The 72,089-nt window shown below is 42.7% G+C and overlaps 2 protein-coding genes across 2 annotated transcripts in view; one reads left to right on the top strand and one right to left on the bottom strand.

The window, feature by feature from the left end:
* Positions 1–2,952: 2,952 nt before the first annotated feature.
* Positions 2,953–51,982, top strand: LOC127682392 (pyroglutamylated RF-amide peptide receptor). The gene is made up of 6 exons (XM_052178776.1): positions 2,953–3,292; positions 35,947–36,105; positions 37,511–37,572; positions 49,146–49,381; positions 50,815–50,912; positions 51,576–51,982. The coding sequence occupies exons 1-6, from the start codon at positions 2,953–2,955 to the stop codon at positions 51,980–51,982; spliced, it is 1,302 nt and encodes a 433-aa protein (XP_052034736.1).
* Positions 51,983–65,914: 13,932 nt separating this feature from the next.
* LOC127683410 (zinc finger protein 345-like) overlaps positions 65,915–72,089 on the bottom strand; it is an 11,140-nt gene continuing 4,965 nt past the window's right edge. Inside the window, exons 2-4 of the mRNA XM_052180626.1 lie at positions 70,473–70,599; positions 69,556–69,651; positions 65,915–68,242 (exon numbers count right to left, since the gene is read on the bottom strand). Of these exons, the coding sequence (XP_052036586.1) occupies positions 66,078–68,242; positions 69,556–69,651; positions 70,473–70,599 (2,388 nt within the window). The 3' untranslated portion in view covers positions 65,915–66,077. The remainder of the gene's footprint in view (positions 68,243–69,555; positions 69,652–70,472; positions 70,600–72,089) is intronic.

Here is a 72,089-nt window from a genome sequence, read left to right on the forward strand (position 1 = left end):
ATAGCTACAAAACTCTTAGTCTGATACACAGTTTCAACAAAGCAGGATGCAAAACTGACCTACAAAACTCTTGAGCCTTTCCATATGCTAACCTGTGAACTCATGGAGAAAGACGGTAACAGATGGAGGAAACCTCCAGAAAATAGAAGCAATCTAGATGATCATTGATCAATGAATGGATAAGGAAAAATGTGTCCTTGGCTGGAAGCAATAGACGAGTGGAGTTTTCCTAGCTCTAAAGATAGAAGGGAAAGAACGTCAGGGAAACAAGCATAACTGAAGATCTTCGAAACAAAACAAACCAGACTTGGAAATTCTGCATGTTTTCCTCCTCCATTCACAGGAGTGTGTGAATGTGTGTGTGTGTGGTGTGTGTGTGTGTGTGTAGTTTGTGTGGTGTGTCATGTGTGGTGTGTGTGGTGTGTGTGTGTGGTGTGTGTGTGGTGTGTGTGTGGTGTGTGTGTGGTGTGTGTATGTGGTGTGTGTGTGGTGTGTATGGTGTGTGGTATGCACGTATGTGTAGTGTGTGTGTGGTGTGTGTATGTGGGTGTGTGTGGTGTGTGTGTGGTGTATGGTGTGTGTGGTATGTGTGTTTGTGTGGTGTGTGTGTGGGTGTGTGGGTGTGGTGTGTATGATGTGTGGTATGCATGCGTGTGTAGTGTGTGTGGTATATGTGTGGTATGTATGTGGTGTATGGTATGTGTGTGTTGTGTGTGTGTGTTGTGTGTGTATGTGGTATGTGTGTGTGGTGTGTGTATGTGGTGTCTGTGTATAGTTTGTGTGGTATGTGATGTGTGGTGTGGTGTGTGTATATGTGGTGTGTAGTGTGTGTGGTATATGTGTGGTATGTATGTGGTGTATGGTATGTGTGTGTTGTGTGTGTGTGTTGTGTGTGTATGTGGTATGTGTGTGTGGTGTGTGTATGTGGTGTCTGTGTATAGTTTGTGTGGTATGTGATGTGTGGTGTGGTGTGTGTATATGTGGTGTGTGTATTGTGTGTGTGTGGTGTATGGTGTGGTGTGTGTGTGGTGTGTGTGGTGTGTGTGTGTGTGTGTGGTGTGTGTGTATGTAGTGTATGTGTGGTGTGTATGGTGTGTGGTATGCATATCTGTGTAGTATGTGTGGTAAATGTATGGTGTGTGTGTGGTGTATGGTGTGTATGTGGTGTGTGTGGTGTGAGGTGTGTGTGTGTGTGTCTGTATTAGTATGAGGGGGTACTGAGAATCCTGAAAGTAGGGGGGAAACAGAGGTCTTCAGGATGGGAAAGAAGAGATAAAATATATGTGACAGAAGCCAAGGTGATCTGTCTGTGGCCAGGAAGAGGTGATATATGAAGGATTAAGGAGCGTAGGAGGGCAACGATGGAGGGAGTGAATAAGAAAACCACAAAGACAAGCTATGAAAGTGAAACCCATTGCCTGGTCTGCCAAGACTAAAAGTAAATCAGCAAGAAAGCAAAGAACAAAATCAATAGCTAGTTATGAACTACAGAACTTAAAGCAAAGTCAAGGCAATCAACAGTTAAAATATATTCTGGTGCTAGTAAGAAAACAACTGAGCTGCAAACTGTAAGACAGTTGTTTGCAAATCACCTCCTTGAAAAAGGACTCGAGTCTACAACCTAAATGAGCCTCTAAACACACATAAAGTGAATAGTTCAATTAGAAAATGGGCAAATCATGTGGAAACGTTTCAGCGGAGGAGAAACTAGGTCATCGGAGTAAGCACAAGAGAATTCGGTGTCATTGGGCCTTTGGAAAGCACAGGTGACCCCACTGAGATCACCACACCTCTATTAGCACAGCTAGGCTTTTAACTACAGGTACTGATGGGCGCTGTGGGTAAGAGAGCTTTCTCGGCAATCATGAGGGTCATAGTGTAACCAAAGCATCTACGTAAGAAGCTGGGGTGCCTGTGTCCAACACCCCTCCCCTACACTGTGCTTAAAGACAAACAACCGGTCCTTGGGGTCTCAAGGGATAGATGGACTGCCAGCCTAGCTAACAGGGCAGCCTTAGGGGACAGTGAGAGAGCCTATCTCAGCCCAGTAAGTGGAAGAGTGATCGAGAAAGATGATACTTTTGTTTTGGCCTCTTTATACATACACGCTCGTGTGCAAGCACTGAGCATGCACACGCGCGTGTGCGCGCGCGCACACACACACACACTTAAGTAATAATAAACACTAACAAAATCAAATGCTGGCAAGGCTGAGAGGAAAATTCAGGCTCAGGCACTGTCACTAGAAATATGAAATGAAATCTTGGAAAATAACTGGGGGATTCTCCTTAAAAATTAAATATATGCATCATTTATAGCAACTTCTTAAGTAATCTAACAAAGCCGTAAGTGGCCAAAATATCCAGCAATTGGCAAGTGATTACATAAACAGGTAAGGCTCATCAGAGTGTTACTTTGAAAGATCAATGGTCGCTAGGGCTAATACACAGAGAGAGAGGGGAGAGAGAGAGAAAGAGAGAGAGAGAGAGAGAGAGAGAGAGAGAGTGAGAGTGTCGAGTTAAGTTCCTCGTGTGATTTTGTCTTAAATTGCGTTGGGTAGCCGTGGCTCACATTATTTCTCAAGAGACGCAATGAGAAACGGAAAACTTAATTCACAGTTTCAACCTAACTTGACCAAGGGCTAAGTGGAGCTGACAGCAGGTGGATGGCGGCTCCGCCCCTATACTCAGCTGCCCCAGGTGGCTCTCCAGACTTGAGGATGCAGCCTCACGCCCAGAGAGGGCAGAGTCAGAAGCTCTGGGCTCACACGTTCCCACCCATAGCAGAACTTTGGCGAACTTCAATCATTGGTTGAGAGAGATCGTCTGGCCCCTCCTCCTGCAGGCAAGTTAAATCTGGGCGCCGCCTTGCTTCTCCTGGGCTCTGCACTGTCAGCTGAGACTTAGACTTGGAACAGCCAGAGGAGGCGGCTGGCAGGACTCTGAGCACAGCATGCAGGCGCTCAACATCACCGCGGAGCAGTTCTCCCGGCTGCTGAGTGCGCACAACCTGACTCGGGAGCAGTTCATTCATCGCTACGGGCTGCGACCGCTGGTCTACACTCCGGAGCTCCCCGCGCGCGCTAAACTGGCCTTTGCGCTGGCAGGAGCTCTAATTTTTGCCTTGGCGCTCTTTGGCAACTCTCTGGTCATCTATGTGGTGAGCCGCAGCAAGGCCATGCGCACCGTCACCAACATCTTCATCTGCTCTCTGGCACTCAGTGATCTGCTTATTGCTTTCTTCTGCATCCCCGTCACGATGCTCCAGAACATCTCCGACAAGTGGCTGGGTGGTAAGACAGTGATTACGCGCGTCCCCCCACACACACACACTTGTTTACACTTCTGATCTTATATTTCTCGCTCTGTTGAATTGAATCCTATGCCCTTCTTGGAAATGCCCCACCTTGTAACCTTGTAGACAAAAAGTGTGGTGGGGGGATGGGGGTCTTGTTCTTATGATTCCGTCCAGACATGGGTTGAGGTGAGAGGAATAGTTTGGAGAACGTGCACCTCCAACTGATTTCAACCCTTTTCTATAATTATAAGATATGAGTTCTTTCTACTTTTAAGGAAATAATTTAAAAAAAAAAACCATCAAGGCTAAAAATCTTTTCATTCTCCAACTTTCAGATTTGCTTACCAGTTCCTTGTGTTGCTTCCAGATTAGTGCTTGTAATATAAGTGTCTATAGTAACTGTTGGCCAATATATGATCTTTACGTTTAATTTTTACAACAAATAATATATTTACAGCAAAAAAAAAAAAATTATCCTGGACAAGTCCTTGGTAGAAATTGTGCTAATAGAGTTATGTAGAGAGGGCAGCAGAAAGCGCTTCACCTTTCCCAGGAGGGAGAGGAGACCTGTTCCCACCTCCTTAGAAGAGGGGCAGAATCACAGAGAACCCACTGTGGGGCGTCACTAAGCTTGGAGCATGTGTGGACTCTGGAGGTTAGACTTTCTCATCTTCTCCCAGACACACAGCCAGCGTCCGTGGGCTTGTGCTCCGTGTTCTTCCCCCTGCTTCCTGGGCCCTCGCGAGGGTGCATGGCCTCTACCTGTTTTCATAAATAGGTGTGTTCTTGTGACCACATTTTAAAGAAGTGATTTTGAGTGAGAGAGGTGACTCTTGCTGCTGTGGTGCTGTGCCATCCCCCCTCACCCCTCCCACACACACTGGAGTCTTTCCAATGCATGAGTGTTTTGTTTTTTTCTCGCCCCGCCATTGCCCACTGGCATTGTTTAGTTTATTTCTCCATCACTGCCGTTTTCCATGGATTTGTACTGAGTTGATTTCAGCAAGGGAGCTTGCTAAGTTGTTGACTCTCACCCATCTATCTTTATCTATCTTTTCTTTCTCTCTTTCTTTCCTTCCTTCTTTCTTTCTCTCTTTCTTTTTATTGGATATTTTCTTTCTTTATAGTGCACATGTTATCCCCTTTCCCCGGTGTCTCCTGAGAGGCCCTGTCGTGCATTTCTAAGGCACGGAGTAGCTACTGAGCGTTCACTGACCTGACAGTGGTGAGGTCACTCACGGTCCACAGATGACACTTTCTCACACTGCCCAGTGAGATCACTGTGGTTGGGTTTCAAGAGTCACCCTCTGCAGTGAGTGCCAATGAATTCCCAGTGGAATTCCAGACCCTGGCACAGGACTTTTTGGGGGAGGAAAGGTCTTAAGGGCTACAGCGTCCTAATGTTTGCACGGTGCTGATTTAGAAAGCAGTTGTATTCCACTTTAAAAGGGACAGAAGCAACGTGGGATCATTTAGAGTAGTCCGAGGACTAGATCGCCCCTTAGCTCTAACACATGTTAATTGGGTGTGCTCAGGTTTCAGCTCCAGTAAAGCACTGAGGGGTAGAGAAGAGCAGAGCAGAGCATTTGGCCCCAGCCAGAGCGAGGCGTGGGTCCCGGGAGGGCCAGGCACCTCTTCCACTCAGAGAGCTTAGGTAGGAACAGCCAAGGTTTACCTCACGCTTCTGTTCCTTTTGCTTCCTGCTTTAAGAGAGAGACATTTCATGATAGCTTCTAAATGCTATAAAGAAAGGGCAATACGCTGCTGCACATTTATGTTGTAGGGTTAGTGTGAGAAAACATAAAAGTGTTTTAAAACCGATCTCATCAAGCGTAGTTACATACCTGTTCTCTAGCCCGTTAGTAGCAGGAGGATTGCAAGTTTTTGACAGACCTGGGGTACTTTGTGAGTTTTCTTAAGGAGAGCCTGCATCAGAGAAACAAAATGGGGGCAGGGAAGTCATGCTGTGAACTTATATGATTAATTCTAGTCAGAACTGTTTAGTTGGAAGTGGCTTATATTTATACAGCACTAGCTAGATAATGCTCTATAAGTTGAGACTACAACAGCAAAATTACAGTTCAGATGAGAAGAAAAAGCTCAAAGAAGCCCAGTAGATAGGTATATGGAGAATTAACTTGCAGGCTGTAAGTAAGAAAACACTCATGATTTGTTATCAAAGGGGAGCTCACAAGAATGTAAAAGATGAGAAGGAATTCATTAGTTACTTGACAAACCCATTGAAAAAAATCTCCTCTGTGAGAAGGGAGACCCTGTAGGAAGACCAGCAGTCTCAATTAATCTGGACCCCCCCCCCCCCCCCGAGATCTCTCAAACACTGGACCAGCAACCAGGCAGCATACACCAGCTGATATGAGGCCCCCAGCGCACATACAGCAGAAGACTACAGCATCTGTGTTCATTCAGAGATGATGCACCTAACCCTCAAGAGACTGGAGGCCCCAGGGAGTTTAGGTGGGGTGGGGGTGGGGATATCCACATGGAGACAGGGTGGAGAGGAGGTATGGGATGTGGAACAGTCAGAGGGTAGACGGGGCGCAGGGAGATAAAATATGGAGTGTAAAAAAAAAATATATATATATATATATGTAATCCCAGCATTTGGGAGGCAGAGACAGGTGGATTTCTGAGTTCGAGGCCAGCCTGGTCTACAGAGTGAATTCCAGGGCAGTCAGGAATACACAGAGAAACCCTGTTTTGAAAAACAAACAAACAAACAAACAAACAAATAAATAAACTAAAACAACAAAAAACGAAAATCTCCTATGTGACAAAGTATCACCATGGGAAGACAGAAGTAAATAAAGACCAAGGTCTTTGTGGGGTCTCAGAGAATGCACGAGGCCCCAAAGTAAGCAAAATTACAGTGTGGTAGATGAGAGCCTGCTGTCGCTGGAATACTCCGAGGAAGGGGTATTTGAACAGAGAGTGGTATCCAGGAAACGCTTGCCACTCTTAAGTTTGGGGAGAGAAAAAAATGCTGTATTTTCAGAAGACTGTACAGGGCACTTCAATTGATTTTATCAAACAGAGGGTAATGGGAAGAGACAGAAGAGCAGGTCACTGCAGCTAAGGAAGGAAATGTGTTGTGTAAAAGGCAAAATTAAGAAGACCTGTCCTGGTGGGTGAGGAGGAAAACAAAGCTTCCACTGGAGTTTAGCAGAGAGAATGGTCCGAAGTAGCTGCTTCCCGGAAGGGCGGGAAGGCAGCCTGGGATTGCAACATCCTCTCCTGTTGTAGTTGCTACTGCTGTGCCCCAAGAGAAACCAAGAATATGGGTTTTATGACTTTGACATGCAACTAAAATTAAAAAGCAAAACAAATTTGGGTTAAAAACAAAAAACAAAAAACAAAAAAACCCACATCTCCATGGCTCAGGTCATAAATAACTCACACTTCTAGTTAGTGAGTTTTCTAACAAGCCATTGTCCCTAACATTCCAGGTAATAGGAGGTGAGCAACTGCTTTTTTTTTTTTTTTTTTTTTTGAATCTACTGCTTCCCTTGAGAAGGACCAGCATCACCTACTAAATCAGCACATGCATTTTAACAAGATCCACAGATGATGAATATTACAGGGGCCTGGAGAGATGGCTCAGCAGTTAAGCACACCGACTGCTCTTCCAAAGGTCCTGAGTTCAAATCCCAGCAACCACATGGTGGCTCAAAGCAACCACATGGTGGCTCAAACCATCCGTAACAAGATCTGACGCCACTCTTTTGGAGTGTCTGAAGACAGCTACAGTATGCTTACACACAATAAAATAAATAAATCTTTAAAAAAAATCTGGTGATCAGTGGTTCTCAGAACCCCCAACACACACACACACACACACACACACACACACACACACACCACATAAACCTCTGAAAGGGCTCTGAGAAGGAGTCTAGTGACAGGACTTGCTGGGACTAGGAGCCCTCTGGAACTGCCAGATGGAGTCCACGGTCCTCAATTACATCCAGGGCTTGATTCAGAGATCTCATGCTACTGGTTTGTATTCCCTTCAGGATGGCACTACAGAAATCAATAGCTACAATTGATGGCTGGAAAGCAAACAGGTCATTTTGTCTTTCCAGAGCACCACAGAGCAGACCTCCTCCTCCTCTTCCTCTCCTCCTTCTCCTCCTCCTTCTCCTGTTCCTCCTGTTCCTCCTTCTTCTCCTCTTCCTCCTCCCCTCCTCCCCTCCTCCTCCCCTCCTTCTTCTCCTTTTCCCCCTCCTCCTCCTTTTATTTCTTCTTTTCTAATATCATACTTTTCTATTATTGTGATTAAAACACAGCGACCAAGGCAACTTATAAAAGAAAGCATTTACTTTGGCTTATGGCTTAGGAGGGCTAGAACTGGTCATTCTAGTGAAGGATCCCATGTTGAGGTGCAGCCACAAGACAGAGAACACACTGGTAATCAATCGCACAGTCCTTACAAAGCCTTAAAGCCCACCCTCAGTGTCACAGTTCCTCCAACAAGACCATACCTCCTAATCCTTCCCAAACTGTTCCACCACCTGGGGACTAAGTATTCAAATATGCGAGCCTCTGGAGCCACTCCCATTCCGACCACCACATCCCGTAAAAGACAGGGAGGAAGATATATCCACAAACACGGAATTTATTTACTTGACTATACTCTAGTCAGGAAAGCCATCAATCTGTAACATCTACGAGTTTCCCAGCAGAAGGCAAGCTAATATGGAAGCTCTTTATTCCTCTTCCTTCCTGCCTTAGCTACATTTCTGTTGCTGTGAAGACACACTCTGACCAAGGCAACTTATAAAACACATAGCATTTAATTGAGGGTTTGATTACAGTGTCAGAGGTGGGTTCATAACCATTATGGTGAGGACCTTGGCAGCAGGCGAACAGGCATGGTGCTGGAGTAGTAGCCGAGACTGCAACTGATCCACAAGCCCAAGACATGCGTGCATGTGTGTGTGTGTGTGTGTGCGCGCGCGCGTGCGCACGAGTGTATGAGTACAGGGTGCATGGGCTTCAGACCACCACACCAGCTTTCCTTTCTTTTAAAATTTTACTTTTTTTCCATTTTCAGTTATTGTCCAAAGTAACATTCCTTTCTTTTAAATTTTTTACTTTTTTTCCATTTTCAGTTATTGTCCAAAGTAACAGGTTTAATTTTGACATCTTCACGCATCTATAACATTGTAATTTGATCACATTCATTCTTAATATCCTTTTTCTTTATTCCCTCTGCTTCATGTTGGACCCCTTTCTTCTCTCAAATATCCCATGGTCTGTTTTCATGTCTTATTATATATATATAATCCATATAGGAGGGAAAATTTATAAGAGATAATTTTATCTCTTTCCTTCTGTTAACCCTTTCTCCTCACTCCCTTTCCCCTCTCTCTGCATTCCTTCTCTCTCCTTCAACATCCATTTCAGGGAAAATATGAAATGTTTGTCTTTCTTATTTGTCTTCTTGAGTCTGGATTATTTTGTTTTCTATTACCGCCTCCAGTCCCCATCTGCTTGCCTGCAAATAACAATCGTATCCTTCGTTATAACTGGATAAAAGTGCGTGTGTGTGTGTGTGTGTGTGTGTGTGTGTGTGTGTCTGTATGTGTCTTTGTGTGTGTTGTGCATGTTTCTGTATGTGTGTCTGTGTGTGTCTGCGTGTGTCTATTGTGTATGTGCATCTGTGTGTGTGTGCACTCGAATGTGTGTGGGGGAGACACATGCTTTCTTTATGAACTTATCTATTGATGAACCTAGGCTGGTTCCATATTTTAAGCTGTTATGATTAGTAAGGCATCAAACACAGATATGTAAATACCTCTGTGGTTTGTTGACTTAGAATCCTTCAGTTATAGACCCAAGTGTAGCTCAGCCGGATCATGTAGTGCACTATTTTAGTTTCTTGAGGTCTCTCTATACTGACGTCTGTGATGGCTATATACCAGTTTGCATCTCTTTGGGACTGTGTAATGAGGTCTCTTTCCCCACATCCCTTACCTGGTCTGGAGTGGAATCCCAAAGCACTTTCAATTTACATTCCCTGAAGGCTAAAACTACTGAACCCCTCCCCACCCCCCTCCCTGCCCCCTTCCCGACCCCATCTCCACCCCCTTCCCCACCCCATCCCCACATCCATCCCCACACCCATCCCCACCCCATCCCCACACCCATCCCCACACCCACCCCATCCCCACCTCCACCCCCAGGTATTTGTTGGCCATTGGTATTTTCAGCTTTTCTTTGGCTCACCTCTATTCTCTGTTCACAGTCTATGAATTCGAGGTGGCAAGAGTGGGGATTCTCACGGTGAGCAGCAAGTACTGAGGGCTTTTCTTTCCACTGGTGCAGGGGTGACAGAGCTTTCAGAAATGGGGCCTGTGAGCTCTGCCTCTGTCCTCCCCTCGGATTTGTTCTGATTTGTTTGGTGAGACCGACTTGCCTTTTGCTCTCCTGCAGCCGTGGAATTTACCTCTCCGTCGATCGTTTTCTCATTTTGCCTGTTTCTTCCTCTTTTTAACTTTTCATGTCTAAAAGCCTCCTCTGAATTCCCCGACTTTGTCATTTCTAGATAATTCAGAACAGCTGATTTTTCTCCGACCACCAATCAAGAGCAGTGGTCTCTTCTCCAGTCTCTCTTTTTCTTCACGTTCCTCTTCAAATCTTCTGCCCTTTGGTGGTTATTGCGCTTCCTCTCGCCTTGCAAAGTCTTTTCTTTCATTGTTCATTTCTGCATCAAGAGACTGTGGTCAGAACTTTCATGTTTGATGAATGGGCGATCCCAAACTTTAATTACAGTCTGAAGACATGGTCTTTTGCTTGACCCAAGGACCATGTATCATAACAGTGTGATGCTTTTTTATTTTTCTATTACTCCTCAGAAATCCCCATATATGAAAACCGATATGGATCTTAACAATGTCCACTGATCTCTCAGCATGGCCTCCTGCCCAAGGTCTAAATTGTGGTCAATGGTGCCATCATGGTGCCATCATGGTTGTAGTTAGCATTTCCTGGACAACTTCTGTAGGTATTAAGATACCATAGGAGTTGAGAAAGTTGTATCCTTGGAGAATAGCTAGTTTTTAGTTAGATCAAGAAGGGAAGGAAGTATTCAGCAAAAAGATGGAGCATGCAGGGGAGACTTGTAACTGTAGGGGGTTCCAGAATTTACTGTGTAAGTATGAAGTACTTGATTATGGAGGGGCTGGAGTGAAGATTGGGGTATCTAAGAGAGAGCGGGACTTAGATGACTGAATGGAAACTTAGGGCATGGAGTCTGAAGCTCCAGAAGGAAGGTAACAAGTTCTAACCCTGCCCTCCTTTATGATTCTAATCATTGGTAAAGTAAGATGGACGTCTTCAGAGCAATGGTTCTCAACCTTCCTAATGCTTTCATCCTTTAATATGGTTCCTTATGTTTTGGTGACTCCCAGACATAAAATTATTCTTGTTTCAACCTCTTAAATGTAAATGTGCTACTGTTATGAATCATAATGTAAACATTTGTGTTTTCTGACACTCATAGGAGACCCCCATGAAAAAAATTGTTTGACCCACAGGGGTCGCGACCCACAGTTTGAGAACCAGGGCTTTAAAGGCAGTGGTCACAAGTAACAGCCCTGCTAGGAGACCTCCAAGCTCTGCGTGCCTATTCTATTCCACTATGAATACAGGCTCTGCTGTGGAAAGATACTCTCCTCTAGTGTATACAGATCTATGGCTTCTCCACAATCCTGCGCTGGGCAATGAAAAGAATTTTTTAATGGTAGCTGAAAAACTGACTAAGATCAATTCCAAGAAAAAGCTCTCAAAGTAGCTCAAGTAATGGCGGTACTTTCAAGAAAAATGCACATCTGCATACACTTGCTATTCTTGAAAAGCACTTGCCCAGTAAGGAAATGTAGAAAACTAATTTTTCAGTGGTCAATATAAAAAATTTATTTCTGTATCTCTAGGTGAGCCTGCTTCCATCAGGCCTGAGCTTGGCGCACCTGCCTTCCGCATAGAGGCACATCTAGCTTCAGACTTTGCCTTCTTATTCTCACCAGGAGTGATGGGTCAGGAGGGCTCGAGCTGGTGGGCTGGGTGGACTCTCAGACATGACTAAGCTTTCAAAGACCCTCCTAGTGGGCCAACCAAGGCTTAGAGATCTTGGGGATGCCCCTATGTCCCCTGCTGTATGAGGTCCATGGTTGAGCGGCAGACTATAGATTTCCGGTTGGAGTGGATCTAATGCCACGAGTTGGACCAGATGTTTATAGCCTAAGATCCAGGCAGGAAGAGGAGAAAAGAACAACTTGGAAGGGGCCTCCCCTGGGCCCAGAGTTGAGACGGTAGAAAAGGGGGGGGGGGTGGGGACCAAGTCCCGAGAAGAACTCAAGCAGTTTGCCAAGCTGCTCAGACAGTAGAGAATCCCCGGCCAATGTGAGGCTCACCCTGGGCGTTCTCTTCAGAAAGGTTCAGGTGGCGGACTGTTTGCCACTTGGAGGACCTGTAGCTTGGTTTCAAGAATGTGTGTAAGCTGTGGTTTCTGCTGCAGAAGTGTGTGGAGGATGTGGACAACAACGTTCAGGAATATTCAGAGAGACCCTGCTGCAGGTCTGGAAAAGAAACCAAAGAGCTGAACTTGAGAGGGAGCACGGAGAACATATTTCTGCAGTGCTCAAAGCCCACTCTGAGGCAGAGCAGCTTGAGCTGGAGACGGATGTGAGCCCAGTGTGGTTATGTAACCATCGCCAGAGGGCAAACAATTAAGTACTGATTATTTCCAATGGAGAGGAATGTAGGGTTGCAGCGGCTCCCTTCCCAGGGGCTGCCGGCCTCTATCTTTTCCTCTGCCCCCAGGCTCCATTTTGTTGCCCAGGGCTATGAAACCCCTCCCCCCCCCCTTCATCCTTTTCCCGAGTTCCTTTTCACTCTGTTCCTGTCACTGCTCTGGGCTCCCTGACCAAGGATAGGGCGAGCATAGGGAAGGGGGTAGACCAGAAGAACCTGAGCCTGTGCCAGCAGGGCAAGGATTAAGTTCTTCGCATACTGAGGAGGGGCTGCAAGTGTAAAGGGTGGGGCCAGGGGAGTGATGAAGGGAAGATGATGGTGTTCATTGATGCTGTTGACTGTGAGCCCATCACATCATTTTGTTCTTAAAGAAGCCTTGGGGGATGGAGAGAGAGAGAGAGGGAGAGAGAGAGAGAGAAATTGAGAAAGGGAGGGAGAGAGAGAAAGGAAGAAGAGAGAGAGGGGAAGAGGGAGGGAAGGAGGGAGGGAGGGAAGGAGGGAGGACAGAATCTCTGGGCAATGGTTCTCAGTCTTTAAACACATGGGGATTACACCACTTGGGGAGTTCTAACAAATGCTTGGTCCCACACTGGTTTTGTTGGTCTACATGTCATGACTTGTTTCACATTTTCAAAAGTCCCGCACATTAGGAAGGACTATAATTTCTTGCCAAAGCGAAAACCGTGTGGTATAAAATGCTGACCAACGCTAACTGGGGGAGGGGGGGGGCAGGGAGCGGGGTAGCTTGTAATGAAGGCCAAAATTTAAAAAAACGATTGAGACAGAGTTTTTAAAAAAACACAGTGCCTTCCACATATACAATCTCAGTGGAGTTATTATGTTTTTTAAAATGTGAAAAAGAATCAGAAATGCTTAGGAAATGCAATGGAATTTTGTGTAAAATGCAGCCACAGCCTGACAAGAACTCACTAGGGGCAGCTGTCCCTGTATGAGTCTTTGCTGAAACTTTACTGAGGGAGGCCCTTGACCTCTCTGGGGTCTTTTTTTTAAATTGAATATCGTCTTCATTTACATTGCCAATGGTAAAACCTTTCCCAATATCCCCCCTCCCCTGAGACCCCCAACCCCTCCCCCTCCTCCTTCCCCCTGCCTCCATGTATATGCCCCAACACACTCCCTCCTTCCCCACCTCGGTTTCCCTTTGTTGGGGCCTCTATAGAGCCTTTACCTGACCAAGGACCGTTCCTCCCACTGATGCCCAACAAGGCCTTCCTCTGCCACATTTTTGGCTGGAACTATGTGTATCCCTTGGTTGATGGTTCAGTCCCTGGGAGTCTTGGGGCATCTAAGTGGCTGAAATCATCATTCTTCCCATGGGGCTGTAAACCCCTTCAGCTCCTCTGGACCGTCCTCCAGCTCCTCCATTGAGGACCCCATGCCCAGTCCAATAGTTGGTTAATAGCATCCGCCTCTGTATTTGTAAGGCTCTGGCAGGGCCCCTCTGGAGACAACCATGGCATGCTCCTTTTGGTATACACTTCTTGTCATCCATAAAAGTGTTGGGGTTTGCTGACTGTTTATAGGATGAATCCTCAGGTAGGGTAGCCTCTGAGTGGCCTTAATTCAGTCTCTGCTCCACACATTGTCTCCCTTATTGTTCCTGTATTTTGTTCCCTTTCTCAGAGGAACCAAAGCACCCTCACTTAAGTCCTCCTTCTTCTTGAGCTTCCTGTGCTGGGTGAATTGTAACTTGTTCATTTTGGGCTTTGGTGCTAACATCTGCTTATTAGTGAGTGCATACCACGTGTGTTCTTTTGTGATTGGGTTGCCTCACTCAGGATGACACTTTCTAGCTCCATCCATTTGCCTAAGAATTTCATGAATTCATTGTTTTTAATAGCTGAATAGTACTCCATTGTGTATATATACCACCGTTTCTGTATCCATTCCTCTGTTGAGGGACATCTGGGTTCTTTCCATCTTCTGCCTATTATAAATAAGGCAGCTATGAAGACTCTCTGGAGTCTTTCAAAATAAATTTGTAAAGGAGTAAAAAATGATTATTTTTAAAAAATAGGTTGGAGTAAAAAACATACAAATAAAAAATTACAAGGATTCTTTTGAAGACTGAAGCTCTAGGTATGAATTAGTGCATCTCACAGAGGTTTTGGGTTCTGTTTGCCTGAGCTTCAAGGACTGGCTGCGTGAAGGGACCAGAAAGTGCGACTCAGGCATTATCAGAACAGCACCTGTCACTCTTTTTAGCAAATACAACTTTGGCTATGGTTTTATATAAAAAAAAAATAAGAATATATTTCACTGGATGGATGGGGGAGGGGAGGAAGACCAAAATAAAGTACTTTGCATGCTGCTTGGAACAGTTGGAAAATTCTTAGAGATGACAAACTGGTAAGTGAAGAAAGGGGTAGGCTAAAGGAGTTGTTGAACTTTCTTTTACCATGGGGCTTTATTTTATTATAGAAATTTCCATATGGGCAAATTGATTGTGAAATCAAGAGTCCCATAGGATGCTTTCCAAACTCCATTACTGTTAACCAGGACAGCCAGTAATAGTCTTGTGGGGGAGGAAGGAGAAGTACAGGTTTTTAAAGAAAAAATATTCAAGAGACACACAGCATAGGAGCTGGAGATAGCTCAGTAGTTAGGAGCATTAGCTGCTCTTCCAGAGGTCTTGAGTTCAGTTCCCAGGAGCCACATGGTGGCTCACAGCTCTCTGTAATGGGATCTGATGCCCTTTTCCATTGCATCTGAAGAGAGCTACAATGTGCTTGCATACATAAAATAAATAAAACATTAAAAAAGAGTGATACAAGAGTGAAAAAAAGTCAGAAATTGTACCACAGGACTAATCATCTGAATGTTCTTTTTTGAATTAGCTTTGTACATATTTTGAGAGAGAGAGAGAGAGAGAGAGAAAGCAAGAGAGAGAGAGAGAGAGAGAGAGAGAGAGAGAGAGGAAAAGCCTAGTGTTTTTTCTGTTACTACAAGTCTAGAAAAATCACTAAATTTTCATAGAAAGCAGAAGAGGGAATTAGCAGTCACAGGAGTTTCTGAAGATGAAGTTTCTGAAGATCTCTGTAGGATGATGAGAATAAGGACAGAAAAGGATATCTGTATTAAAAATTTGTGTCTGTCTCAGAAGATTAAAAAGGATGCTTCGTGGCTTATCTGAAAATTTCTGGAAGGGTTCTAGGCAGGTGGGCCTCACTCTTACGAGAATCAGTTATTGTGAACAAAGCTGTGGGAGCCTGTGCTCAGGCCTTTGTCGTGCCCTGTGATGGGGTGAGTTAGGGTCACTCCCACTGGAATGGCTTACAAAGAGTAGATTCACTCCGGGGAAATCCAGGATGAGGTTCACATGGTCCCCTGGTAGCCTTGCGTGTTTCCCATGAGGCCATGCAGGCAGGACTGTTACCACCACCTGAGCTGATTCTTGGAGAGATGCTTGTGGATGCCTCACAGAACAACACACACTGCAAAATACTCATCCATCTCCCGAGTTTGGTTCCAGCTGAGCTCAGAGTTTCCCACCTAGCCACAGGCTGCACCATCTGAGAGCTCCTTTAGAGTTTGTCTCTACCCTAGCAGAGTGAGCCACTGCATCTGCTGGTAGTCATAACTGGTATTCAGATTGGATGTCTTTCTTTCTGTGGGCCTGGAGGCATGAGGAACTGATCTGTTCCGTGTTGTCTGTGTAATAAACTCCCTGAATGTGTGTGGACTCTCAGGGGCTCGTAAGCATGTGCTCTTTGATTCCTTGCTGGTTACAGGTATGAAAGTATGGCCAGCTAAGCTCATAGCTGCAGCAGTGACAGCTGAGATCCTGTTAGCCACCAGCCTCCTCCAGAATGTTTGGCCCCCCAAGCAAGGGGCTCTGAAGGTGGCCATACATCATAGAGTTGGCTATATGTGGCTGTAGGACTGAGTCCATCCAATATCCAGTAAACCCAGTGACATACATCTTCTGCCTTTGAATTTTTTGACATCCTCCTCTGTGATCCGGTCAGTCCCTGCATGAGGCTTTGAGGTTGAACTTAACTGGAGTTATGAAGCTGTTCTGTGTCTATCTTTCCTGGGCTGGCTGATCTGAAAAGACACAGGAGCTTTGCAAGAAACTGTAAACCCCACATCAGCCTCAATAGTGTCTGTACCACTACTATAGCCTCCATGGGGTGTGCCAGCTGTTTCTGCAGATCATGAAAACAGAACCATTCTTCTGCCTCTCCCTTCAAGTTCACACACTTTACGGTAGACCCAGTTCCTATATTGCCAGTTCCCCAATTGCTTTCTTCTGCAGCTGAGGAATCCCAGATGGGTCCCAAGAGCAACATTGGAGAAACTCCCCTGGTTTCTTTCTCCTAGCCTGTGGCATTGGGGAAGGTTCAGCAGATGTTGTATTTGTTTCCCTTTATATCCAAGAGCAATGGGCTCCTGATGATTAATTCTGCGACAGCTACGGAAATGCTTTCTGTTTTTATCTAGTTTTGTGAAACGAAAACTGAAAGCATTCTTGAGGCAGTGGGCCAGTACCGATCCCAGAAATCTTAAAAGACAGCCTGTTCTCACCTCCTGGCAGAACACAGACAGGAAGTAGTTCAGTAGGGAGAGAACATAGACAGTAGTTCAGTAGGGATGAGCCTACGTGGTGCGCCACTGTGTACAAGATGCTGTAATGTTGTTAACTGTGTTTCATATTGCTTGGCATCAACAGACCAGAGCAGCTTACAACTAACATCCGATGCTGCCATCTGGTGGCAGTTGACGCCGCAGCAGAAACTGTTACAAGAATGTATGCTTTACCGCTTTTTTTTTTTTTTTTTTTTTTTTTTAATCAGTGGTGGCGCACACCTGTAATCCCAGCACTCTGGGAGGTAGAGGCAGGCGGATTTCTGAGTTCGAGGCCAGCCTGGTCTATGGAGTGAGTTCCAGGACAGCCAGGGCTATACAGAGAAACCCTGTCTCGAAAAACAAACCAAATCCAAAACACAAACAACAACAAAATAACTAAAAAATCAGTGTCTTTTTATGTTTATACCCATAGACAGATGCTATTCCCTGCCTTGCCCATATAAAGCTTCCCCTTGTGATAAACGGTCGGTCGGTAGTGACTGCAGAGGCTCATAGCTGCTCAGGGTGCTGAGAGAAAGTGACAGTTAGTGTCAACTCGCAACACTACCTGTACCTCCCCTTCTAAGGCTCAGGAACATCACCAGGGACAGACAGGATGGAAGAGCTGGAAGACAGATGGGGAAAGGGACTGTGGTATGCTCCACTCTGGGCATGGCACAGCTATAAACAGTAACCTCACTGCAGCTGCCGCTGCTTCCCTTGGCTGGGCCCGCCATCAGTCAGGACTGGAAAATGACTAATGGGACGTTATACCATCTTGATGAAATGCTGGCTTCTGGTGGATTCTCAGGGAACGCCATCCTTGTCCTTAATTGTGTATTCACAGGTGAGCCTACCAGGCTCCAAGGACTAGTTCAAAACCCAGGTTCTGCTTTTGAGCACCCCAGCTCTGGCTAAACCCAGTGGGTCACCAAACAAAATGCAAAGACATGAATGTGAGAAAGGGACTTGTGAGGGGTAAAAAGGTGGGTGGAAGGAGGGTATGGACAGAGTTAGAAGGGAGATAGGAGGGTGGGTGAAAGTAGCTATGGTACTACACAGAGAAACCCTGTCTTGCCGTCCCTCGCCCTGAATCTCCCTTCAAATAGCTGTGTTGTCTAATTCATACTGCTAGGGGCACTTCCTGTTCCACCCACCCCCACCCCCACCCCCGCATCAGGCACTGTGCATCTCTTCCCCATGGCGCAGACCCTGCTCTGCTTGCATTTGGCAAGCTTGGCACCAGGCCTTGCTGTGCTCTGCAGGGAGGTTGGAAGAGCCTCTCTGGATTGAATACTCCTTTGTTTGTTTGGTTAGTTGGTTGGTTTTTGGGTTTTTTCAAGACAGGATTTCTCTGTATAGCCCTGGCTGTCCTGGAACTCACTCTGTAGTCCAGGCTGACCTCGAACTCAGAAATCCGCCTGCCTCTGCCTCCCAAGTGCTGGGATTACAAGGCATGTGCCACCACTGCCCAGCTGAATACCCCTTCTTAACACCGGACTCTCCGCAGTACCAAGAATTCTCTTCCTCATTTTACAGGCGAGAAAGGGAGGCCCCAGAGTGTTAGTGCATCAGTTGTCTATTCTGTATGATAAACCACTCAGGCATGGCGTAACCGAGGAAATCATTCTTCACAATCCCACAATCCCGAGGCATCGCTCTTGCTTTGATTCCGTTGAGGGGTTCTTAGGCTAGGTTCACCGGAGTCACCCAGGAGTCTAGGTTAAGCCTGTGAACTGCCAGGGGACTCACTGTGTTAGGTCTCGGGAAGAGGCAGGCCATCGCTGTCCTAGGATTTTCCCTGTATCAGGGTAGCCCAGGCTTCTTCACACAGAGTTTCTGTGTGGCAAGCAAACTCAGAGGCCTGGAAGCTCCTGCAGACCTGGTGCAGGATGCAGCTTGGCCACGGGACGCAGCTTTATCCCGGGATAAAGGAAGCCGGCTCCAGCTTTAAAGAAGACAAACATTTCTCCATTTGAGGAGGAAGGAGTCAAAGGCTTGAGCTCTATGATGGAGGAGATTTGTAGCCTTTGTCCTCCTGTCTCACAGTTTCTTACAGCAAGCAAATTAGGAAGTGTTGATCCACAGGCTTGAACCTGAGGAATCTGCTTCTGTCTGGTTTTTTTTTTTCTCTATTTTTGTTTTGGTTTTGTTTTGTTTTGTTTTGTTTTTTTACTGTAGTGGCTACAGTGGAAAAGGAAGGTTTCCTCTTCAGTTACTCCTGCCTCCCGCCTGCTTCCATCCCACTTATTCGCCATAGTGCCCTGTGACCACAGCAGTTTGACCCTTATGCTCAGTTGGCTAGTTTGGAACTAAAAGGAAAGTTTTTGTAATGGAAATTTGATATGACCTTTGCCTTAGAAACCCTCATGAAACTTCATCCCTGTTAACTGATTCTCCTCTGCCCTGATCTGGGAGCCAGCTATTTACCCTCATGCGGCCCAAATTCTCCACTGACTCAGCCTCGGAGTAACTACAGCCCATTCAATGACACTGCGTGAGTTTCCTTATTGTGGTGTCTAGAAACAATGGAGGGTTTGCTTTTTATAATGAGGAATTTGATTTCATCAAAAGCTAATCTAAGTGTCACAATGAGCCTGATTCTTGTATTGGTTTTCTTAACAAGTTCTGAGAAACGCATAGAAAGACAGAGGAGGGGATCCGTGGGGGAAGACTGGCTTGAGGCTGTCTTTAAAGACAGGGGAGCCTAGGCCTTGAAAGTTAGTGCTGGCCAGCTTCTTACAACAAATTAAGCCAGGATCTAATGAAATAAAAAGAATTGAGCAAGATGTGCATTTTGTTGAAAGTTTAAGTTACCCACAATAGAATTGTAACATGTTTGCAAGATGCCAAACCTGCCGGTTAATACTGTGAACGTGTTATTCAAAGTCCAAGTTAGATTTTCAGTATTGAAAAACAAGTTATCTGAATTTTGCAACTAAAGACATATTTTATTGTAAACCCAACACTCTGTTTTCAGCATAGCAAGTTGTCAGTAGCAGATAGGAAATTCTATGAAAATGTTTCGAATGAATCAATGAGTATCAGTCATCTTGATACCATAATAATATTTGGCACTATTTAGAAATTAGCTATATTTAGCTTAATGGTGTACATAAGAATGGAATTTCATCTTGTCTTTCTTACTTTTCTATTGCTATGAAAAGACACTGTGACAAAGACGACTTATAGAAGAAAGCTATGAAGGGTTTATAGTTTCAAGGACTGAGTCCAGGATCTTCGAAGAAGGAATCAGGACAGCCGAAAGGCAGGCATGTCACTGGAACAACTGAGACCTTACTTATATCTTGAAACACAGCCGTGAGGCAGAAAGAGAGTTAACAGCCACACTCCTCTTTTGATGGTGCAGTATCTCCTAACCCTTCCAATACAATTCTACTGAGCACCAAGCCTTCCAATATAGGAGCCTGTGAAGGCCTTTCTCAGTCAAACCACCACACTCCACACTCGTGTTGGCTTACAGCCACATTATAATACAAAACTTCAAAAGTACTTAGTTCAACTTCAAAACTCTCCAGAGTCTTCCAGTCTCGACACAGATTTTTTTAGTTAATTAAGTTATTTATTTACTTCACATCCCAATGATCACAGCTTCCCCTCCCTCCTGTCCTCCCAGTCACTCCCTCCACCCCCATCCACCTTTCCTCCCCTCTCCTTAGAAAAAGAGAAGCCTCCCACAGATATCAACCAGATATCAAACTATCCTTCCTCCTTGGATTTCCCAAGTTCTACCTAATATTTGGCTGTGGGTTTCTGCATCTGTTTCCATCAGTTGCTGGGTAAAGCTGATATGTTTTGTAAAGTGCAGTATGGTACGCTGGGAGTGGGTACCTTAGTGCTGCCCCCAAGGTACCAGTCATAGGACTGGTCTAGTATAAAATAGAGTTTATTTGGGGGCATAGGAAGGGAGATTGAGAAGGGTGTAGAGACAGAGAAAGGGGGGCACAGAGAAGGACACACACAGACAGAGACAGAGAGAGCAAGAGACTGAGAGACTAAGAGACAGAGAGACAGACACAGAGGAGAAAGAGGCTGGCTGGGAACACACAGTGGGGATAGAGAGGCCAGAGACAGGCCTGTGAAAGAGAAGGGACAGGGAGAGAGAGAGAAAGAGAGAGACAGAGACAGAGACAGAGATAGAGAAAACAGTCCTTTTTGTAGCAAGCCAGGCCTACCTGAGTGTTGGTTGGTAATTGTTGGACAGAGCCTAGGAGGAATGCTAACATGTTAACAGAAACATCTCTGATGGCAGTTATGCTAGGTTCCTATCTGCAAGTATAATAGAGAACCATTAATAGTGTCGGGGGCTGGCTCCCTTTCATGGTGTGGGTCTCAAGCTGGGAGCTATCATTGGTTGGACTCAAATTCTGCTTCATCTTTTACCCCTGCACATCTTGTAGGGCGGGGAGTTCCCAGGGGGAATTGTAGGTCTAAGGTGTTGTGCTGGTTTGCGACATACCGTGTCTGTCTTTCTGGGTCTGGTTTACCTCACTCAGAATGTTATTTTCTAGTTCCATCTATTTGTCTGCAAATTTCATGATGTCTTGTTTTTAATAGCTGAGTAGTAGCTCATTGTGTAAATGAACCACATTTTCTTTAACCATTCTTCAGTTGAGGGACATGTAGTCTGTTTCCAGTCTCTGGCTATTATGGATAAAGCTGCTATGAACATAGTGGAGCACGTGTCCCAGTGGTATGGTAGGGCATCCTTTGGGTACATGCCCAGGAGTGGAACAGCTTGGTCTTGAGGTAGATCTATTCCCAGTTTTCTGAGAAACTGTCAAATTGATTTCCAAAGTGGTTGTATAGTTTATTCACCCACCGGTAATGGAGGAATGTTCCTTTTGCTCCACATTCTCGCCGACATGAGTTGTCTCTTGAGTTTTTTATCTTAGCCAGTCTGGTGGCTATAAGATGAAATCTTACAGTCTTTGATTTGATTTTCCCTGATGACTAAGGATGTTGAGCATTTCTTTAAGTGCTTCTTAGCCATTAGAGATGCCTCTGCTTAGAATTCTGTTAAAATTTGTACCCCAATTTTTAATTGGATTATTTCGTTTGCTGATGCCTATTTTCTTGAGTTCCTTACATATTTTGGATATCAGCCCTCTGTCAGATGTAGGGTTAGTGAGTGCTTTCCCCATTCTGTAAACTGTCGTTTTGTCCTTTTGACAGTGTCCTTTGCCCTGTAGAAGCTTTTTGGTTTTACGAGGTCCCATTTATTAACTGCTGACCTAAGCCTGAGTTGCTCAACACAGTTTTGAAGCATTCTGTGTCACTGTCCTTCAAACAACCACATCTATCTTTGATACACATTGTATTTGTGTTTGTTTGCCTCCAAAGAACAAAAACTTGGTCTACCTCAAATAAAACCAGGTGTGAGGTCTCATCATACTTGTATTTCTCACACTTGATAGACAGAGGCAGAGGCATGACCATAGGTCAGCCTAGGCTACAGAGTAGGACTCTCAAAAGACTAAGAGACAAGTCTTCTAGAGACTGAAGTGGAATCAGAAGCTGCGGCAACGAAGCTGAGCAGGAAGAAAGTTGTCACTGTGACTGTGCTGCTCTACACAAGAGGCCTCGTCCCACATAGGAACTCCCGGGGAAGCGGGGAAGCACACACTACTTAGTTATCCAGTACAAAGCAATCAACCCTGAAAACACACATACAGTTAACATTATACAGGCCCAACATTATATTTAGCAACATATATGTATATACATATATGCATGCAATAACAATTGGTGAAAAAAGAGGTCGTAAATTTAAAGGAGAGTTAGGAGCAGTGTATGGGAGGGACTAGAGGGAGAAAAAGGGAGACATATAATTAAATCATAATCTCAAACATATAGAAAGAAAAAACTAAACCTGACCTTTCAATGATATGCTTAATCTTTTTTCTTTAGTTGCTATTGTTAGGATTTTGTGCCCCATTCTTTACTATTGGGAGGGCGAGTAAATCCCAGCCCTCACTACAGCAAGGCAAGGTACAGTGTCAAATGTATAAAAGGTGTAATGAGTAAATGTAAACCAACATTCGTGTCACATCACCATGTGATTTAGAATCACACCAAGCCTTTCTTCTTCTCGGCCTTAGAGGTTATTTCAACATAAAACTAAGCATGGGTAGTAGTGCTTGGGACCTGGACCTGGGCAAGGTCTTGGACTCCTCAGTGGTTTCCGGATATTTAGAAGAGAGCTTGACCACCCCCTACCCAGCTAAGAGAAGTTTTACCAGACACCAGCTGGTCTGAAGTCTGGGTTGTGACTTAAAAGTTCCACTCAACCTGTTTCCTCTTTCAAAATGCTTCATCCCTTCTCCTCCCTTTCTCCTCCCTTCTCCTCCCTTTCCTCTCCTTTCTTTCTCGTTCTTTTTCTACTCTCAGATTCACAGTGGATTGCCATTACCATTTGGGTAAAGATTCTCTCCCATTTTGTTCTCTCTTTGTGTCTCTGTCTCTGTCTCTATGTTTCTCTGTCTGTCTCTGCCCATCTCTCTGTCTCTGTCTCTGTCTCTGTCTCTCTCTCTCTCTCTGTCTCCTTGTCTCTCCCTCTCTCCTACATGTCTCCTCTGCTGTAGTAGTATGTTTCGTACACAGCCTTAAATTTGCTTGGGTCTTTCCTATGCCCCTGTGAAACAGCCCGCCATCTATTGTGTCACAGATCTGTGGTGCTCCCTTATGCTCCTCCAGTCCTCTAGCTCTCTAATTTGAATCGCTGTCTCATTGGTTAATCCCATAATAGTGTTTTCTGCAAAATCTTTAGCTGTTCTAAATATTGCACAGAATAAGTTTTCCACTCCTTTGGGCATCTTTCCCAGAGTTGATTTAGTTATGTAAGAGGAACTTTAGTTTTCTGTGCTCATTAAAACTAACACTTTTAACTTTAAACAAATATGCCTGGTATTTTGACTGATGTTGCCATAAATTTAAACATTGCTTTGGATAACACTGGTCATCTTTCGGTGTAGCTGTAAAATGCTAAATGATTGTATCGATAGGGAAACGATTCTTTAAAGGCTTCCATTTCACAGTTGGTGCAACCTATGATTATGCTGCCTTCCACCGTAAAAGAAATTTTGCCGATGTTGATTGAGTTAAAGATCTACCAAGGAGGTTGCCCTAGATATTCTTAACTGTCTCACATAACTAGCAAATACTACATTTAAAGGAAGACAGGAGGGCCTGGAGAGATGGCTCAGTGGTTAAGAGCTCCGACTACTCTTCTGAAGGTCCTGAATTCAAATCCCAGCAACCACATGGTGGCTCACAACCATCTGTAATGAGATCTGACATCCTCTTCTGGAGTGTCTGAAGACAGCTACAGTGTACTTACATAATAAATAAACCTTAAAAAATATATTTAAAAAATTTAAAAAAAAATAAGGGAAGACAGCAGGGCCAGAAGCAGACAAGGAGAAATAAAAGTTGTCTCAGAAGAAAGGGAGGATAATTCTGGGCAGCAAACCAAGGTATGTAGACAACTTCTCGAAGCTGAAACGGGCCCAGGTTAATTTCTCTCCTAGGGCTTCCAGGAGGAAGGCAGCCCTGTTGACTGTGGATGTTACTACGCTCTAACATTCTGCCTCTGAAATTGGCTAAAGTTGGAATAATATATTTTCTTTATTATTTGACTGAATAGGATTGAATTTTCATTCCTTGTGCTGGATTTCTATTTCTAACTCATACACATATATGTATATATTCTATTTCTAATTAGTGTATCAAAAAAATAAATCCAGAGAGAACATAGGTTTTTCCAACAGCCAAAATTACAATCCTCTCATTTTATTGGTTTCAAGGTATTTAGTCTTCTTCTAAGAATAGAGCTGTGTGTATACTGCTTTAGGATTGTGTAACATCTTTAAAGTTACAATTAGTTGGAGTCCAGCAAATGCAATCACATTTAGCTCATGTGCTGGAGTCCAGATCAGCAAAACTGCTGCTGCTGAAGCAAGACTAGAGTAAGGCACCTCCTCGTGCTCCACACAGGCCTGACCTCTTCCCACGGGGCCAGCAAAGATGATCCCCCGAAAAGAGATGGAAACTTGGCATCTGGGGGAGGGTCTCGAGAGGGGTTTCCCATGGAGGTGTTCAGTTTGGGTCTCCTGTGGGTTTCTGCTTTCCTTGTATAACAATTCTAACTTTGACTGCATTTAATTTGTTCTTTACTCTGCTTCGACTAGTGATGTACAGGCTATAGGGAACAGAAGATTGAATACAGCTTGCTTGTGTGATATAGTAAATTAATTGCATGCCTAGTTGTATTATAATCTGTCAGACTATTGTTTCTTTTTTTTATATTTATTTTATTTATTTTATGTATGAGTACCCTGTAGCTGTCTTCAGACACACCAGAAGAGGGCATCAGATCCCATTACAGATGGTTGTGAGCCACCATGTGGTTGCTAGGATTTGAACTCAGAACCTCTGGAAGAACAGTCAGTCCTCAACCGCTGAGCCATCTCACCAGCCCCCAGACTATTGTTTCAAATGCTGAATATGTACAGCCCTGTTTTCCTTGATTAGTAGCAAATGCCTGTCCATGTGTTTTGTGCTAACAAAAGAGGAATTTCATTGCTGAGCCATTACCACCATCAGTTTCTTTCTTTCATCCACCTATGATGTGCTACAGCATTTTTTTAATTATTAAAATGATGTTTTTTTTTAATCTTTTGCACAAATGAATAATCATGCCCTGCCCTTTCTGCGTGTCCTTTTTGAAGTCATTGTTACACTCTTGTGAACACAGACTATTTTTGATTTTCAAGCATTATGTTTTCAAGTAAGGTGGTTTCTATTTAAATCATGAAGGCTGCTGTGTGTGGTGGATCAAGAGGTGGGGTGAGTGGGTGGGATACTGGCGCTATTCCCATTGATTAAAAAGAGGCCCATGCTGTGGGAAATAAGTGTGTGCATGAGCTAAGGGTGGATGGGAAGCAGTGGGCAATACAACAAAGTGTTCCTTAGCCAGTAGAATGTGAGCTATTGTACATCATGCCAGAGTCAGACACGGTAGAAAGGAAGCAGAAATGGTGGGTAGCTGCGGCCGTAGGGTCTGAATTATCTTGGAGTTAGCAGGACAGAGAAAGAACACGCACCTTATTGAGCTACACTACAGAGAAGCTACTTACGTAGGAAAAGGCAACAGAAAAGCATGATGAGAAAAATCACTTGTTTACCAGCAACATGTAAGTAGCTTAGGGGCCTTAGCGTAGGTCAGCAGAGGTCAGCAGCAGCATCAAACAAGCATCGGTGAACATGTGTGGCCTGGTAGACAGAGCCACCACCTCAGACCCTTTCCCCTGTGTTATGCTCTCTCAGAATGATGGAAGATCCTGCGCTGTAACCCAAGCCTCTCAAAGTGAGAGGAGGGAGTGTGTTAGGAAAAAACCGAGTTTCCATTAGGAGAACTGCAGGCGGGTGCTGGATTAGGAAGAGAGGAGACATAGCCATTATATGCTAGATATGTACAGTGCTCTTTTCCTTGATTAGCTGCAAATGCCTGTCCATAAAAAAGCTCTCATATAAAAATCAGATAATGGTGCCTGATAGAAGGATTTTGGAGTCATTTCAGTTTGAAAAAGCTATTTATAACTCCAGTCAGGGAATCAGGTGGGCTAACAGCAAGCCCCCACCTCTCCTGCCCCTCCCAGAGTCTCATCTCCAGCACTGCAACAGAACACCTGTGCAGCCCCACACCCCTGCTCCAGTGGCTCCTACAGATCTTCTTATTCCTAAATATCAGGTCCCAATACCCAGAAACACATTTTTCCTGGAACACCCAGTGACCATGTCTTTCAGGTCCCCAAAAGATTTTCTCAAGGGAAACATGGGCACCACACTTTCCTAAGAACAAGAGAGAAAAACAAACCAAGAAATAAATATCCACCCAACAAAGACAAAACCAAATATCAATATCTCAAATTATAAGCTACCTAATCCCAGATGTCTATACACCACACACACAAAAAATTACAATCAGTAATGGCCAGGACAATATGTCTCCCCAAGAGTACAGAAATCCTATCACAGAAGTCCCTGAATATTCTAAACTTAAAGCATAAATAAAATACCTTAAAACATTCCTTGTGCTTGATAGAAGTCCATAAAGAGGAAACAAATAAATCCCTTAAAGAAATGTATGGAGCCAGGCAGTGGTGGTGCACGCCTGTAATCCCAGCACTCTGGGAAGCAGAGGCGGGCGGATTTCTGAGTTCGAGGCCAGCCTGGTCTACAAAGTGAGTTCCAGGACAGCCAGGGCTATACAGAGAAACCCTGTTTTGAAAAAACAAAACAAACAAACAAACAAACAAAAAGAAATGTGTGAAGTCACAAATAAACAGTGGTAGAAAATTAATAAAACCATTCCAAACACAGAAGTGGAAATAACATCAACAAAGAAAACTCAAACTGAGGGAAATCTGGAAATTAAAAAAAATTAGAAACTTGGCAAGAATCACAGAAACAAATCTCAGGCACTGAAGACATGATAAAAGAAATGAATACCTTGGTAAAATGTTAAAATTTAAAAACTATTGGCACAAAACATCTAGGAGGAAGCCTGTGACAATATGAAAAGACCATTCCTAAAAATAAAAGGAATACAAGGAGAAGAAACACAGATTAAAGGACAAAAAACTATCTACAACAAAATCATAGAAGAAAATTTCCCTAACCTAAAAGAAAAGATGCCTACCAAAGTACAAGAAGCACACAGATCACCAAACAAATCCCTTGGCACATAATAATCAAAGCATGAAACATACAGAACACAGAAAGAATATTAAAAGCTGCAAGAGGAAAAGACCAAGCAATATATAACAGCGGACCATTTACACCTGACTTCTCAGTGGGGACTCTAAAAGCCAGAAGGTGCTGCAGACTCTAAGAGACCCCAAATGCCATCCCAGACTACTTTACACAGCAAAACTTTCATTCACCATAGAAAATAAAACATTCCATGATAAAATCAAATTTAAGCAATACTTATCTACAAATCTAGCCCTACAGAAGTTGCTAGAAGGTAAATTCCAACCTAAGGACATTAACTACATCCAGAGAGAGAGAGAGAGAGAGAGAGAGAGAGAGAGAGAGAGAGAGAGAGAGAGAGAGAGAGAGAGAGAGAAGAGAGAAGAGAGAAGAGAAGAGAAGAGAAGAGAAGAGAAGAGAAGAGAAGAGAAGAGAAAAGAAAAGAAAAGAAAAGAAAAGAAAAGAAAAGAAAAAGAAAGAAAACCACAGGGGACAAATAATTCCAGGACGGCAAAGCCAAAAGAAAGGAAACAGGTGCACACCCCACCACCACCACCACCAGTACAACAACAATAACAACAACAAAATAATATGAATCAACAATCATTAGTCATTGATCATTTTTAATAGCAATGGTCTCAATTCCCCCAAACAAAGGATAAAGACTAACAGAATGGATGTCCAAGCAGGATCCACCCTTTAGCTGCATCCAAGAAACACCACACCTCAACATCAAAGATAGACATCACCTCAGGGTAAAGGGTTGGAAAAAGATATTCCACGTAAACTGACCTAAAAATCAAGTTGTGTAGACATTTTAAATTGAAAAGAGAGATGTAAAAATGTCTCTATTAAGCGGGGCGGTGGTGGTACACGCCTTTAATCCTAGCACTTGGGAGGCAGAGGCAGGCGGATTTCTGTTTTTGAGGCCAGCCTGGTCTACAGAGTGAGTTCCAGGACAGCCAGGGCTACACTGAGAGACCCTGTCTCAAATCAAACAAACAAACAAATTTAAAAAAAAAAAAAACAAAAAAGTCTCTATTAGCAGTATAATATTACTTATGTGATGGTATACATAGTGACCCTAAAAATTCCACAGAGGAGATCCTACAGCTGATACTTTCATCAAAATAACTAGATAAAAAATTAACTCCAAAAACCAGTGACCTTCCTATTTGTAATCATCAAATGGTCTGAGGAAGAAACAGAGGAAACAACACTTTTTACTAGAGACTCAAATAATATAAAATATTTTGGGGTATCTCTAACCAAGCAAGTGAAAGACTTGTATGATAAAAATTTCAAGAAAGAAATTGAAGAAGCTATCAAAGGTGGAAAGATCTTCCATGATCATGATTCAGTAGTATTAATATAATAAAAATGGCCATTTCACCAAAAGCAATCTACAGATTTATTGCACTCCCCATCAAAATCCTAACACAATTCTCCATAGATTTTGAAAGGACAATATTCAACTTCATATGGAGGCATTAAAGGACCAGATAGCCAAAACAATCCTGAACAATAAAAGAACTTCTGGAGATATCACTATTTCCAAGTCAAAGCTATAGTAATAAAAAAAAAAAACAGCATGGTATTGGCATAACAATAGACATGTTGATTAATGGAATTGAATTGAGGGCCCATACATAAATAAGCTCACATACCTATGGACTCCTAATTTTTGATAAAGAGGCCAAAAATACACACTACAAAAAAGACAGCATCTTCAACAAATAGTGCTGGTCAAACTAGATATCCACATGCAAAAGTATCCAGATAGATCCATGATTGTCACACTGCACAAAACTCAACTCCAGATGGATCAAAGACCTCACCATAAAGCCAAATACACTGAGGCTGACAGAAAAGAAAGTGGTGAGTTCCTTCAAACTCATTGGCATGGGAAAAGACTTTCTGAACAGAACATCATAAGTTCAGGCATTACAACCAACAATTTAGACATGGGTTCTAATGAAAATGAAAAGCTTATGTAAGGCAAAACACCATTATTGAGACAAAACTGCAGCCTATAGAGTGGAAAAAGATTTTCACCAACCACACATCTTAGAGAGAGCTAATATCCAATCCTTAGAAAGAACTCAAGAAACTAGACATCAAGAAAAGAACCAATCTAAAATGGAGTACAGATCTAAACAGAGAATTCTCAATAGAGGAAACTCAAATGGCTAAGAAACACTTAAAGAAATGTACAACTTCTTTAGCCATCAGGAAAATACAAATCAAAACTACTTTGAGATTTGATATTACATTTTTAAGAATGACTAAGATGAACAGAACAAATAACAGCTCATCTTAGCAATGATGTAGAGTTAAAGAAATGCTCACTCATTGCTGGTAGGAGTGCAAATCCATATAACTACTGTGGAAATCAGTGTAGAGGTTCCTCAGGAAGATGGAAATCAATCTATCTCCAGATCTATCTGTACTACCCTAAGGCATAAAGGATGCTTCATCCTACCACAAAGACACTTGCACACATATGTTCATTGCTGCTATTTTCATAATAACCAGAAGTTGGAAACAACATAGATGTCCCTCAATGGAAGAATAAAGAAAATGAGATACATTTATCTAATGGAATATTACTCAGCCATTAAATAAATGACACCGAGAGATCTGCAGGCAAATGGATGGAACTAGAAAAAATCATCATGAGTGAGGTATCCCAGACAAATACAGTATGTATTCCCTTACATGTGGATATTAGCTGTGAAGGGAATGATAACCAAGCTATAAATCCATAGAACCAAAGAAAGTAGTTATAGAGTAAGGACCTAGATGGAACAGATAGATAGATCTCATTATATAGATATTATATATCTTATTATAATAAGATATATTAGTATATATCTTATTATATAGATATTATATATCTTATTATATAGAAATTATATAGATATGGCTGGGCTGGAAGGGTCAAGAGGGGAGGAGATAAAGGAGGAGTTGTGAGAGGGAATACAGGGAGAGACAGCTAAAATAAAGAGGCATTGAAGGCTGTTTGAAAACCTAATACTGGTCTTCAAATATATGCATATATGAAAGCAATCTAAATGAAATCACCAAGTAAGGGGGAAGACAGAGTCCCAACTCAACATCTCTTGCCATTAAATGAAGTTTCTCGTACCAGGATTGGGTTACATCTAATTGAGTCTTTGTTCAAAGAGGTCCCATGGGAACCCCCAAACAAGCTAGGTTGTTCTCCACAAACTGACAGCAGTGCCCTATGGCAGAATGCAAACGTATATTGTATATTGAATGGAGATATTAAACTGGTGCCTATATAGAGCCTTTATCTCTGTGGTCCAGCATCTTTGGTATTGGAAGGTATTCTGTGTGCTGCCAAAAAAGTGGCATAAACACAGAACCAGCCACACCCTTTAGCTGAAATATTATACTTCTTGCAAAGCATGTTGGGGCAATGGTGGCACAAAGCTTGTGCCTACCTAAGTAGCACCCAATAAGACTAGTTTTGACTTAAGGCCCATTCCGTGAGGTGTACCTCATATCCAATACAAGTTGAGTGGCCAGGAACTAGAAACTAGTTAGCCCAGGGACCTAGGGTACAAGTATTACTCATCTAAAAGAAGAAGAAGAAAGTAGTGATAAAATGACTCCTAATGATATTCTGCTATACTTATAGATCAGTGCCTTGTTCAGCCTTTATGGGAGCCGCTTCCTCATCCAGCAGATGGGAACAAACACAGAGACCCACAGACAGGCATCACACAGCGAGAGACCTCCTAACACTCAGCCATGAGTGGTATGGGGGCATAAATGGGATGCCCTCATCTAATTCCTCTCCCTTAGAGCTCAGGAAACCCCGTGGAAGAGGAGGCAGAAAGAGTGTAAGAGCCAGAGGGGGGAAAGGACACCTCTCAATCAACTGAGCACAGCTCATGTGAAATCGCAGAGACTGCCGCAGCAGGCACAGGGCCTGAACAGGTCCTCTGCATACATATTGCAGCTTCCAGTTCAGCGTATCTATGGGACTCCTGAGTGGATGAACAAATGGGTCTCTGATTCTTGCACCTTCTCTGGGGCTCTTTTCCTCCTGTTGATTTGTCTAGTTCAACTCCTAAGGGATAGTTTTTGTTTTATCTTGTCATATTTGGGTTCATTATATTTTTAAAAAATGAGTGAATGAATGAATGAATGAATGAATGAATATCTAATCACTAGGATAAAGGTTAACAACTGAACTGTCATTTATACCTGCCGGGAAAGGGAGAATCCGTTATCTCTAGCAGAGTGGCACTGGGTCTATCACTCAAGGACCACAGGCCTTGTACTCACGAGTAGTTGACAACACATACCAGACTCCACAGTTGTGTGTGCTTTTATTTGACTACAGTTTGGTGGATTTTGGGTTTTTGTTGTTGTTGTTTGTTTATTTTTCTTTGGGGGTATGGCTTTATTTTGTTTTCTTGGTTTGGGGACTTTTAATGTTGCATTGGGTTTTTGTCTTACAAGAAAAACTTAAAAGTTGAGAGGAGGGGAGGATCTAGAAGGACTTGTGGGAGGGAAAGAATATAAAATAAAAATAATGTAATAAAAAGACTGTATTAGCTGGGCACACGTCTTTAATCCCAGCACTTGGGAGGCAAAGGCACATGGATTTCTGAGTTCGAGGCCAGCCTGGTCTACAGAGTGAGTTCCAGGACAGCCAGGGCTACACAGAGAAAACCTGTCTCGAAAAAGAAAAAAAAAAAAGAAGAAGAAGAAGAAAAAGTGATAATAAAGGCAAGGTTGTAACAAAGGCTTCGTGAAGGAGAGAGAGAAAATAGAACTCTACTTTCTTTCCCTTTTGGGGTTCCTGAAGATGAGCCCAGAGGCGTGTTATGCCATACAAGCAGGCTACCCCAAGCTACCAACCAGGCCACCGTGGCTCAAGATCACCGGCAGGCACTAGCATCTATTCTGTTTCTGTCCGATCAACTGAAAAAAGTCAAAATAACTGAGGGGGCGAGCAAAGGGTACCCTCTACACTTAAAAAAATAACACAGTTGCATCCTAACAAATTATACATCTCACACACACACACACACACACACACGCACACGCACACGCACGCACCACTCGCGCGGCTTGCCAATGTGACCAAGGAGCTACTGTCAAGAACTTTTACAAAGTTGATGGAACAATGTCTCAGGCCTTTAGTCCTAGCACTCAAGAGGCAGTGACAGGTAGATCTTTGTAAGTTCAAGGCCAGCCTGGTCTACAGAGCTAGTTCCAGGACAGCCAGGGCTACACAGAGAAACCCTGTCTTGAAAAAAAAAAACAAAAAAACAAAACAAAAGAGTGCACACTGGCAATCCTAGAACTGAGGCTAGGTGCAAAATTCCAACTTGCTTATTAATGAGACATCGTGTCAAACTGTAGACAGGAAAGTGACACATAGCTGGGCTACACAAAAGTAAGCAAAGTTGTAAATGAAGAAGGCTTGGCCCCATGTCCCCATTCTGTCCATAAACAGCCAAGTGAATATGCCACAGCGGGTGAGTCCTGTGAATCACAGTATCTTTCCTCTGGGAAATGCCGCTGTCACTGGAAAGCTTCTTGAATGTTAGCCAAAGAGAATACATCAGACCCGACCAGTCTATGGGGGCCTCAGTTCTTTCAGCCTTGCTATCCCCAAGTGGAAAGGCTGCTGTTCACTAAGAAGCAAGTCATGTTTTGGGTACTTACATCATTTTAGGAAATACACTGGGCCTATGGTGGAGGTACTAGCAATCCCCTTTTATAAAGGGTGAATCTGAGGCTCAGCGTCTCTAATTCAATCAGTAAGGATCGGGGTGCATCCTAAAGTCTGGAATGCAGTGCCCCATCTGATCATGATGGGCAGAATGAACACGTTTATAATGAGAAAACATTGCAGTGAATACTGCGATGAAAACTGCCTAACTTCAGAATATTAAAACATATTGTAAAACAGGAGGGCTCAACTGGTGACAGCACTCACTACACAAGCCCGATTGCCTGAATTTGGTCCCTTAAGCCCACGGATAAAAGCCAGATGTCAAGACATGCATCTGTGATCCCAGAATCATCAGGAAGCTCAAGGTCAGCTACCAGCAAATATGAAACATAGCAGGAACAACAGAAGAGGTCCTGCCTCCGCACGCCGGAAGGAGAAAAGCTACCCCCAAACGCTGTTCTCTGACCACATGTGCGCCGTGTCACACACACACATATACACAGAGCAATGATAGTGATAATGATAAAAATAGTAATGAAAGGAATAATCTTAAAAATATACTGATAATGCCCATCTCGTTAAAAGTTTCTTCTGATATATTTTATAAACTACTTCACTGAAGGAATAGAAAACAATTCTGATTAGATTTTCAATAAAACTCTAAGGATTAGCAGTAATATTTTACACAAAGATTATATTTTATTAAGATATCCCACTCATAAGATGTGGTGCAGTTAATTCACTAGATTGTAAGTATTCAAACAGTGAAATGTATAAAGACTGGTGCTAATTTTTGGTACAGCTGCAGAAAAGGTGGTCAGATGTAGGTGGTCAGATGTCCTAGTGTTTACCTCGGCCACGCTACAATCCCAGTGTGTATGGTCCAGAGAACTGAAGGTCAAAAACCCATCAAATGAGCAGCTGCAGCAATTGACAAGAAAAGCCTTAGGGATGACAAATTGTGGGTGACAGGTTGGTGGTTAGAAGACCTAGGGTCTCTATCTGGGGTTCTAAACCAATGTCTACACTGTCCCAGAGCCAAGCAGTGGACGGAGTGGATGACAGGAAGTTCTCAATTTTTTTTTAGTTACAAATAAAAGGAAGTCTTATTCTGTCCATGACTTTGAGACTTTTAATTTAAGAAAGTAAAGGGAGTCAAAATTGTAGTGCATGCCCAGCAATAGATGGCCAGCACCTGATCTTAAGAACTTCTTTGTCTTCTAATGTTGAGTCAAGGGGCTTTTTGGTTTTGTTTTTGCTTTTTACTTTAAAAATTCTTTGTGTGTAGAATATGGTTTCTGATTTTGTGTTTTTTTAAGTAATGCCTATGTATGCAAATGTATGTGTCTCCACGTCTATATGTGATTTTGTGCCTTTTCTTAGGCTCTTCTGTTTGTTTATTCTGTGCTGTTCTAATTTGTTTGTTTCATTTTACTTTATTTTTAATTATTCCTTAGATGCCTGTTTGTTTTCTTTCTTTCTTTTCTTTTTTTTTTCTTTTTTTTTTCTTTTTTTTTTTTTTTTGGTTTTTGGATTTGTTTTTTATCGAGACAGGGTTTCTCTGTGTACCCTTGGCCATCCTGGAACTCACTCTGTAGACCAGGCTGGTCTCAAACTCAGAAATCCGCCTGCCTCTACCTCCCAGAATGCTGGGATTACAGGCGTGCACCACCACCGCCTGGCTGCCTGTTTGTTTTCTAATGAGAGACAGCAGATGGGTGGATCCAGATGGGAGGGGAGGAACTGTGAGCACTAGTGGGAGGAGAAGCCATAATCACAATATTGCATGAAAAAAAAAACTACTTTCAATTAAAAAAATACAAAAATAAAAAATAAAAAATAAACCTGTGTGAGACAGCTCAGTGGGTACAAAACTTGCTACACAAGAATAAGCCATAAGCCAGGATTCAGTAGCCTGATGGTCTTATGGGAAGATGGGAGGTAGGGAAGAAAAGAATCCCAGGAGCTTGTGAGCTCGGTAGGGCAGCATAAACAGTGGTGAGCAATGGACAGACGCTACCTCAAGATGGATGTCAAGGACGAGCACCCAAGGCTGTCCTCCATGTGGACTCCATGACCCATGTGCATCCGCATCCACACACATGAAAACGTGTGCATGCTCGAGCAAACACGTGAGCGTGTGCACGCGCACACACACACACACACACACACACACACACACACACACGCTTGCACAGAGGGACGCAGGAGAGATTAACAAACTGAATGTTGATGAGAATTCCTTTGTCATGACTTCACACAAAGCCAAATGAAAAGAAAAATCAAAGGTTATTTTGTAGACTCTATTCCAGTTGACCATTTCATCCCAGCTTTGTTCCTCTGCAAATAATAGTCCCGCGGCTTTCTCTGTTCGAGAATTTTGAGTTATAGTTTTCCTATGGAGCCCACACTGGACTCAGATTCTCTCAACAGTCCTGTCCCAGTCTCCTTTGTACTGGAATTAGGGGTGTGAAGTTTACTTCACACATAAACTTCTTACCCTACCTGGTACAGATTTGTGTCTCCCTTTGTCTTATGTTCAATGAATGCAGTGGTCGTTAGGAACATAAAACTCTAGTTGAAGAGACTAGACTTGGTTCATTAGTTTGCATCTAGGGTTAGTCTGGGCAGCAGCTCACAGTTAATGATTTGTAACACAAAGATTCAGGTCAGACTTTTATAATGTAGCTTTTGTATGACTTGGCGGTTAATGATTTGTAACACTAACAAAGATGCAGGTCAGACTTTTACAGTGTAGCTTTTGTGTGGTGTGGTTCCTTTCCTTGCTGCAGGTGCCTTCATCTGCAAGATGGTGCCATTCGTCCAGTCCACTGCCGTTGTGACGGAAATCCTCACCATGACTTGCATTGCTGTTGAGAGGCACCAAGGACTTGTCCATCCTTTTAAAATGAAGTGGCAGTACACCACTCGAAGGGCTTTCACAATCTTGGGTATGTGAGCCACTATTTGTCACTTGACAAAAACATCTGATATTGACAATTTGGGAGGGTTTTGTGTTTGCCGAAGGCTTCAGAGTTTCCAGTCCACAGCCACTTGGCTCTGTTACTTCTGGGCCTTTGGGCAAGAAATCAGAACACTGTGGCATGACCATTGGTAGAGCAGCGGCTTGCCTCATTGCAGATCACACACACATACACAGAAAGAAACAGTCTGGGGCAAGTCCTATGCCAGGAACCCAATCAGACTCTAGTTCCCAGTAGCCCATTCATCTACAAGTTCATCAGTGGACAAAGTCCATGAACTAGCATTCAAGACTTTGAAGGCATTTAATACTCCAATTTTAACATTAGGCAAGGCTATCAGTGTGCAGTATTTTTTGTTGTTTTTTTGTTTTGTTTTGTTTTTCTCTGTGTAGTCCTGGCTGTCCTGGAACTCACTCTGTAGACCAGGCTGGCCTCGAACTCAGAAATCCGCCTGCCTCTGCCTCCAAGTGCTGGGATTAAAGGCATGCGCCACCACTGCCCAGCCAGTATGCAGTATTAACAGCATTCTTCATTGTAGAATAATATCATATTTGTACAGCTGAAGTATGGTCTTATCCTTTATGTGTAAGCATTCCTGTATAACTTGAGGGGTTTGGTCCTCTCTGTATTTACCCTATACCAACTCTCCTTTGGTTCTACCCTAATACTTAAATATATTATTGTGGATAATGTATTCCCACAGTTTACATCTTCAGCCTTTAAGCATTACACTTAGCTAATGAATGGTACCTACCTATGACATTTCCACACTAACATTCATCTGGCCCTGAGATGAGAAGGCTCTGAGCATACAAGAACAATCAAATCCTGATACAGAGCAGGAGCTGTGCTTCAAGGGAAGCAGAGAGCAAGTGTGTTGTGCTGAGGTGGGTTCCCAGTCATTGACATAGAGCTTGCAAGGGTCTGAGAGCAGTGAGTTCTTCAGGCACATCACACCCACTCTCTCCAGGCAATTCTACATGCCTAGCTTGCCACCACTGTCCCTGACTCAGTAAGACATGATGAATATAACACATTTGAAACAAAATGGTGAATTTGAAGCAATATGCTAACATCTAGCATGGTAATAGATTAATCATCTCTTTTTAGTAATTATCATTGAGTCCTCAAAAGTCTGAAGCTGTTTCACAATGGTCTGAATTTATAATAATCTGATGTAAAGTGTACTGCTGATAGGCTCATCAAAGGTAGCAAATTTAACTAATATGCCATGTGAAATAACAGGAACAGCATTTCTGTTATAAAAATGTAGTTGGTATTGTATCATAAGGAACACTGAAGATTGGGAGCCTATAGGTTAAGCATGTCTCCACTGTGCCACATTCTAATGATTATGATTGCATTTCTACAGGTGTGGTCTGGTTGGCGGCCATCATCGTAGGATCACCCATGTGGCACGTGCAGCGTCTTGAGGTATTCAGGGTTGAGTGGCTTTTTCAATACTGAGATACTTCTCCGCACCCCTCATCTGTAATGATTACCCATCTTAAGAGCACTTCAGCCAAACTGTATGACCTCCATTCCTTCACTGGAAATATTTCAAAGGAGATTAAACAGTTTCCCCCAGTTTGTTTAATTTTTCTAGAAATTGTATTGCTAAGATTTTGGCACTTAACTTTTTTTTCTTTTTTTGTTATTATTTTCTAAATTCTTTGTTTACATTCCAAATGATTTCCCCTTTCCCGGTTCCCCCCTCCTCATATAGCCCATAAGCCCTCTTCACTCCAACCATTCTCCAATCACCTCCCTCCTTTTTCTCTGTCCTGGTACTCCCCTACAATGCCGGATCAAGCCTTTCCAGGATCAGGGCCCTCTCCTTACTTCTTCATGGGAGTCATTTGATATGCTAATTGTGTCTTGGGTATTCAGAGCTTCTGGGCTAATTAATATCCACTTATCAGTGATTGCATTCCATGTGTATTCTTTTGTGATTGGGTTACCTCACTTAGGATGATATTTTCCAGTTCCAACCATTTGCCTAAAAATTCCATGAATTCATCGTTTTTAATTGCAGAGTAGTATTCCATTGTGTAAATATACCACATTTTCTGTATCCATTCCTCCACTGAGGGACACTGAGTTCTTTCCAGCTTCTATTATGAATATGGCTACTATGAACATAGTGGAGCATGTATCCTTGTTGCATGCTGGGGAATCCTCTGGGTATATGCCCAGGAGAGGTATAGTAGGGTCCTCCGGAAGTGTCATGTTCAGTTTTCTGAGGAAACGCCAGACTGATTTCCATAGTGGTTGTAGCATCTTGTAATCCCACCACCAATGGAGGAGTGTTCCTCTTTCTCCACATCCTCAACAACACCTGCTGTCTTCTGAGGTTTTAACCTTAGCCATTCTGACTGGTGTGAGGTGAAATCTCAGGGTTGTTTTGATTTGCATTTCCCTAATGACTAATGATGTTGAGCATTTCTCAAGGTGTTTCTCAGCCATCTGAATTTCTTCAGGTGAAAATTCTTTGTTTAGATCTGTACCCCATTTTTAATAGGGTTATTTGGTTCCCTGGGGTCTAACTTCTTGAGTTCTTTGTATATATAGGATATTAGCCCTCTAACAGATGTAGGGTTGGTGAAGATCTTTTCCCAATTTGTTGGTTGCCTTTTTGTCCTTTTGACAGTGTCCTTTGCCTTACAGAAACTTTGTAATTTTATGAGGTCCCATTTGTCAATTCTTGATCTTAGAGCATAAGCTATTAGTGTTTTGTTCAGGAACTTTTTCCCTGTGCCCATGTCCTCAAGAGTTTTCCCAAGTTTCTTTTCTATTCATTTCAGTGTGTCTGGTTTTATGTGGAGGTCCTTGATCCACTTGGAGTTGAGCTTAGTAAAAGGAGAAAAGAATGGATCAATTCGCATTCTTCTGCATGCTGACCTCCAGTTGAACCAGCACCATTTGTTGAAAAGGCTATCTTTTTTCTACTGGATATTTTCCGCTCCTTTGTCAAAGATCAAGTGACCATTGGTGTGTGGATTCATTTCTGTGTCTTCAATTCTATTACATTCATCCACTTGTCTGTCACTGTACCAATACCATGCAGTTTTTATCACTATTGCTCTGTAGTATTGCTTGAAGTCTGGGATACTGATTCCCCCAGAAGTTTTTTTATAGTTGAGAATAGTTTTAGGTATCCTGAGTTTTTTGTTAATCCAGATGAATTTGAGAATTGCTTTTTCTAACTCTATGAAGAACTGAGTAGGGATTTTGATGGGGATGGCGCTGAATCTGTATATTACTTTTGGCAAGATGGTCAAATCCTGCCAATCCACGAGCATAGAAGATTTTTCCATTTTCTGAGGTCTTCTTCAATTTCCTTCTTCAGAGACCTGAAGTTCTTCTCATACAGATCTTTTATTTGTTTGGTTAGAATCACACCAAAATACTTTATATTGTTTGTGGCTATTATGAATGGTATCATTTCCTTAACTTCTTTCTCAGCCTGCTTATCCTTTGAGTATAGGAAGGCAACTGATTTGCTTGAGTTGAATTTATAACCTGCCACTTTGCTGAAGTTGTTTATCAGCTGTAGGAGTTCTCTGGTGGAGTTGTTTTGGTCACTTAAGTATACTATCATATCATCTACAAATAGTGATAATTTGACTTCTTCCTTTCCAATTTGTATCACTTTGACCTCCTTATGTTATCTAATAGCTCTAGCTAGAATTTCAAGTACTATATTGAAAAGATATGGAGAGAGAGGGCAGCCTTGTCTAGTCCCTGATTTTAGTAGGATTGCTTCAAGCTTCTCTCCATTTAGTTTGATGTTGGCTACCGGTTTGCTGTATATTGCTTTAATTATGTTTAGGTATGGGCCTTGAATTCCTGTTCTTTCCAAAATTTTTAGCATGAAAGGATGCTGAATTTTGTCAAATGCTTTTTCAGCATGTAATGAAACAATCATGTGGGGGGGGGGTTGAATTTGTTTATGTAGTGGATTGCATTGATAGATTTCCTTATATTGAACCATCCCTGCATCCCTGGGATGAAGCCTACTTAATCATGATGGATGGTCGTTTTGATGCATTCTTGGATTTGGTTGGCAAGAATTTTATTTAGTATTTTTGCATCAATATTCATAAGGGAAATTGACCTGAAGTTCTCTTTCTTTGTTGGATCTTTGTGTGGTTTTGGTGTCAGTGTAATTGCCACTTTGTAGAGTTGGGTAGTTCCTTCTGTTTCTATTTTGTGGAATAGTCTGAAGAGTATTGGTGTTAGGTCTTCTTTGAAGGTCTGATAGAATTCTGCACTGAAGCCATCTGGTCCCATACTTTTTTTGTTTGGGAGACTTTCTATGACCCCTTTTATTTCTTTAGGGTTTATGGTGCTGTTTAGATGATCTATTTGGTCCTGATTTAATTTTGGTGTCTGATATCTGTCTAGGCAACTGTCCATTTCCTCCAGATTCTCCAGTTGTGTTGAGTACAGGCTTTTGTAGTAGGATCTGGTGATTTTTTGAATTTCTTCAGTTTCTGTTGTTATATCTCCCCTTTCATTTCTAATTTTGTTAATCTGGATACTTTCTCTGTGCCCTTTGGTTAATCTGTCTAAGGGTTTATCTATCTTGTTGATTTTCTCAAAGAACCAGCTCCTGGTTTTGTTGATTCTTTGTATGGGTCTCTTTGTTTCTACTTGATTGATTTCAGCCCTGAGTTTGGTGATTTCCTGTCTTCTACTCCTCCTAGGTGAATTAGCTTCTTTTTCTTCCAGGACTTTCAGGTGTGTTGTTAAACTGCTAGTGTATATTCTTTCCATTTTCTTTTTGGAGGCACTCAGGGTTATGAGTTTTCCTCTTAGCACTGCTTTCATTGTGTCCAAAAGATTTGGGTATGTTGTGTCTTCATTTTCATTAAATTCTAGAAAGTTTTTTATTTATTTCTTTATTTCTTCCTTGACCAAGGTATCATTGAGTAGAGAATTGTTCAGTTTCCATGTGAATGTGGGCTTTCTGTTGTTTTTGTTGCTATTGAAGACCTCTTTTACTCCATAGTGATCTGATAGGAGGCATGGGATTATTTCAATCTTCTTATATTTGTTAAGGTCTGTCTTGTGACCAATTATATGATCAATTTTGGAGAGGGTACCATGAGGTGCTGAGAAAAAGGTATATTCTTTTGCTTTGGGGTGAAATGTTATATATATATGTATGTATATATGTTAAATCTAATTGGTCCAGAGCTTCAATTAGTTTCACTGTGTCTCTGTTTAGTTTCTGTTTTCCTGATCGGTCCATTGAGGAGAGTGGAGTGTTGAAGTCACCCACAATTATTGTGTTAGGTGCAATGTGTGCTTTGAGCTTTAGTAAATTTTCTTTTACAAATGAGGGTGCCCTTGCATTTGGAGCATAGATGTTCAGGATTGAGAGTTCTTCTTGGTGGATTTTTCCTTTGACCAGCAAGAAGTGTCCCTCAGTGTCTCTTTTGATGACTTTAGGTTGAAAGTCAATTTTATCTGATATTAGAGTGGTTACTCCGGCTTGTTTCCTGAGACTATTGCTTGTAAAATTGTCTTCCATCCTTTTGCTCTAAGGTAGTGTTTGTCTTTGACACTGAGGTGTTTCCTGTATGCAGCAAAATGTAGGGTCCAGTTTACGTATCCAGTCTGTTAGTCTTTGTCTTTTTATTGGGGAATTGAGTCCATTGATGTTAAGAGATATTAGGGAATAGTGATTATTACTTCCTGTCATTTTTTGATGTTATTTTTTATACTTAATTGGTTATCTTCTTTTGGGTTTGATAAAAGAAGGTTACTATCTTGCTTCACAAGGGTGAAGTTTCCCTCCTTGTATTGGTGTTTTCCTCTTGTTATCCTCTGTAGGGCTGGGTTTGTGGAAAGATACTGGGTAAACTTGGTTTTGTCATGGAATATCTTGGTTTCTCCATCTATGGTGATTGAGAGTTTTGCTGGGTATGGTAGTTTTGGTTGGCATTTGTGTTCTCTTAGGGTCTGCATGAGATCTGCCCAGGATCTTCTGGCTTTCATAGTCTCTGGTGAGAAGTCTGGTGTGATTCTGATAGGTCTTCCTTTATATGTTACTTGACCTTTTTCTCTTACTGCCTTTAATATTCTTTCTTTGTTTAGTACGTTTGGGGTTTTGATTCTTATGTGACAAGAGGTATTTCTGTTCTGGTCCAGTCTGTTTGGAGTTCTGTAGGCTTCTTGTATATTCGTGGTCATCTCTCTCTTTAGGTTAGGGAAGTTTTCTTCCATAATTTTGTTGAAGATATTTGCTGGCCCTTTAAGTTGTAAATCTTCACTCTCATCTATGCCTATAATCCTTAGGTTTGGCCTTCTTATTGTGTCTTGGATTTCCTGAATGCTTTGGGTTACAAGCTTTTTGCATTTTGCATTTTCTTTGACTGTTGAGTCTATAGTTTCTATGTTATCTTTAGCATCCAAGATTCTTTCTTCTATCTCTTGAATTCTGTTGTTGATACTTGTAACTATGGCCCCTGATTTCTTCCCAAGGTTTTCTATCTCCAAAGTTGTCTCCCTTTGTGATTTCTTAGTTGTTTCTACTTCTGTTTTTAGATCCTGGATGGTTTTGCTCAATTCCTTCACTTGCTTGTTTGTGTTTTCCTGTAATTCTTTAAGAGATTTTTGCATTTCCTCTTTCATGACCTCTGCCTTTTGACCCAAGTTCTCCTGTATTTCTTTAAGTAATTTTTGCATTTTTTCCTTATTGGCATCTATCTTTTGACTCATATTCTCCTGGATTTCTTTATATGATTTTTGTATTTCCCTTGTAAGGGCTTCTAACTTTTGATCCATTTTCTCCTGTATTTCTTTAAGAGATTTATTTATATCCTTCTTGTGTTCCTCTAACAGCATCATGACCAGTGATTTTAAATCCAAATCATGTTTTTCTGGTGTGTTGGGGTATCCAGTACATGCTGTTGTTGGAGAACTAGTTTCAGATGCTGCCATATTGTCTTGATTTCTGTTGGTAAGGTTCCTATGTCTGCCTTTTGCCATCTGGTTATCTCTGGTGTTAGTTTGTCCTGTTGTCACTGACTGGTGCTTGAACCTCCTGTGAGCCTGTAAGGCTAATTCCACACCACTGGATGACTGGGTTTCCCCTGGCACAGATTGCTGATGTGCTGCCCTCCTCTTGGGTGCTATTGGAGCCCTGGTGTGTCCTCCCCCTAGCAATGTTATACTTGGGTTGTCTCTGTGGACCAAACCTGGTGCTGCCCGTCTGCTCTCTCAGTGAGCGAAGATGGCAGCGGAGATCCTGCAGGGCACAGGACCCACGCTTGGCTGGCACACAGATGAACCGCTGCTCTGCCCAGGTCCTGGGGGTAGGTGGCAGCCAGCATCTTGGCGGTCTGTGTCCCCAGAGATCCTAGATTTGGGATATCTCAGTACCTGGGATCACCTGTCCGGTCCCACTGGGATCTAAGATGGCGGCTGCCGACTTCTCTGGGCACAGGACCCGTGCCTGGCTGGCACACGGACAAACCGCTTCTCTCACACCTTAGCTTTCTTTCTAGTGGCATTTGCTCAGTTAAAAGCAACTCAGAGTCATAAAATAACCACGACTGGAGCGGCACTTAACATTTTTAAAAATAATCCAAGATTATTTTATCTATTTTCTTGTAAATTGAACATGCTCTTCCACGAATGCTCCAATGTTTTGATATAATTAAGAATCCAATGACTACTCTATTTTTCTTGTATTAAAAATAGATTTTTTATACGATGTATAATGATTACAGTTTTTCCTCCCTCTTCTCCTTCCAGATACACCCCTTTCTGCCCCTCATTAGAAATAAACAGGCATCTAAGAAATAATAACAAAATATAATAAGATAGAACAAAACCCAACAATTCAAAGTAGGACAAAACAGAAAGAAAAAGCACAGGAAACAGATGCGGACACAAAGACCCACTCGTTCACACATTCAGAAATCTCATAAAAACACAAAAGCAGAAGCCATAATATATAATCAAAACAGAGAAAAAGGAGGGATGTGATTGGAGAAGAGATGGAGAGAAGAAGGTTTATGGGACATATGGGGAGGGGGGATCCGGGAAAGGGGAAATCATTTGGAATGTAAACAAAGAACATAGAAAATAAAAATATTAAAAAATAAATAAATAAAAACACTAAAAAATACACATACATACATGCATGCATACATACATATACACATGCATACATACACATACATATGCACCCTGATAGGACATTATGATACATGAAATCTCTACATATGCTGTCGAGTTGGATTTCTGTCGCTCCTCCTGCTGGCCGCTCTATCCTTGAGAGTTGTTTGTTTCCCCCAGGGAGTCTCCCTTATGGGGAAAAAAACCCTAATTTTTCACTTACAAGTGGTTAGTGATTGAGAACAGCTTCCGGGTTCGGGGTGGGGTGTGTATCTACCTCTCTTTTCAGCTCTAGGACACCAAGCTGGTGCAGCCCCACGCAAGCCCTGAGCGGGCCTGGGCCTCTGTGAGTTCCTACGCGTCTTGCTGTAGTTCAGAAGGTCTGTTGTCCTTGGTGTCTGCTGTCCCCTCTGGAGCCTGTATCTGGAAACTCTGTTTCCTTGTCCACGGAGTTCTGAGTCCTGAGGGGAGGGGTTTGATGGAGACAAGCTGTTCAGGGCTGAGTACTCTGAGGTCATTCCCTCTCTGTGCATTGTCTGGCTGTGGGTCTCTGTATTTGTTCCCATCTGTTGCTGGAGGAAGTTTCTATGATGATAGCTCAGCAAGGCACTGAGCTATGAACACGGCAGAATGTCATTAGGAGTCATTTTATTGCTATGCTCCTATTGTAGAACAGTAGCATTTGGTTTTTCCCTAAGTTCTCCCTAAGGCCATCGGGTCTCAGGTTCTTGGCCACCTAAATAGTATGGGATCCATCTCATGGACAGAGCCCCAAGGCCACACAGGTATCAGTTGGTTACTCCCACAGGCTTTGGGCCACCATTGCCCTAGTGGCTCAGTGTTCAGTGTGTATGTGTTAATTTCAGCAATACAGCCTTGCCATTAGTTTGTGGAGAGAAACATAGAGCCTTTGTAACATCCTGGGTTATTTGGCGGTTCCCCTGGACCCCTTTGGCTAGCAATGCAATTCGATATAAACCATTCCAAGCACCGAATGCTTCCTGTGGTGATGAGGGATGTCCAGTTGTCGCTGGCTGGCTCCCTGTTATTTGGTGACTTCAGTTAGATCACCTTCATATACGTATATAACTTAAGAAAGCTGCTGCTGTATTGTTTCATACACACCCTAGGGTAGCCACTGATTTTAGCTGTCTCTGCCCATATTCCTCCCACCCTCTGCACTACCCATTTGATCCTCCTGCCCATCTTTAACCATTCTCCTTCCCCGTCCGTCTCTTTATCGTCTCTTACTGTTAATTCATGCATCAAATTGTAACAGATTTGTTGTTTCTCTTTCATAAGACCTTTCTTGCCAGCCTTGTCTTCATCGGTAAGTGGAAATTTGAGCAGGAAACACATTCAGAGAGCATCTTATCCAGTCTCTCGCCTCTCTCCACCTTTGTCTGACAGGTTCAGGCATGTGTGAAGATTCACAGTAAAGGAAGATGGGTGTTGGCTTGACCCAGCCTGTCTGTTGATGTGAACTTTAGCACCTTCCGCAGTCTAACACAGACAACAATCTTCAAAAGCAACAGGCCATCGTTCACACAACCCCTAACCAAATTTATAAAATGATATATTCTTTTCTACTTTTTTATCCTCTAAAATTTGATTAATTTTATTTCATCTTCATAGTCATAGGCAATAAAGTTAATAGGACATAAAATGACTTATCAAAATATTTCTAACTAAAAACAAAGTATACCCAAAAGCCTTATTATACTAACTCCTCTAGATTTCGTTAGGAAAATTACTTTTTAATTAATTATTTTATTTCTTTACATCCCAAGTGTTGCCTCCTCTCCTGGTCCCCCCTCCCAGAGTCCTTCACCCATCCCCCACCCCTTTCATCTCTGAGAGGGGCTCCCCCCATCCTCCTTCCCTGGGGCACCAAGTCTCTACAGAAGTAGGTGCTTCCTCTTCCTCAGAGGCCAGACAAGGCAGTCCTTTGCCTCATAAGTACCAGGGGCTATGGAGCAGCCCACGTGTGCTCTTTGGTTGGTGGCTCAGTCTCTGGAGCTCTCAGGGATCCAGTGAGTTGACACTGTTGGTCTTCCTGTGGGGTCATTGTCCCCTTCAGTTCCTTTTTTTTTTTTTTTTTTTTACTTTTTTAAACAGAAAGGCAAATGTGGGACTTTACTAGGCTTGTCATGCCCAGCAGCAAGGACTATCAAGTGAGTCACAAGGTACAAGTTGATTTTTACCAACAGTCTGGTCTTTGTTCAGGATTTGAGTAGTTAGTGAGCTGAGCTGCATGCACACAGAGAGCGCCTTTATGTGTTACAAAGTCATGAAATTGAGGGTGTCTCAAACCCTCCACCACAGCTCTGCCCGTATTCAGTTCACTAAAGTTCTCTGCCCACTTTCCACACAGAAACAATCTTACATCTGTTACAGAATGTCCAGTGCACAGCCTTAGTCTCTCAAAGTCATGTAATCGATTTAAAACTTCCCTCAGCTCGAATTGATGTTGGCCCTAACAACATACAGGGTTGTGGCTGCCTTCTGGGTGTCTCTATGCAGCTGAGCCTTTCTCTCCTACAAGCAGATGTGGTCTGGAAACGGTGCCTCTGGGGGCCCTCTGACTCCTGACTGATGCTTCTCTTCTGGGTTTCCCGAAGCCACCCAATGCTTCTGCAAGAGCTTGTGCATTCTCCCCACAAACATGGCTGGCCCCTTTCTCCTAAGGCCACCTTCTTCACCAGCAGGGTATAGAGCAATGGGCTCTTTCACAAATGACATGTTCCAATCACAAGGTCTATTTCTTAACCACAGAAAACAAATAGATATATGGCAATTAAAAGAAACGTTACTCCAGGGTATACTTTAAATATACCTTAAATTCATGACTGGTTGGTAGAAAATGTCTGTCGTGCATTCTAATTAACAAAGCCATGCTCATTGTCAGGCCAGCCAATCATGGTTGCTTCTTGTTCCGTGTTAGCGTGCATCCCATGGCCTCCTCATTGCTAAGCACTATTAGTGTGTGTGCAAGCACACAGGGACCTGAGTCTCTCACTCGGGTGACCGGCCACGGCATTTCTCACTGATCTCACTCTGGCCCCTCGGTTCTCTCAGCTGTAGCTTAATTCTCAGTTCTCAGGGGGGATGAAGGAGAGGAGTGATCAAATGAACACTGTCACACGTGTGTCCCCCTCCCAGAACTCTCCCTCACTTGGCCCTTACACTAGGCGCAGATACATCTAACACTGGGAAAAGCGGAAGGCTTCCCCATGGGTTGTTGACTCCCAAGTCAAGGGGACTGCACTAGTATTAGGGACAGATTGTCTCTTTCCTTGATGCCCGCGGTGAAACTCATATGGAGAAGAAATGTGACTTACACCTAAGAAGAAGCAGAGTAGTGATATAGAAGGGGCACCACAGACCCAGGACACCTTCTCAACTCTCAGCCCCATCTTAAATGGTAAAATTATAGAGAAATATTTGTTTAGAAAAGCAGACTATATCGCTGGGGATGTACCACACGTGAGAGGTTAGGGAGAGAACCTCCGAATTAGAGTACACAGAGAGGTTTGCTCGTTCCCAGAGCTGCATGAACCCATCCGAGACGAGCATAAGGCTTCCTCACTCTGGGACCCCTATTGTCATCCTGCTTATATGGAGTCTGAATAGGCTATGGCTTACCACTCTTCATGGGAAGTGCAGATCTTGAAATAGCTTTCCAGTGGTTTATGTCATTCCCAGTTATTTCGGTCAGTAACACCTAGACCAGAACTGGAAATGTCTTGCCTTTTGAATTGCTACTGAAGGTTGTGATGGAATTTGCACATAGGCACATAATGATAAGAGAAGCTTTGTTCAAACCTGAAAAGATCCAGTCTGCATGGAGGACATCATTTCTGGTAAATTCTCACGTTTCCTTTCCTGTTGCAGAGAGAGGTGGCCGCTGGATGTGATTTAAGGCTTCAGCGTGACCTAGAAATGAGTCTGACCACTTACTGTTGTTGTTAATAATGTTTGAGCTTAAAACTGAGTCTCTGCTAAAGAGCTAACAAAGGTCATTCAGATTATTTTAGGTTGGCCGTCGTTTGGATCTCATTTCCCATTTGCCTTAGAATTTAAAGGCTACCAGTTGCCTTTTTAATGTCTCTATTAGCATCTCATACTTAAAGGAAGTCTGGTGATTCTCCAAGTATTTTTTTTCAACAAGTGAGAAAGCAAAATATATTAGTTTAATTAGCATTAAAGCAGACAGCAGAGAGCATGTGGCATTGTCACCGTCAGCACGGTGTCAGCTCTCTCGGTGCATTGCCGAGTTGTAAGAAGCAGAACTAAAGGTTGAGAAAGGCCAGGAATGAAAGCGGTGTGCACAGACCTCAATCCCACTTCAAATCTAAAAGCTCAAAGTTCTCACAACCCTAAGCAGGTTGAGTGGAAAACTGTGTCTCACTGTAACACAACAAAATAGTGATTCACATTTGAAGTAGTTGGTGATGAATTTGGAAAGTCTTTCTTATTTTTTTTATTGTTTATTTTTTATTAGATATTTTCTTTATTTACATTTCAAATGTTATCGCCTTTCCTGGTTTCCCCTCTGAAAACTCCCAATCCTATCCCCCCTCCCTGCTCACCAACCCGCCCACCCACTTCCCTGTCCTGGTATTTCTCTATCCTGGGGCAATGAGCCTTCTCAGGACCAAGGGCCTCCCCTCCCATTGACGTCCAACAAGGCCGTCCTCTGCTACCTATGCAGCTGGAGCCATGGGTCCCTCCATGTGTATTCTTTGGTTGGTGCTTTAGTCCCTGGGGGCTCTGAGGGTATGGAAAGTCTTTCAAAGGACGTTCTGCAGTGACACTCGCTGCTTCTGGCATTGACCGCTGGCTCTTGTAACCCACTTATTCTTGCCATAAAGATTAAGTATGACTTCCTATATGAAAAAGAACATGTCTGCTGCTTGGAAGAATGGGCCAGCCCCGTGCACCAGAGAATCTACACCACCTTCATCCTCGTCATCCTCTTCCTCCTACCTCTTGTGGTGATGCTTGTCCTCTACAGCAAGATTGGCTACGAACTGTGGATCAAGAAGAGAGTCGGAGACGGTTCAGCGCTTCAAACTATCCACGGGACAGAGATGTCCAAAATAGCCAGGTCTGTTTGCTCACGTCTGTGTAAATGTTTTAGTTCATCGTACCAGAAGGGACAGTTGTCAAGGACGCCAGAACTCTTGGGTAATTTAGTCAAAGTAGCCTCAGTTGAGCGTATTTAAACCCTTGAAGCTGTTTGCAATTTATCGTGCAGCAGAAAGTTAGATCAAAATCGTTAGTCCTTAAATCAGAAGTGAAGGTGGGCTTATGAAGAGAATTAGGTTGCATTTTCATTTCCATATAAATATAATCTGCAGGAGGAACTATGAACCAGTGTCACAGCTTTGTGGCCCAATGGGATCTCTTCTCCCTGTCACTTTGCTGGCCTTGTGACACAGGTCCACATCTTTGCCCCCCTCCCCCCCCCCCCGCCCACCCCTTTCTTCATATATACAAAGTTACATAATGAGTTTTGTAACCGAGTTATTCTTACTATAACATCCCTACTTCCTGCTACTCAAAGGTGGTGCTAATATATATGAGATAGCATGTATAATAAAATCTTTTTAAACCAGAGCATGTCACGTATATTAAATGATTATTGTTGAAAATTAATTTTAACATAACAGCCCTTTTCCCGACTTTATTCATTATATACACTTAAAAGCACTATGATGCTGCTGTATACTATAAAGTACAGAAGATGGACTTGAACATTCTAATGGAAGCAAGTTAATGTCTCCTGTTCAGACTTCCGGGGATTTGATGGGGTTTAGTTGAATCACGAGTGTGCAGCGCCCTCTAGTGAGCCATTTGTATACAAACGGGCCCCTCCATGAGAGTCCCAAGACTTCATCACCATGGGAATTTTTATTAAATTAATTGTCCCTGGGGGGAGGTGGAGAGGATATGGAGGTGGGGGAGAGAAAGCTGTTGACTTGAAAAGAGAAGTTCCAGGTATGAGCTTTTAAAATATAAAGCAAATATATAGTTCTAGTGTAAGTCTACTTTATAAGAAGAATAAAGAAATGAGTTTGAAATTTTGGTAAACCAGTTTTAATTCTATCCTTGAAGCTTACTGTATCTCATAAATATTGATCATTTGCCACCACAGACATGAATGATTTTCAATATACAGTGAATTAAAGTCACTGTACTTAGACTCCCAAATCCAAACCCAAAGTACATCCGTTACTAGCCATCTGACTGCAAATCGTGGAACCTTCTCTGTGCCTCCGACTCTTCATCGGGCCACTGATTTAATTTAATATTAATGATATTATCCATGCCGGTAACCTAGTGGAATACCAGGCCCACAATGAGCACACATCATAAGCATGCTTATTACACGGAGACGGGGAAGGCAGGGGTGAAACAGACAGGGGAAGGCGATGCGATTAAGATGGCGTGGGCTAAGCTCAGCTTTTGTTCCGGTCTTGCTGCTTAACACATTTCCCTGGGAAAGTGAACCAACCCGATGCCCTCTTGCGGGTCTAGGAAGAAGAAGCGGGCTGTCGTTATGATGGTGACAGTGGTGGCTCTCTTCGCGGCGTGCTGGGCACCTTTCCACGTCGTTCACATGATGGTTGAGTACAGTGAGTGCCTGGCGTTCTCATTTGGTGACCCTCCGGGCCATTTCCTGCTAGAGTAGACAGGAGCCACTATAAACCCCCTGCTGCTTACTGGCTTAATTAAATACCAAGTCTTGAGTCTGGTTATTTCCTGCTAAAGGAGCGCCAGCCTCCTGTGTGGTGGGCAATGCATGAGAACTCTTGAATGAATAAGTGTACTTTAGTTGTCGAATACAATAAAGAAAGCTTCCGCAATCTTACGTTATTCCTAAGGGAGGGGCAATGTGTCATCTTTTTACAGCCTGGACTCCCACCTTATTAATTTAATAATACCTAGGATTTCAGTTGGCACCTCAGAATGTTCTCCCTGGTAAGCTAGAACTTCCCATGGTTTCCTGTATGACTGTGTTTTCTGCAATGCAGGTGAATATTTGAAAGGCCATTCCTGCTTCTAGTTTACATGACACTTGAATTATTTAGTTGAAAAGCTGTAGGCCCAGTAACTTACACTGTGTATGTAAGAAAGGTCATCACAAAGGTTGTTTGTTTACGGATAATCAATATTCCTCTCCCCAAATTGTCTTCAGACATTTATGTGCCTTTTGCCTCATAATATCACATGATAAGCGGTTTTTTAAATTTTCTTGATAAAGCCAACTGGCGTTCTAAAATATGGTCCTATTTCAGGCAATTTTGAGAAAGAATATGATGATGTCACAATCAAGATGGTTTTTGCTGTCGCACAAACAATCGGCTTTTTCAACTCCATCTGTAATCCCTTTGTGTATGCGTTTATGAATGAAAACTTCAAAAAGAATTTTTTGTCTGCGGTTTGCTATTGCATAGTAAAAGAAACCTTCTCCTCAGCACGGAAGCCTGGAAACTCTGGAATTTCTATGATGCAGAAGAGAGCAAGGTTGTTGCGACCACAGCATCCAGTGGAGGAAACCAAAGGAGACGCGTTCAGCGATGCCAACATTGATGTCAAACTGTGTAAGCCCCTGGGGGAGAAGAGGCAGCCCAGGCGACAGCTTGCCTTCTTTAGTTCTGAACTTTCTGAAAACTCTACTTTGGGCAGTGGACATGAATTGTAATGATATCTTCATAATTAATATCATTTGTATGGAAAGTTATTTTGAGCAAAGGTATGGACTATGTTTTTTAATGACAAGAAGAGAAACAAGACATTTTTTTCCATTTAAATGGACATAATACATAACATTGTAACTTTGAAAAATTATTATAACAGCTTTGTAGATGATTAAAGTAGATTTATGAAAGACTTTGTGCATATCAAAGCAATGGGTTTTGGCAGCGGTTTTATTCATCTAGTCAATGTAATGTGACTTTTGTGTACTGCTAAGCTGGATGAAAATTATTAGAACTGTATCATCATCCTTGAATATTAAACATTTGAGCATCATAGTGTAATTTATAGTGTGCTATGAAGTTTGGAAAACAGTCTTTGCAACTGACATTTATACCATAATTTTAAAAAAATCAAAGAAGATAGAGAATCAGGCAAGTAACAACTAATAAAACTTAAGAGACAAATGTCACATTGGAGCTGCACACTGCCTCTGTGGTGACAAGTGACATTGTCTTTTTACATGTCTATTGGTCTGTATGAATGGAGGTTCTAATTTGTTTATATCACAGAGTCGTGGTGAAACAAAGTGTGCCGGGAAATGAAGGCACTTCTCACTCTAAAGGGATGAACCCTGAGTCCTGGCCCTGCCCCTCCTGTCTCCGGACCCCCTTTCCTGCCCTGTTTTCCTTGCTAAGATTTATTCCAGTGCTGTCTCACTCTCTTCTCCTGACTGTTTTGTAATGTGTTTCCCATCAAAAGAAAGGTTAGGTAACTTATTTATTGGTAAGATAGATGATAGATAGATAGATAGATAGATAGATAGATAGATAGATAGATTGATAGATAGATAGATAGATGATGGATGGATATGGATAGATAGGTGATAGATGACAGAGAGATAACAGGTGATGGATAGAGAGATATTAGATGTTTATCTCTTTTGGCACTTTATTTCCTCTGGTGAGATTAACGACTTTAAGAGAGACTTTCTCTGTAGTACACTAGTGTAGAAGGTCCGAAGCAACTGCAAGCCTGTGTAATATTGCTATGTTCAAAGCCAGCCTCCAAGTGGTGGGCCAGGAAGAGCAGCGCTCCGCACTAGCACAGACCCTGGCTCGTGTGTTCCGCACGTCGGGAATCAGGGCACCTCTATTGCTGCGGCCTTCTCAACAGTCAAGGGACCCAAAGCCTGGCCGCAGTCTCGTTGACTAAACGCCATTTCTCTAGCACTTGCTTTCTATCTGAAGAACTCAGAATATTTCACAGTTTAAGCGTTAAGATTTGGAAACCAAAGAACACTAACTACTTGAGTTCCCTTAGTTCCAGGCATTTCATGTCATGTGTGACAGTGAAGTGCTATTGAAAAGGAGAAAGGTAAAACAGGGTGTTAGAATAAGAAAGACAAATCGTATGACACAGGAAAATCAGGGAAGTGAAGAAAGAGATATTTGTTTTTTATGGACTGCTTTGGTAACTTGTCACAGTTCCTGTCTAGGTACATTGTAACAAAACAGTGATCACTACACTGCTAAATCCTTAAGAATAGGCCTAATATGCTAGACAGTGGTGGCGCACGCCTGTAATCCCAGCACTTGGGAGGCAGAGGCAGGCGGATTTCTGAGTTCGAGGCCATCCTGGTCTACAGGGTGAGTTCCAGGACAGCCAGGGCTACACAGAGAAACCCTGTCTCAAAAAAAGAAAAAAACAACAACAAAAAACAAAAGAATAGGTTTACTGTGCTGATCTGGATTACCTTTATTTACCTGCTAAGAACTCATATGACTTCAATATGACAATGAAGAGTTGTGTGTGTGTTTATGCATTTATCATAAATAATAAATTCAAAGGAGGAAGTCACCTCTGATGGCTTCCAACAGAAAGAATGACTGAATGTTACATCAACATGGCCTGTATTTTGAAGGGACATCGATGTGTGGTGGGTGAAGTAATTTTAGTAACAGGAAACTACATATTCAAGAACCTCTGGGTGGGGGAAGGGCGCTGCTCACATGTCTGTGCACCATGTGTGTGCCTGGGGCCCACAGAGGTCAGAAGAGTACATCAGAACCCCTGAGACTAGATCGCAGGTGGTAATGAGCTGCCACGTGGGTGCTGGGGAAAGAACTGTTCCATGGGCGCTGCCCTCTGGAAGCGCAGCCCTCTTGACCACTGGGTCGTTCCTCCTCATGTTTAATTTCATCTTTACTACAACCAGGAACTATAAAGTTCCTTTACTTGACATTCCATTAGGAGTCATTTTTCCACTAATCTAAAGATTTTCAGTTTTATCGCCCAAAGTTTACCATGTAGCCACTTAACTTCATTTCCTGTAAGAATAGCAGATTCTTCAGGAAGGAAAATGGTAAGAAGTCGCTGTGAGTAAAAGGAGGTGAGCATGCTGCTGCTCTTCATAGGCAGTGTGCGCGTGCTGCCGCCCTTCATAGGTAGCATTTGAAGGTTTTTATGGGCTATGCTTTTAAAAGGACAGTGGGTGCTATCATTTATGCAGCTATCATTTTTCTTTAATTGTATATTTTAGATTATAATAGAGTTACAGCATTTCTCCCCTTTCCTGCCTCCACACCCTTCCACATACCTTTTCCTACTCCTCTTCTGATTCATGGTCTCTTTTTATGACTAATTGCTATTTTATGCGCAGGCGCGCGCGCGCGCGCACGCGCACACACACACACACACACACACATGTTCTTAAATATAACCAGCTCAGTCTGGATAATGCTACCTCTATGTATGTTTTCAGAGCTGACCCTTGGGCACTGGGTAGCCAGTTGATGTCCTCTTCATCAGGGAAGACCACCTCTCCCACTCCCATCTTTCCTCAGTTGCCTGCAGTTTTGTGTAGGGTTGAGACCTCACGGGCTTTCCCCATCCACTCTAGCATGTCCATGGTTGTCCTTGTTCAGCTCACGCTTGGGTAACCATGTTGGTGAGACCTTAGGGTGAAGCTTCTTACATTCCCCGGAGGCACAATCTCATAGCAAACCTCTCTGACCTCTGGCCTTTATTACCTTTCTGCTCCCTCTTCTTCAACGGCTCCCCCAGCCTTAGGTACGGGAGTCCACTCGGTGTCTCTGAAGCTACTGCAGTGTATCTGACCTAGACATCTCCTCTCCCTTCCTAAATCAAAAATATTTCTCTCTCTAACCCAGATAATGCTGATTGATTTTAGGTTGACTGACCAATGAAATAACAAAAAGAAAAAAGTCAGTGATAAAAAAATTGGGTCAACCCAAAAGTTTTTAAATGGAACTTGTTTCTACCAACTAAGATATCAGATGTGTTTTCCTCTTACTTGGCAAAATTCTTAGATTGCAAATGTGGATCATGATTTAATTTATAGAATAAAAGGTTAGAAATAAATGAGGTAAGGAATGGTTTTTAAAAATCAACCTATTTGACAATATTGTCCTTATGAGAGGACAGGAGAAAATAAGTCACTGCTTGGACTCTAGCAGCCTCTGGTCAGTATGCCACAGCCCTTGGCTTCCTCTGTGTTTGCATGGAGATATTAAATTAAGAAAATGTACACAAAAAGAAGACCTCACAATTGAATCAATCGGAAAAAAATGTTTAAAGACTCCAAGACAAAGGAGCATCTGAAAAGGCAGTGGTGTGCTTCTCCTCTGCAGGGAGCAACCACATCAAGTGTGTGCTTTTTCTTAAAGCCCCATTGACAGGGTTGGTTCACAGGAAATTGTGCAATGGTTCCTGAGTCAAAATGGCAGGTTGTATAAACATGTATTTACCCTACTAGGTTGCTAACGAAAGAATAACAAACGCTTAACACCACAGCAATAGTGAAGGGGGCGTAGCCAGAGTAAATGAGAACTCATAATAAATTTCTTAGTAACCAAAACTGACATTTAATGGCAAATTAAGTGTGAAGACAACACAGGAAGTCATCAGGTATGCCCAGACAGAGAAGACAACTGCACTGAAGAACAGTTTACTTCAGCAGCATCTTGGAGAAACTGAGGCTCTCTTGGGTGCTATCTCACTATCTACAGAACAGTTAGCCATTACAGGGTGTGTGATAAACATGATTTGTATCCAGAAGATATTAATTCTCACTCTTTACCGTCCTACCCGGTGCATATGCACACTTTCCTCTCTAAAGAAATTGGAGGAGAGGTTAGAGAGATGGCTCAGCAGTTAAGATCACTTACTGCTCCTGGAGGGGACCAGAGTTCAGCTCACAGCACCTATGTTGGGTAGTTTACAACCATGTATAACTCCAGCTCCAGGAAATATGACACCCCCTTCTGGTCTCTTCAGGCACACAAACTCATGTGCACACACCCACACACAGACGTGCACACACATACACAATTCAAACTATTAAGGTGGCTAGAGAGCTTCCTCAGTGATTGAGAGCACTGGCTGCTCTTGCTGAGGACCTGGGTTTGGTTCCCAGCACCCGCCTGGAAGCGCACAACCATTTGCAACTCCAGTTCCGGGGGATCCAATAACCGGAACTTTATTGGCTCTCCACAGACACCAGGCCACACACATGGTGCACATACATACATGCAGGCAAACACATGCATAAAATAAAATAAATAAATCTCTGAAATACATAAATACTCTTAACAACAACAACAACAAAGCCTTGTGTACACGGAGTTTCCCACAATGATCACTGGAGTGCATTACTGGATTTTTAGGCAGTTTAAAACTGCTCGACATAGATGATGAAAACTGCTGACCATGGGTTCTCTGCAAGAGCAGTGTGCATCCTTAGTGCTGAGCTAACTTTCTAACCTTTCTTCTATGAGAGAGAGAGAGAGAGAGAGAGAGAGAGAGAGAGAGAGAGAGAGAGAGAGAGAGAGAGAGAGAGGATGATTGTCCTGTTAGGTTTGAAACAAAACTTGAGAATCTACTTATGTGCTCTATACATCATTCCAAGAGTTTGGTCCATTTCAAAAGGATAGTTTGTAGGGAAGGAAGATTATTACAAGTGAAAAAAGAAAAAGCATGAAAGAGAATACATTTCCAGGACTTACAATTGAATTTTGTAAACACTGCCTTAACAAGATTGGAAAGGAATGAAAGCATGGGCAGATACGAAAGTGGAGCTCTGCATCTCAAAACTGTAGAGTAGAGAGAGGTGCACTGCTGGGTAGAGAGAGGTGCACTGCTGGGTAGAGAGAGGTGCACTGCCGGGTAGAGAGAGGTGCACTGCCGGGTAGAGAGAGGTGCACTGCCGGGTAGAGAGAGGTGCACTGCCGGGTAGAGAGAGGTGCACTGCCGGGTAGAGAGAGGTGCACTGCCGGGTAGAGAGAGGTGCACTGCCGGGTAGAGAGAGGTGCACTGCCGGGTAGAGAGAGGTGCACTGCCGGGTAGAGAGAGGTGCACTGCCGGGTAGAGAGAGGTGCACTGCCTGGTAGAGAGAGGTGCACTGCCGGGTAGAGAGAGGTGCACTGCCGGGTAGAGAGAGGTGCACTGCCGGGTAGAGAGAGGTGCACTGCCGGGTAGAGAGAGGTGCACTGCCGGGTAGAGAGAGGTGCACTGCCGGGTAGAGAGAGGTGCACTGCCGGGTAGAGAGAGGTGCACTGCCGGGTAGAGAGAGGTGCACTGCCGGGTAGAGAGAGGTGCACTGCCGGGTAGAGAGAGGTGCACTGCCGGGTAGAGAGAGGTGCACTGCTGGGTAGAGAGATGGCTCGGCAGTTATGAGCACTTTAGCACTCTTGTAGGTGACCCAGATTAAGCTCTCCGCACCCACGGCTGACAACTGCCAACAACTCCAATTCCAGGAGTCTGACCTCACCAATGTGTATGTAGTGCACACAGACTCTCATAGGTCTCGTAGACATCATGAGAGCAGCATCATACTTACATGTTAATAACCTCTGGTAGGGGAACCAGATATGCTTTTGGTGAAAAGTGATGATTTTATGCCAACTTGATTCTTTATGAACTTTATGGGACAAATAAAGCTCACCGATGAACAGAGATGACTCAGGCCTGGACATCCGGCACACTGCGTGCTGGGGTAGGGTTGCCAAGTCCGCAGAGTGTATCTGATAAGGTCAACATGGGCCCAGACAAGAAAGTCAGCCAGATGAGTGATTCTTCACTGGTTTCCAGATACAGAAGCATGGTGACTAGGCCTCCAGACCTGAGAAGCAAGGATGTCGAGTCTCCAGCAACACTGAGGCCAACCATGCCTGAGGAGCCAGCTATAGAGGTCCAGGCGTGGGCTGAGGGGCTGCTCAACACTCCACACCAAACCTTATTCCCAACTCAACAGAACTCCCCACTGTTTCCTGGAGAATTCTTCAGAGAAGCATTCGTGGTTGCATCTTAGCTCTGTGTGAACGGTCTGAGAGACAATCACCTGTATTTGAGGGAGCTCAAAATTGGTTGCTCCACTCGGAAAGTGACGGATGTGAGGTAAGTACCTGGAAAATTCTGTGCAATGAGGTCTCTTCCGAGAGGAGAATCTTCCACTCCTGACCCACTGTCTCACTCTTCTACAAGCCACCCTCCTCTACCTGTGACGTTAGAACTATGGGGCGCTCTCCAACATTTTCGTGATTATAGGACATCTACCCTGGTTACCGAGCAGCAATCCTGGCTGGGAATGGCCCAGGCCCCACAGACCAGAGAATTAACCTGTCTGATGGTGATTCATTGTGTCTGTGAGATAAACATTTTATTGAGCTGAAGTATTTGCTTTGTTCTCTTCCTGTATTTGCTTGGCCACATATCGTGACATCTGTCCAGGTCACTACACAGACATCTATGCCAGCTTTTCACTCACAGACCAATAATTTATAAGACTGTGTGATCAACAGCTCAGCACCCCATTATCTTCAATGTCTGTTTAAGAGTAGTATTATTATGGGCGTTCCAGACCTTTGCCTTTGTCTTGGCCTGTTTGTTTATGAAAAGTCCCTGGAAGATGAATTTCTTGGTCAGTCAGGCACCCTAAGGGGATTCTGGGTATCTTTCTGTGAAAGACCTCTACTGAACTGCCTGGGTGTCCAGAAAGGAATTGTGTATGGCCTAAGCAAAATCTGACATCAGGCCCTGGCCCTGTTCTCGGCAGCTCACAACCTTGTCTGTGATGGTTGTTTTGTTTTGTTTTGTTTTGTTTTGTTTTGTTTTGTTTTGTTTTACCACAAAGACCTTCTACCTTGTAGGTCATAATCTGAGTTATATTTGGGAAATATGGGAAGATCTTGGTTAAGACAGGAGAAAGCTATTTGGGGGAGCAGCAAAGAGAATCAGTGCCTTATAATCTAGTATCTAATGTACCTCTAAGCTGGAGCTCATTCGAGCCCTGGAAATCCTCAGACCTAGAAGCAGAGAAAAGGAAGGAGGCCCTGGCTTCCTAGGAGCCATTAAGTCAGAGAATGTGCTGCAGAGCATGAGTGACCCGGGGGACAAGTGCCTCTCACAGCAACCACCAGCCCAGCACTTCCAAAACCAGAGGGCCACACTAGAGACCACTATACTTCACTAGTCGTTCTTAACTTGTGGGTCGCAGCCTCCTCTGCAAACTTCTATCTCCAAAAATATTTACATTACAATCCATAATGGTAGCAAAACCACAGTAATGAGGTAGCAGTGAAAATAATTTTATGGTTGAGGATCGTTCTCTACAACAGGAGGAACAGTATTAAATGGTTGCAGCATTAGGGAGGTTGGGAACCACTGCTTTAGGCTATCATAAAAGGTACTTACACCCCACCTAGCTCTCCCAGGGAGTAGCCCAGTCTTGGTTTACAGTCTTTCCAGTGTCTGGCAAGGATTTGATGACTAGCAAAAGGGTGACTATGGAAGAGTAGGTCATGGCCTGAGGCAGGGGCTGAGTGAGGTACTCCAAAACATTTCGCTTCATTTCTTTGTCAGGTAGGGGCTCAGTCTTGAAATTACTGAACCCTGTCTTAACCAGGCATAAGCATGTTTCCTTAAAGGAATATGCGATATTCCTTGGCTGGGAGTAGTAGATCTCTTGAGAAATGCAGCTATGGGGTAATTGGGGATTCTGCATCGAAGCAGGAGATTCTCCTTATCCTTTGTTCTGTCCTTTCTTGGTATCACCCCGGGCCTGAGATGTGTGTGTGTGTGTGTGTGTGTGTGTGTGTGTGTGTGTGTGAGCCTTTCATGCTCTTAAAGGACTCTCTTGGGTTCTGTGAATAGAGGTGAGTCACCATGTATCTAATCACATCCCCTGTAGCTGTGATCAAACACCTAAGGGCTGCTTTATTTAGCTCCCAATTGAGAAGAATTCAGCCCACCAGGAGGGGATGGCTTCGTGATGGACTAGGATGACCTGTGGTTCTGAAGGAAGCAGTGAAGTGCCAACACTTAAGCTGATTTTTCTTTCCCCTTTAGTTTTCAGTCTAGGACCGCATACTCTTAACCTGTGCTGACCACATTGAGGGCTGGTCTCATCCTCTCGACTAGCTCCCTCTGGAAACATTCACTCTGACATGCTCAAAGATGTGCAATGCCTAGACCTTTCGTAATCCAATCAAATGGAAATGAAACACCATGACCGGGTGGGGTTCCACCTCATTCCTATGCTAGCCTCCCGAATTCTGCTATTAGAAGAGCCATCATCTTGGCTGTTTTAAATTGCACACAGCTCAGGGTGAGGACTAGAAAAGATGAGGGAGGAGTGTGTGGCTTTGGGTTTTCTGGGTTCCAGGAAGGACAAAGGGTCAGCCACCGGCTTCACAAGTGTTGCTTCGTTCTCTTCCTTTTCCTCATTAGCCAACCGGCCCCAGGGAGTTGGCAGCTGAAGCTAGAGCTGCCAGTCCAAGCCAGAAGTAGCCACTCTGCAGCAACTGTGGCCTATGAAGACCTGTGTCCACCCCTGCCTCTTATGCATGGCCTTGGGGAGTCCACTGTGGTGTGGAGAGTGGCTGGCAATACCACAGCATGCCTGCATTATTTCCTTAGGATTACCCTCTCAAAGTAATGCAAACTTAGTGGCTTAGTACAACAGTGGTCTGTTGTCTCACAGCTCTACTGTCTAGCTACCTGGAACTAGGGGCACGAGGGAAGAGATCTCTTCCAGTCCCTCCTTCAGCTTCTGTAACTAATTACCTTATAGCAACAGATCTCTCATCTCCATACAGAGGTTTTCCTGTGTCTCTGTGTCTGAATTCCCCTTTTAAAATAATCACGTATTTGCGGGCGGTGGTGGCGCACGCCTTTAATCCCAGCACTTGGGAGGCAGAGGCAGGTGGATTTCTGAGTTCGAGGCCAGCCTGGTCTACAGAGTGAGTTCCAGGACAACCAGGGCTACACAGAGAAACCCTGTCTCAAAAAAAACCACAAAAATAAATAAAAATATAAATAAATAAATAAATAAATAAATAAATAAATAAATAAATATCACGTATTTGGGGGCTGGAGAGATGGCTCAGTGGTTAAAAGCACTGGCTGCTTTTCCAGAGGTCCCGGTAGTCATTCTCAACACCTAGATTAAACCATACAACCATCTGTAACTCCAGCTCCAGACGATCTGACACCTTCTTCTGGTCTCCTGGGGTACCAGGTATGCCCATGGTACATATACATACAGGCTGACAAAACAATCAACATAAAATAATAGTAGTACATCTTTTTAAAATTACATGTTTATTTATTTTTGTGTATAAGTCAGAATAATAAACCTGTGAGAGTCAGTTCTTGCCTTTCACCATGTAGGTCTTGGGGCTGAACTCAAATTGCTAGGCTAGCAGCAGGTGCTTTTACCCACTGGAACATCTAGTTGACACCTTTTTTTTTTAAAGGATATGGGCTATGTAGACCTTCCTCTATAAAAATTTTCCATTTTTGGAAATGGAAAATAATGAAACATATTCTGGTGAATTTTTGTGTAACTCAAAGGTTATGTCTATGTTCGTTTTCCTGTGTAAATCATACATTGTTCACTTTTTCCCATACTTTTTCTGTAGCCATTTGTGGGACACATCCTTTGCTCTATTCTATTAAACTGAATTTGTCTCTTTTACAAATTTGCTGGGCATGTGGGTTAGTGTCTTCTAACGAGAGAAAAACTGATGGCATTTCATTTACTGCGATGACCTTTGTACCGTTAGCCCTACAGCCAGAGGAGTTTATGAGATGTCTGTGGTTGTTCCGTCTCTCGGTCCTGCTCTTTTGGTCCCTAAGTACTTAGTACAGCTATTGGCAATCTTTCCACTGGTGTCTTATACACTTACCCTTTTAAACATTTTACACTGTGCAGTACCCAAATGCTAGGTCTTATGTCAATTAATATGAAGTCTCCACCCACCCCAACATCTGCCCCATCTATGAACTGCTGGGGCAGATGAAGGGGGCAGTCCTACAGATCCAATGCTACAGGATCTCCATGACACAGGGTGAGAAGATACCTGAGTGGGCCGTGGTGAGGATCCAGTATTGATAATGTAGCTGAAGCCAGAGGCCTCGAACCACACCAACGACTCTTGCAATGGACGTTTGCAAGCAAAGCTGTTTGGGCAAAAGGGCACACTGTGAGACACAGTCACACCACAGCTTCCATATCGAGATTTTTTTTTTCTCTCTTAGGGGTAGGTTACAAGGGCAGAGGGTGGATATGGAGGGATGGGGAAATGAGTGGTATTGGGGTGCATGATGTAAAGTTCACAAAGAATCAATAAGATGTTTTTAAATAGACATCCAGAATAAAGCCTCACAAACCAACTAAACAAATAAACAGAACTGCATAACATTGTCATAAAACTAAACATGTCAACTACAGCTTTATGCTAGTGACCTTGCATTTGAAAAAAGAAAAATCATGTGCTGTCATAGAACCCCAATCTAAGGAATTGTGACTCTGAATTTGGTGGAACTAGAGTGGACACTCATGAACTGGCATCTTAAACACATTTCTTATCAGCGTTTACATCCACCCTCTGTACCTCTACGCTAGAAAAGAAGTGCAAACAAACTATCTGTTCTCAAAACAAATGTTCTTACTTCTCAGTGAATACTACAGATCATTCTTTGCATTTTTAAAATATGTTATAGGCATTTATTCATTAGATACAATTTGGAAAACAAGATGTATATAGTCACTTAGAAAATGTCTATTTGCTGGGCAGTGGTAGCATATGCCTTTAATCCCAGGACTTGGGAGGCAGAGACAGGCGGATTTCTGAGACAGGCCAGCTTGGTCTACAGAGTGAGTTTCAGGAGAGCCAAGTCTACACAGAGAAACCCGTCTCGATAACCAAAAAAGAACAGCAGCAACAACAAAACAAAACGAAACACCCTGCTAGCATTAAAAGTTCATTCCTATTTAAAAAAGAAAAGAAAAAGAAAATGTCTATTTAAGCAAGCATTATGTCTTCATAGAATATTGTGAAACTGTGAGCTGGAGACTTCATATTATTTGAATTAATTGGTGTAAGACCTAGACTTTGGGTGCCGTTTCCTCATTTAAACATACAGATGTCAGAACTGACTGTTTTGTTTTTGTTTCCAGACCACTCATTTATTTCTAATGCAAAGAATTAAGAACTAAAGACCAGAGTATTTCTGGACACACAGGGTTACTGAGAAATCAAATAATCTTGCCTGCTTTTAAGCCTGGGAAAATAGAGGCTGGAGTATCCACCAATGCTGATGTATTGTTTCTTCTTTTGAGGGGGGACGGCTGGTCAGCCTCCACTTGGGCCGGGACGTAAGCGTATTACTGCTACATCCCCACAGTAGTTACTCTTCTGTCCTCCCTGACCCTCCCTTACACTTTACTATCCTTGTTTCGTTTTATCAGCTTGACACACCAAGCATCATGTAGAAAGTGAGAGCCTCAACTGAGAGACTGAGGAACTGCCCAGATCAGAGTGGCCTATGGCCGTGTCTGAAATGCTTGTGATTGTTGACTCATGTGGGAAGACCCAGCTTGCTGTGGACAGTGCCACCCGTAGGCAGGCAGCGCTGTAGGGAAGCTGGCTGCGCATGCGCTGGAGGGAGCAAGGCCGGAAGCATCTTCCTCACATGACTCCATCCCCGGCTCCTGCTTTGGCTCCTGTCCTCAACAACCCTTTTCTTCCCCAAGCTGTTTTTTGATTGTGGTATTTATCACAGCATCAGAAAGCAAACGACAATTATTTTCCCACTTAATAACATAAAACGACAACCAAATAACATAAAACGACAACCAAGTTATCTCTTTAACTTTCTCTAAGATAATTCTATTAGAGTCCAAATTCTTCAACAAGGTAAAAACAACACAAATAGAAATAAATAACAACTTTTCTAGAAAATGGAATTGTGGAAGTTTATCAGGACAAGCAATACAATTAAAAAAATTTAAAAAAAAATTAAAAAACCTTCCCGAACAAATTCAAACTTGTCAATAACTGCTTTCTTCTTTTGTACCAATCAATCATACTAAGTTCAATTATTTATCCACTTGTTTTGCATTGAGGTTTTCTAGAAGTTTCCAGCCATGACTGCTTTGTGATTGTTTTGCTGCCTTGGAAGAGCTATGTGAAGAAATTATTGAGTGTATTTTGCCTTTAGATGGCCACAGGTTTCATCATTTGAATACCAGGAAACTGGAATGATTGCCCTATAGAAACAACACTGCTTCTGTGAAGGAATTCTGCACCATACATCCCTCTTCCCATGAAATGGAAGAAGGTTGGCATATCATTAGCCTGACTGAAATGTGAAATCTAAACCCCTAAATACTTGCCAGGTACTAGATGCAGTGAGACAGGTCTCAGTGATCCTGGTCTTAATGCCTAAATCCAGGCAGGTGAGACTCTGGTTAACTCAGCCAACACAGAGAAAGTAGCCCGGGTACAGACCCTAGACAGTGTGATTCTCCATCAGCTGAGGAAAACAACACTCCCAGTATATAGGTTACAGACTGTTGTTTTACAGCTCTGAATTAGGTGATGGTTAATCTCTCACTATTATCTCTTCTCTCTTCGGACAATGCATCACATCAGAGCATGTCAGTGTTTCTCTGCCCGTACAGATTCTGAGCTCCCCATCAGGAGTCTAGCACTGGCCTCTACCACTTGCAACATCTCTCTAGACATGATCTGAAGAGCTTAGCCCAGGCGGCCTTTAACCTTATGGAGTCTGGTTTGAACACTCAACATAAAAATGTCTCCCTACATTTTCTGTACATTCTCATTTTTAAATGTGGTCATGTCTTCAAGTCACAGGGGGATTATATGCACTGTGATGCAATTGTACTAGGTTTTTACGTACCTAACTTTCTAATTACAAAAGGGCAGAAAACAGCAGGGTCCTGTGCAAGAGGCCAGAAAAATCCCAGACCCTAAAATCTAGTCACAGAAGAGATAACTCAGCAGGTGAAGGCACTTGCAGCGGAGCCTGAGGAGCTGAGTCCACAGACACGAAATGACAGACAGAACTGACTGGAAGCTGTCCTCTGACTCTCACACGAATACTGTGGCACCTAACACCCCCCAAATGGAATTCAATCATGTAAAACTGTGGATTCAGCATGCACCATCTATATATATTTGCAGGCTTTTTAGAAGTAGACTCAGAAGTCAAGACTCTCAGACCAATTCAATATATACCTTTAGCTTTTTTCTTTCTTTATGCTATCTGGGCTCTATAGTTTCTGTTTCATGACTGAAGAAAAAAAATACACATGCAGGGCTAAAGATGCTTCTTGTGATTATAGTCATGAAAATTTCATCTTAACTAGGGAGATGGGAAGGGACAGTAAACACAACTCTACATGTTTCTGGAGGAGACAGTCAAGCTCTATGCTACACAACTTAGTTGTGTAAATCATAGGGGGACCTGCTAAAGACTTCTCCAGGGTAGCGCCTTCTGTACACTTTTATGTGTATGCTGGACGGTGTGTATGTTTTATGTCTACAGTCTGGACAACGTTTGGGAAATACATCTGAGAATACAACAATTAACACAGAACCAGCTGACAAAATGACAAGAATTAAAAATATTATTACTTAATTAAACCAGGACGTGGTTCTGGAAATCCAGTTTGATATTGCAACAGAAAGTGCCTTTCATATAATCAAACATATTACATGTTTTCAAAATAAGTCCATCTGTGTTTGCTAACTGTCTGTGACAGAACAATAAACTCACATATATTGGAGAAACTTTGTGTCTTCGAAGCAGCTGCCTAATGAGGGGCACTGGTGTTCAGCAAGGTGGGAACTGCACTTAAAGGCGCTGTCGCAGTCTTTACATTTGTACAGCTTCTCCCCAGTGTGGACCCTCTGATGCCGGTTAAAACTCGATCTCTGAGTAAAGGCCTTGCCGCAGTCTTTACAACAGAAGGGCTTGTCCCCAGTGTGAACCCTCTGATGTTGAGTCAGGCTTGATCTTTGATTAAACGCTCTACCGCAATCTTGACAGTGGTAAGGCTTCTCTCCTGTGTGGATTCTCTGGTGTTGAATAAGAAGTAAGTTGCGGCTGAAAGCTTTGTCACAATCTTGACACTTGTAGGGCTTCTCTCCAGTATGGATCCTCTGGTGTCGAGTAAAGCTTGACCTCTGAGTAAAAGCCTTGCTGCAGTGCTTACAGTGATAGGGCTTGTCCCCAGTGTGGACTCTCTGGTGCTGAGTCAGGCTGGACCGCTGCTTAAACGCCTTGCCACAGTCTTTACAGTGGTAAGCCTTCTCGCCAGTATGAATTTTCTGATGCTGAGTAAGGAAAAAAACACGATTAAAGGCTTTGCCGCATTCATTACATTTATTGGGTTTCTCCCCAGTATGACCTCTCTGGTGTAAGCTGAGGCTCGACCTTTGATTAAAAGCTTTGCCGCACTCTTTACAAGAATAGGGCTTCTCTCCAGTATGAATTCTCTGGTGTTGAGTCAGGCTTGATTTTTTATTAAAAGTTTTGCCACAGTCTTTACAATGGTAGGGCCTCTCTCCAGTATGGATTCTCTGGTGCTGAGTAAGGAGTGAGTTCCGGTTGAAGGCCTTGCCGCAATCTTTGCATTTGTAGGGCTTTTCTCCAGTATGAACTCTCTGGTGTAGGCTAAGGCTCGATCTTTGATGAAACGCTTTCCCACAGTCTTTACAATGGTAGGGTCTCTCTCCAGTATGAATTCTCTGGTGCTGAGTAACAGTCGACCTCTGGTTGAAAGCCTTACCACAGAACTTGCAGCAGTAGGGTTTCTTCCCAGCATGAATGCTCTGGTGCTGCGTCAGGAGTGACTTATGGTAGAAGGCTTTGCCGCAGTCTTTACATTTGTGCTGTTTGACTCCAGAATGAATCCTATGATGTTGCCTAAGGCTTGAACAATAGGTAAAGGCCTTGCCACACTCCTTACATTTGTAGGGTTTTTCTCCAGCCTGACTTCTAGTAAGGCTTGAACTTTGATTGAAAGCTGTGTTGCAATCCATATCCTTGGAAATCTGATCTTGAATATGGATATACTGATGGATAATAAGTTCTGAGTACTGATGGAAGACTGTGTCACATCTGTAACATTTGTACAAATGCGCAGACTGATGATTGCCATGATTTGAGTCTTGGGTTATGTCATTATTATTTTCATTACCCTGATAAACTGTCTCTCCAATATACATGCCCTGGGGATTACTTAAGGTGGCCTCCTCAGTGAAGGCCTTCCTATTTTCTTTACATATATACTGAATTTCCAAAATGTCTGTACTTGAATTTTGGTTGGGGGATATTGGATGTGCAAAGAACCTGCCATACTTATGGGAATTCTGTGTTTTGACACATGAAAGACCTATTTGTTGATTGTATACTAATGAATTTTCCATGATGGAGTTCTCAAATTGATTACATCTAGAATTTTTTCCTTCATTTTTAAGTTCCCCATCTACAAAAATGTTTGAATGAAAGCTTAACCCAAAGCTACATTTGAAATTGTTGAAGTCAGCAGCTGAAGAATGAACTAGATCCCTTTGTGGATTTCCCAAATTATCCTTGAAAGAAGGGGTATGTTTCAACACCTGACCCTGATGTTTACCGACAGAGGCGCATGGCTCTCCCCCAGTGACTGGCATAACCTGAGGGGTTTCCTGAGCCATTTCTTGCTCTTGATCTCTCCTGGGAGCAAAGCTTTTGCTCTTGTCAGCTGTCAGAAATGGGTCATGCCCGTTATAACAGGTTCTCAGGATGTCACCCTCCTCTACATGGTCCCTTCCGTCTGGGAAGCACAAGCTGTCAAAACCACAATCTCCACGAGGTCCGTAGATGAGTTTCTGGAATGAATAGTTTATGCTCTGCTCTGGCGAAAAGTCTTGGTTATTATGAGGAGACACAGCTGAAAGAAATCAAGACAGACACATATTTCACTCACTAGACTCTCAAGGGTACTCTTACAAATCTAACATCTAAAATTATGCTGAGGTTAGCTCATTAGCAAACACCACAGCGGGAAACCTGCGGCCTCATTGCCCCTCTAACACTGACCACAGGGACGGGCGGTGCCAAAACAAACAAACAAAAACAACCTTTGTGTTTATAAAGACTAAATCTTACTTTTGTAAAATGGAAATTTTAAAAAGACGTGTTGCACAATAATTTGGATATACTTTACAAAACAGAATAAAATCTTTCAGACAATAAATTTCGCTTTATGTACTTTTCACATAAAATTATGATTAAAGGCTAAGCGAAAAAAGCAATAAAGCTGAAATTTCTCAGAAGCTACCTTGAAATCAAACTGTGTCTCAGACATAGAAACAGATTTATCAAGACACAGATAACAAAATTAAGGTCATTCTCAAGAATACTCATGGAGACAGGGTGAAATGACAACTGAGCACAATCCAGTCAGAAAACATCAAAGTCATAAACAAAACAGGAGTACTATTTATCTAGGCAAATAGAAACACCTGCAATTGTACTAGTAATAGACGTGTGTAACTCAATCTTATTTTATTTCATCTTACACTGTCCTGAAATAAACAGTATTTATAATTGAAATTCAATAATAAAACACAGGTTAAAACTAGTAATATTAATAGACATAAGGAACCTACTCCAAAAACTGAAAATATAGAAAAATGAAATATAAAGAAGAAAAATAAAAGAGCTATTTATTACCTTATAAAATCTGGAACAAACACAGGTGATGATTAAAAATGTCTTTACACAAAACTAATTCTCAGTTTTGTCTCTATATACCTGTCAATCATTAGCAGTCAGTGTTTGGCTAAAAAAACGTCATAGAAACCCCATTATAATGTTTGTAAAAAGCTGAGATGATTAAAAAAATGAATATATAAATGTTAAGAGGAAACTTCTTTATCCCATTAATATATTATGTATATATATTATATACTAACAAAAAGGCCATGAGCAATATCCACAGATTTTTCTAAGAACTGTCCCTTTTCTATAGCCCCACAGGTGGAGGGGAAGACTTCAGGTACCACTGTGAATACAGAAGGACACGACTGCAGGACAACTAGGCTCAGAGGATTTAAAAAGATGGGGAACACAGGGTGGAAAATGCCCTTCGGTGACAAAGGACAAACAGAGCTGCATCTGTGACAAGCCAGTGCCTCCTGACCACAGCTTCACACAGCCCATCTCTCCTCTGTGGGCTCTGACTCATCCGCTCCCACTCACCTGGGAACACGGCCACGGCCTTTCGCCTCTTTACATTCCAGGGCTCTTCCCTGTGCTCCAGACAGGTAACCAGATATGGCTTAGACACAGCAAGACCTGGTTAGTAGAAAACAGGGCACTGCATTACTTGATGGTTCCTCATACACAGTAGCATATCTGCCCTGGAATAATGTTCATATGAAAAAAAACATAATAAACATATACAAGTCTAGATCATTAATTTTCTAATTATTGTTTCCCTACAGATATAGAGTAATATATATTCAATTTATAGATTCTGAGCTCCACCTTTGTCCACAACTAAATCCCAGTAAAAGGAGGAATAACTGGATCTTAAGATATAAATTACAATATTTTAATGTCTCTTGGCTGTTATAATTACCACTAATTTTAATTTGGGATATATATTACCTCAAGACAGATGTGTACAGGAAAGAGATTTTAAAACTACAAATATTTGTTATCTATTTCAATGCTACCTCCCGTTTTCTCCCCTGAAAACACAGGCTCCCAAGATATATTCAGAAAAGCAAGATGTCTTAATTAGGGTTTTACTGCTGTGTACAGACACTATGACCAAGGCAAGTCTTATAAAGGACAGCATTTAATTGGAGCTGCCTTACAGGTTCAGTGGTTCAGGCCATCATCAACAAGGCAGGAGCATGGCAGCATCCAGGTAGGTATGGTGCAGGAGGAGCTTAGAGTTCTACATCTTTATCTGAAGGGTGTTAGCAGAATACTGGCTTCCAGGCAGCTAGGCTGAGGGTGTTACAGCCCACGCCCACAGTGACCCACCTACTCCAACAGGGCCACACCTTCTAATAGTGCCACTCCTGGGCCGAGCATATACAAACCTGCACACAAGAAAAATGAACTTTAGTACCAAGTTAGAAATTCTGTGGAGAGGTTGTCCTTACCCAGGAAGACGAGGTTCCTATAGTTTTCCAACATCACATCGGTATACAAATTCTGCTGTTCAGAGTTCAGACACTCCCATTCCTCTCCAGAAAAATCAATGGCCACATCCCTGAAGGTCAACTGTTCCTGAAATAAACAGCACAATGTTCATGAGGTCAGTGACTCTGATCTTAACAGGAGTCAGGAAAGAGTATCTCATAAGCTGAGTGGTCCTAACTATTCGCAGCAACATGTTAACACGGTGGTATTTAGCCAGGCGGTGGTGGCGCACGCCTGTAATCCCAGCACTCTGGGAGACAGAGGCAGGCAGATTTCTGAGTTTGAGGCCAGCCTGGTCTACAGAGTGAGTTCCAGGACAGCCAGGGCTATACAGAGAAACCCTGTCTCAAAAAAACCAAAGCCAAAAAAACAAATAAAAAAAAAAAAAAAAAAAACCAAAAACACAGTGGTATTTATTACCTAATGTACTACTAAGCTCTTGAGTAAAGATGAAGTAGATACTATACTTTTATGAAAAACTAAATGTAAAGGCATCAACATAAGTATTTACATTTTCAATTGTATATTAATACAAGATGTCTATTTTTCAGATGAAAAGGACATCTGAGAAAGGTACTTTTCAAACCATGTACAGTTCCTATAAATGGGAATGTATATTCCCATAGATGGGAAGTATTAAAATATAAATTCTGATTAGAATTACACTTTTATGACTTTTTGAAACATTACTACCTGCTTTTTTTCGGGGGTAGGGAGGTTTAGGCCTAGTGCTTTATAGCTACTACAGTTATCTATAACTAAGCTACATCCCAGCCCTAAAATCAGATATTCTAATTCAGTAATTCAAAACTAAAGAATAGATTTCTGACAATACAGCAAGCTAACTAGTTATGCCAATGTTAGTGGTTAAAAAGAAAAATACCCACCAGGGACAAGGCAGATACTAAGAGAATACATTAATGATTTGAAAGAATTTTAAGGAATTTGCATTTTTATTATAATAACAGTATAGAAATGATCCTTTCTGATCATTTAAAATATACTAAGTATCACTGAGTTTTTCACACACTAATGCATAAAAATCCCCAAATAATCCATGAAACCAGGAATGTTTTTCCTCTTCTATGACATTTTATCAAACATCCATAAATGTTAAAGCTAGGGTTTTATTCAAATCTAGTCAGTCTAAAATTCATACAATATAAAAACCAAAATAAAGTACCAATGTCAAAATATCAGAGTAGTTGAAAAAAGTAACAGACATGTAAAGAGGATAGAAGAAAAAAAATAACAGTTATATTTATGTGCCCAGACTAATGAGTTACTTTGGTTGTTATGACAAAATACCTAACAAGAGCAAAGTAAGAGCAAAGTAATATTCTAGTAAATATTAATGATACAAAACGGATTTCATTTCCATGCACATATATAGGTATTTGCATTCTATTCACCTTCCCCCAGCCTCTCATGCCCTCCCCCTCCAGCCCATCTTCTTTCTACCCAGTCCCCAGCCATATCCTCCCCTCCCCCCTCCTCACTCATCTTTCTCCTCCTCCCCCCTCCTTCTCCTTACCCCCACATCTTCTCCTTTTTTTGATGATCAATTTTCATTAGCT

Source organism: Apodemus sylvaticus, chromosome 4 (assembly GCF_947179515.1).
Source record: "Apodemus sylvaticus chromosome 4, mApoSyl1.1, whole genome shotgun sequence".
In the NCBI taxonomy this organism is placed as follows: domain Eukaryota; kingdom Metazoa; phylum Chordata; class Mammalia; order Rodentia; family Muridae; genus Apodemus; species Apodemus sylvaticus.

Bases quoted from the DNA above. Each gene is read 5' to 3' on its own strand.
- LOC127682392 (XM_052178776.1), top strand. From the start codon at position 2,953: ATGCAGGCGCTCAACATCACCGCGGAGCAGTTCTCCCGGCTGCTGAGT. The intron at 36,106-37,510 runs GTATGTGAGCCA...GCATTTCTACAG, and splicing joins AAGGGCTTTCACAATCTTGG to GTGTGGTCTGGTTGGCGGCC. The intron at 49,382-50,814 runs GTCTGTTTGCTC...TTGCGGGTCTAG, and splicing joins GAGATGTCCAAAATAGCCAG to GAAGAAGAAGCGGGCTGTCG.